The sequence below is a fragment of the Aulonocara sp. 'chitande type north' Nkhata Bay genome, linkage group LG12 (assembly GCF_057382095.1).
Source record: "Aulonocara sp. 'chitande type north' Nkhata Bay isolate Kocher_YH1m ecotype deep benthic linkage group LG12, A_spYH_male_GT1.1, whole genome shotgun sequence".
Taxonomy (NCBI): domain Eukaryota; kingdom Metazoa; phylum Chordata; class Actinopteri; order Cichliformes; family Cichlidae; genus Aulonocara; species Aulonocara sp. 'chitande type north' Nkhata Bay.
Genome location: NC_141355.1, coordinates 8,128,456 through 8,200,041, shown reverse-complemented (window position 1 = coordinate 8,200,041; position 71,586 = coordinate 8,128,456). Strand labels below are relative to the sequence as shown.

At 41.0% G+C, this 71,586-nt stretch overlaps 4 protein-coding genes and 2 pseudogenes across 4 annotated transcripts; 3 read left to right on the top strand and 3 right to left on the bottom strand.

Moving 5' to 3' along the window:
• Positions 1–8,360: 8,360 nt before the first annotated feature.
• On the bottom strand, positions 8,361–12,349 carry LOC147316884 (dynein axonemal heavy chain 5-like). Its single transcript, XM_086313059.1, has 7 exons — positions 12,241–12,349; positions 12,104–12,111; positions 11,869–12,018; positions 10,493–10,738; positions 10,118–10,337; positions 8,910–9,115; positions 8,361–8,676 (listed from the first exon to the last, which is right to left on the bottom strand). Exons 1-7 carry the CDS (start codon positions 12,347–12,349, stop codon positions 8,461–8,463), a joined length of 1,155 nt encoding a protein of 384 aa, XP_086169185.1. The 3' UTR covers positions 8,361–8,460.
• Positions 12,350–19,747: 7,398 nt separating this feature from the next.
• LOC147316883 (dynein axonemal heavy chain 5-like) lies at positions 19,748–31,552 on the bottom strand. Its single transcript, XM_086313058.1, has 19 exons — positions 31,427–31,552; positions 31,135–31,211; positions 30,929–31,053; positions 30,592–30,827; positions 30,186–30,404; positions 29,986–30,048; positions 29,445–29,683; positions 28,265–28,412; positions 28,053–28,145; positions 27,586–27,785; positions 27,287–27,440; positions 26,613–26,776; positions 26,233–26,389; positions 25,801–26,013; positions 24,016–24,240; positions 22,857–23,029; positions 21,572–21,642; positions 21,060–21,167; positions 19,748–20,229 (listed from the first exon to the last, which is right to left on the bottom strand). The coding sequence occupies exons 1-19, from the start codon at positions 31,550–31,552 to the stop codon at positions 20,000–20,002; spliced, it is 3,021 nt and encodes a 1,006-aa protein (XP_086169184.1). The 3' UTR covers positions 19,748–19,999.
• Positions 31,553–32,541: 989 nt separating this feature from the next.
• Positions 32,542–37,044, bottom strand: LOC147316882 (dynein axonemal heavy chain 5-like). Its single transcript, XM_086313057.1, has 6 exons — positions 36,838–37,044; positions 34,955–35,035; positions 33,902–33,992; positions 33,444–33,589; positions 33,050–33,227; positions 32,542–32,825 (listed from the first exon to the last, which is right to left on the bottom strand). Exons 1-6 carry the CDS (start codon positions 37,042–37,044, stop codon positions 32,542–32,544), a joined length of 987 nt encoding a protein of 328 aa, XP_086169183.1.
• A 2,079-nt stretch (positions 37,045–39,123) lies between these two features.
• Positions 39,124–43,169, top strand: LOC147316881 (uncharacterized). Its single transcript, XM_086313438.1, has one exon. The coding sequence runs from the start codon at positions 39,238–39,240 to the stop codon at positions 41,518–41,520; it is 2,283 nt and encodes a 760-aa protein (XP_086169564.1). The 5' UTR covers positions 39,124–39,237; the 3' UTR covers positions 41,521–43,169.
• An 8,637-nt stretch (positions 43,170–51,806) lies between these two features.
• LOC147316880 (uncharacterized) lies at positions 51,807–55,118 on the top strand (annotated as a pseudogene).
• A 6,530-nt stretch (positions 55,119–61,648) lies between these two features.
• On the top strand, positions 61,649–66,663 carry LOC147316879 (uncharacterized; annotated as a pseudogene).
• Positions 66,664–71,586: the final 4,923 nt, after the last annotated feature.

Genomic DNA, 71,586 nt, shown 5'->3' with positions numbered 1-71,586 from the left:
AGTATTCAGGAAGAAAACCTGCATATATTATACTGAACATAAAGTTGTTTGCAAAACTTGTGCATAATTTTTACAAATGTACAACTTCTATTCGCATTTCAAGTTATGAAAACAATTCCTTAAACATGTTTGTGGCTTTTACAGTAAAAATGACAAGTATTTTCTACTCGGATTTTGAATTTTTTTTGTCTGAATTTAGATCTATTGTGCAAATATAGTATAAATGAAAAATTAACTCAAATTTCAGATATTTGAGGTTGTGCCAAAAAAAAAAAGAAGAAGATTTTTTTAAAGGTGAAATATAGAGGTAAAATCTAAAGTAGTCAAAAACGGCCAATTATACTCTGGACCCCAGAGGGTTACTAAATACATTTACATGTCTTGGTGACTGCAGCTGGAACCTTGGCAAAAAGTGTATGTGTGTGTGTGGAATGCTAGCTACCAGCATTCATAATATAATAGTTACAATAGCAACAGTAACCAGGGGGGTGGGGCTTAAATGACAGAACAAAGACAGGCTACTATGATGTCACATGCCAGGCCACCATGATGTCACATGCCAGGCCACTATGATGTCACATGCCAGGCCACCATGATGTCACATGCCAGGCCATAAAAATCTATAAATAGGGGTGCCTCGACACACAGTTGTAGAATTCCCTTGCAGGTGAATTTAAGCTAGCGATTGAATTGTGTTTTCAGATGAAAGCGCTTATAACCTTCTCCCAAAGTAGAGTACTCTTCCTCCACCCAAACCTAAAATGTATATTTCTAAATACAGGGAAGCAATTGTATTAGAAAATAAATATAAAAATGAACACAGGACCATGGTGCCAAGAACAGTTAAGGCGCCATCTCATCGCGAAATGTGCCCACAGAGGCCAGAAGGCGAAAAACCTGAACACACATTCAGGAAAAAACCAGAACACACAGGCATGAAGAAAGTCATGGCTCAACCTGCTTGTGTGGATACACGCAAAGGGGACAAGCAGCTCCTTGAGAAATCTGGACTTGTCCCCTTTTATTTACAGAAAAACGATTACAGAATCGTTCCAGGCTACCTGCGTAGAAGAAAGGCAGAGAAAGAAAAGGCTAAGCAGGACAATGATGCCTGGTTAACAAAACAACAGGAAACAGTTAAACCACTGGCCGAACAGGAGAAACAAAACATTCTCCAGGGCCTAAAGAGGAGGTTTAATGAGCTAAACTTTGAATATCAATCCCTCCCTTTTACTATCTCCCCTTCACAGCACAAAAAATACAATTACAAAATGTTTCTCGAAGAGGCAATGAGTCAAGTTGAAAAAGACATTGCCCTTTTTGAGGAACATAAATACATTTACGTAGGCAGGGAAGATGCATCTGACGAACAACAGTTACAGCGGACTCCACTGCCACCCATTAGACCGAAAAAGACAAAGTTGACACCCGCTCCTCAAGTCACACAACCAACGAAAAAGGAAACTTTCTCCACCGACAACCTACCACCTTTTCGTAGGATGTGTGTTCCACCTATATCCAGAAGTGGAAAGCAACCTATTCCCATGACTGAGAACCTTCACAGACAACCTATTCCCACCCAACTAGTTATAATTCCACGACCTAGTCCTGTCCCTCTGCCACCTATTTGTAAAAAAGCTGAATCTACACCCCGACCACCTGTAAGACCTCCAATGAAACGAGGTGTAACACCCATCCTTCCACCCATTTCCACCAAAAAGCTGTAGTGCTGTACCGTTAGAGTAGTTTTTTAACTACCTAACCCCCAACCGGTCTTGACAGAAGCCGCACCATCTGAGCCTGGTTCTGTCGAAGGTTTCTTCTTTTTAAGACAAAGGAGTTTTTCCTTCCCACCGTCGCCCAGTGCTTGCTCAGATGAGATCATTTGATTGTTGGGGTTTTCTTAAACATAAATTGGCCTATTGAAAAAATGTAGTGGTTCTTACTACATTTTATTTTCAATAGACCAATTTATGTTCAAAAAAAAAAAATTACAGCAGAAAAGAAAGCATGGGAGACATCTGATGCATTTCATTGCTTTTTAAAAAATAATTTATAATTTATCTGGAACAAATAAAAGAAAGTAAAAATAATCTTTTGTGGATTCTTTTTCTTCAATAAGTAGTAGAATAGGCAGTTCTTTATACATAAAGCGTAGTGTTTTGTTAAAAAATAAAGTGGCACAGCAGCACTGTGTTAAAGGCCTGTGTTTTTACCATCAGCGTGACAGCACCGTGCCGCCTTTGCAGTTTTAAGGCCCAGGGAAACAAGCCTGCCAGCGCTCTGTAGCGGCTGTGACCGCTGCCGATAAGGAAAGGCTGCTCTTCATAGAGGACTCAAGCTCGGGGAAACGTTTTCTGGTCGACTCTGGCTCCCAGAAGAGCCTCTGGAACTCTTGTGTCGTCTTTACAATGGTATATTATTTAATCTCAAAAAAAACAAAATAAAAAAAAATTGGAGATTTCCCGTATCACATAACATGTGCAGGTACACTGGTACAGCACATGTGAGCGAAATTCTTATGTGTGTGCAACAGAGGTGTGCAAAATACAATAACATAAGAACAAGCAAAATATACGAATGGGTAAATCTGAGAATTATAAGAATAAATATATGTACAAATATAAGAGTGTATGTTAGGGCTGTTCGATATAACGATATATATCAAATGACGATATAAAAATGTCTATCGTTTCCTATTACGCTATCGTTTGTTTCGTGATGTCGTAAAATAAACTGTTTACAGCAGTATTTTTCATCGTTTTGACGGTCACCTTAGTGGCTATATTAATTTCTTAAAGTTCTCTCTTTCTCTTATATTTAATATAACCACACTATGGGCGGGCAAGTGCCTGTTTTTACGTGTTTTCGTTAGCAACAATGACGGTAAAATCATCGCGTGGTTCCGCTGTACGCTTGTTTGTTTTCCACGTAAACCTTTCACAATAAAGCTCAAGATCCTGTTGAGACTTTTCAAAACAAACTGAATCACATGAGAGAGTATGCAGAGTTTACAGATGAGAAGCAAACAAAGAGCCGTCAGACTCAAACTATATGTATACACCTGCCCGCCTTCGTAAACAACTAAATGCTATGTTGCCCTATCATTTTTTGATTGGTCCACATGGTATATTTTTTCACCAATAGGAAAGGCTGGGGGAGTTGGGAGGGGGACTGAGTGCTTTCTAGTGTTTTTCCTTATAAAAACCGTTTCTTCCCGCAGTAAATATAAACAACGATAGTATTCAGGAAGAAAACCTGCATATATTATACTGAACATAAAGTTGTTTGCAAAACTTGTGCATAATTTTTACAAATGTACAACTTCTATTCGCATTTCAAGTTATGAAAACAATTCCTTAAACATGTTTGTGGCTTTTACAATAAAAATGACAAGTATTTTCTACTCGGATTTTGAATTTTTTTTGTCTGAATTTAGATCTATTGTGCAAATATAGTATAAATGAAAAATTAACTCAAATTTCAGATATTTGAGGTTGTGCCAAAAAAAAAAAAGAAGAAGATTTTTTTAAAGGTGAAATATAGAGGTAAAATCTAAAGTAGTCAAAAACGGCCAATTATACTCTGGACCCCAGAGGGTTACTAAATACATTTACATGTCTTGGTGACTGCAGCTGGAACCTTGGCAAAAAGTGTATGTGTGTGTGTGGAATGCTAGCTACCAGCATTCATAATATAATAGTTACAATAGCAACAGTAACCAGGGGGGTGGGGCTTAAATGACAGAACAAAGACAGGCTACCATGATGTCACATGCCAGGCCACTATGATGTCACATGCCAGGCCACCATGATGTCACATGCCAGGCCATAAAAATCTATAAATAGGGGTGCCTCGACACACAGTTGTAGAATTCCCTTGCAGGTGAATTTAAGCTAGCGATTGAATTGTGTTTTCAGATGAAAGCGCTTATAACCTTCTCCCAAAGTAGAGTACTCTTCCTCCACCCAAACCTAAAATGTATATTTCTAAATACAGGGAAGCAATTGTATTAGAAAATAAATATAAAAATGAACACAGGACCATGGTGCCAAGAACAGTTAAGGCGCCATCTCATCGCGAAATGTGCCCACAGAGGCCAGAAGGCGAAAAACCTGAACACACATTCAGGAAAAAACCAGAACACACAGGCATGAAGAAAGTCATGGCTCAACCTGCTTGTGTGGATACACGCAAAGGGGACAAGCAGCTCCTTGAGAAATCTGGACTTGTCCCCTTTTATTTACAGAAAAACGATTACAGAATCGTTCCAGGCTACCTGCGTAGAAGAAAGGCAGAGAAAGAAAAGGCTAAGCAGGACAATGATGCCTGGTTAACAAAACAACAGGAAACAGTTAAACCACTGGCCGAACAGGAGAAACAAAACATTCTCCAGGGCCTAAAGAGGAGGTTTAATGAGCTAAACTTTGAATATCAATCCCTCCCTTTTACTATCTCCCCTTCACAGCACAAAAAATACAATTACAAAATGTTTCTCGAAGAGGCAATGAGTCAAGTTGAAAAAGACATTGCCCTTTTTGAGGAACATAAATACATTTACGTAGGCAGGGAAGATGCATCTGACGAACAACAGTTACAGCGGACTCCACTGCCACCCATTAGACCGAAAAAGACAAAGTTGACACCCGCTCCTCAAGTCACACAACCAACGAAAAAGGAAACTTTCTCGACCGACAACCTACCACCTTTTCGTAGGATGTGTGTTCCACCTATATCCAGAAGTGGAAAGCAACCTATTCCCATGACTGAGAACCTTCACAGACAACCTATTCCCACCCAACTAGTTATAATTCCACGACCTAGTCCTGTCCCTCTGCCACCTATTTGTAAAAAAGCTGAATCTACACCCCGACCACCTGTAAGACCTCCAATGAAACGAGGTGTAACACCCATCCTTCCACCCATTTCCACCAAAAAGCTGTAGTGCTGTACCGTTAGAGTAGTTTTTTAACTACCTAACCCCCAACCGGTCTTGACAGAAGCCGCACCATCTGAGCCTGGTTCTGTCGAAGGTTTCTTCTTTTTAAGACAAAGGAGTTTTTCCTTCCCACCGTCGCCCAGTGCTTGCTCAGATGAGATCATTTGATTGTTGGGGTTTTCTTAAACATAAATTGGCCTATTGAAAAAATGTAGTGGTTCTTACTACATTTTATTTTCAATAGACCAATTTATGTTCAAAAAAAAAAAATTACAGCAGAAAAGAAAGCATGGGAGACATCTGATGCATTTCATTGCTTTTTAAAAAATAATTTATAATTTATCTGGAACAAATAAAAGAAAGTAAAAATAATCTTTTGTGGATTCTTTTTCTTCAATAAGTAGTAGAATAGGCAGTTCTTTATACATAAAGCGTAGTGTTTTGTTAAAAAATAAAGTGGCACAGCGGCACTGTGTTAAAGGCCTGTGTTTTTACCATCAGCGTGACAGCGTTGTGTTGTTTTTAAGTACTGTATAATACTTAAATATGATCAGTTAGACAAAACCAGCTGATGACAAATGTTTTGTCTTGCTTTGTTTTATATTTGGGACAGTTCTTAACCCAGTTTACAGCATGATTTAGCAGATATACATTTGCCCTTCTAAACAGAGAATGTTTCAATTTCACAGGTTTCACCTCAATTCTTTTATCTGCTGAACTAGAACACTTCAAAATGTGTGACAGTACCAGTAGATAACCACATTTCTGCAAGTTTGTTTTTTGCTTGTTCAGCAACTTCAGCAAGTGGTTATTGATGTATCATACTTTCTTCAGTCGTGATGGATTCTGTTTTCAGACAGGGTAAAACATCAGGATGGTGGCTAATACGGAAAGAAAAATGGATGGTGACAGAAAAACAGAGATAGCTTATACTAGACAGAATGGCCTGCATCCCTTGCTGTGTTCTTTTAATTCTTCAGCAAGGCATTTGATGATGACTATGGGTTCTGGACTTCATGTAAATAATTTTCATCCAAATACTAAAAACAATCCTTATGCAACTTTGTCCAATTCATAACTGGGTACTAAAAGGGCTTCAATTCATGAACAGATGATGCAAGACTTCTGTTTAACATCTTTAATAAAAGCTACGAGTGGAAACTTTCATTTAACATCAAGTCTTGGCAGCATACAGAAGTAAAATATGTAAAAAAAATTGAAATTGCCCAACATTTACAGATTTAATGTGCTATATGTGCATGCCGTTGAATGCATATGTATAGGTTTGTGCATGAGTTTTCTAAGGCTGTGTTGTCATTCTCAGTTTAAGAAGCAGCACAAATACAATGGGCCTGCTGAGCCTGACAGCCATAAGCATCCGTCATAATGAAACTACCTTTAATGAAACAAGCTCAGGAACTGCCCCTAGACACACACACACCTACAAGTTAAGCACACTAATAACTCATATATATAATCTGTGAAATCTCACATAGAGTGCATTTTGGATGTAACAAGAGCACATCACAAGAAAGCAACAACAAATAAATAAATAAATAAATGACACCCCGCTAAACAATAAATATATCACCAGTGTTGGGACTAACGCGTTATTAAGTAACGCATTACAGTAACTACGTTATTATTGTGGTAACGAGCACGGTAACTAGTTATTATGCCAAAACCAGGAACGCGTTACTCGTTACTGGGATTTAGATAGGCTCGTTATTCGTTACTTCGTGTGGTGGCTATCGCGGAGCTTCCACAGATTCAATAACATTAGCAAGTGGTGGAAGCCAGCAGGTGGATGAGAGAAAGGGAGGCAAGAGGAGAGACCCGAAGCGGCCGCCGGTCCCAGTGTCAGGTGAACTGAACTTCAGGTAAGAAGTTATAACCTGCAGTCCATCTGGGTCAGATATGAACCAAGTTTAGGTGGAGTTTATTTTCGTTATGCTGACTTTTTTGTACTGCGTGCTAGCTAGCATGACGGAGTTTCTATACAGCTGGGTGGGTGCTATGTTACTGATGTTGAACTTTATTTTGTTCATAAGGTTAATTATTAGAGTTGCCAACCGTCCCGTAAAAAACAGAATCGTCTGGTATTCAGAGAAAATATTACGCGTTTCTTATTGAGGTGAAAAGGAACAGTTTGTCCCGGACTTCAGCTACAATGAAAAAGACACAAAGCTGGAGTTATTCTGTGTTTACGCTGCACAGCTGCCTCTTCTTCTCTCATCCTCTCACCCTCCCTCTCCTGTTTCTACTTCAATCATGAAACTGATCAATGATCAGCTGATCGGCTTTTCTCTCTTGTTTATTTATCGCCCACTTTGCGGCAGAAAGAGGAAACCAGCGGATGTTGCGCTAAACAACAGCAGCACTTTTAAGCTTGATCAGCTGTTGTTAGAATTTATTTAATATTAATTTCTAGTATCAGCTGATGCTTGCTGGAGCCACAGCTGTAAAGCTGCTGGTCATGATGTCGGTTTGGAGATGTGGTGAGTGGGAAACATGAAGATGAAACCAGGAGATGTCCTTACTGAATCATCAGAGCTGTGATGGAGAAACAGGTTTACCTTTTAGTTAACATGAATGAGTTGAAGGGAAGTTATGAACTGTTTCTGAGAGATAAATAACACCAGGATCCTTTTCTAAGCAGCTGACAGCTGGTAACTGTGCAGGGGCGGGTCTAGCAAAGTGTTGCCAGGGGTCCATGTAGGGAATTAAAAGGGAAAGGGGGGCACAAGGAAATACTTTCTTATTCTCATTTAAAATGTCTCACTTTTAAAAAAATAATTATCTGAGTCTTACAACAAACAATTGATAGATTGATGCATATATACCATCAGAACAGTGTACATCACTGTCACAACAGTATTTATTTTCATTCAAAGGCTTTATGATTTTTCCTATAATGGTGGGCCGGTCTCTAGTCAAAATGCCCGGGACGATTTTTTTGTCCCAGTCCAGCCCTGTATGCAGCTCATCTGCAGTCTGGTGTTACCTACATCTTCCTATTCAGAAGGCAGAATTTCCGAGTTCTGAGTACAATCGAAAGCACCACGACTGCAGTTTTTGTGTTGGATGTAAAAAGCAGGCTAGGATAGAATCAGGCGTGGGATTTCTCTCGTGGAAATGTGCACATTATTTTTTCCTTTCTATTGGTAGGTGGCACAGTGCACTTGTGGTAAGTAAGCAAGCTAGAAGAAGAATCTTGCTGGGTATCCAGTTACGGAAGCAACACATTAACAAGAGAATTCTGAGTAAAACCAAAGTTACTTTCCCTAGTAACTAGTTACTCTGAAAGTAACGAGTAACTTGAAGTAACTGAGTTACTTTTGATAGAAGTAACTAGTAATGTAACTAAGTTACTCATTTAAAGTAACTTACCCAACACTGTATATCACAGAACTTAACTTTGAGTGAGAAAAAAAGAGAAATAGTCTGGAAACAGATGAATTTTCAGTCACTGACACAGTGGGAGTTCTGGCAGACACGTTGCACTAAGAAATGTCTTATTTTTAGAGACTGACCTGAATGTATGTTAGATACTGGTCAACACTGGAGCACTTTGGGATGCTGTAGCCCTTGTAGAAGCTAAATGCAGGTCCAAACATTTCCTCACTGAACCACACCTTGGCAAAGGTGTTGAGGAGGCGCTTGTCATAGTCGTCGGTCACACGACCACCGTATTGAATCTCTCCAATCATGTATCGAACTGTGTTCCAGGACACACCCTAAGGAGATGATAAAACAGTGATAAAGGATGACAAAAAAATTGTTCATGAATGTGCAATATAATTTGTGAGCAGACTGAATACATACACAGTCAGAAAGCTCTAAAACTCCCAGCAGATGGCTGTTGTTGATAAGTATTTACAATATCCTTTCTTTAAATCTCAACCCTTTTAACATTTTTTTATGGTCAAGAGTCCTAATCACACAGAATAATAAGCATTACTCTACCTACCTTCTTAATATCCATGTCATCAAGATGGTTTTGAACAAACTGGACAGTGGCATTAAAATCAGCCTGGTTGAACTCATAGGGAATATTCCATCCCAGGGGGCCATATTTCCTTCTCTCCTGAACTGTGCTGTGAAGAAAGGCTACTGCATACAGCATCGGCCTCCACTGCGCCATGTTACTGACATCCAAAAGGTCCTGGTTTATACCTGGTCAGGGACATGCAGGTCAAAAAGATGTACTGCATGCCCAAAAGGAGGCTAAGTGTAACATCTACAGAAATGTATTGAAATAATCCATAACTGAATAAAGTCAGTTACTTCTAAAACCAAGCATTGCACAAACATGCACACACAGATTTCCTTTTTAGCGAACAGTTAGGATTTGTTGCGTAAATGTGGGAGAAAAGATAGTGAACTGAATATGTCAGTCAAAATAATACCTTCTTTCTGATATAATACCAAACTGCAATTACTAATCGAAATCAGAATTCCCTAGCAGATCATTACATGGAGAAACCTTTGGAATGCAAGCGCGCGGATCCACACAGGTATGCACACGGGTGTTCACTGCTCGTAGACCCAAATTACACCTTTCTTGGCTGCTACTTCGACGCACATCTGTCCTGCGTGCTGCACAACAACATTGAATATTTAGTATTTACTGCTGTTTACACTTAGCTAGATTAATGCGATGGTGTTGTGTTTAGTATGTTGCTTTGTTTTTTTTTTCTGCTTGTTTTCTATAAAAAAAATAAAAAAAAATTCAAGCTGTAGATACGATCTCAATTCCCCTCCAGGAACCATGTCATCTGAGCCAGGAAAAGACAGCTGGTTTCTACATTTTAAAGATTCTTTTCTTTCTTCACCCTTGTTTTGGACCAAAACACAGACTAGATAACTCAGACTTGTTTAAAATTTTACTAACCTTGGGTAACATGGGTAAAAAACAAAATCCGGAATACAATAAATATAGCATCAAACAGGTGTTTCTCCCACATTTCCATCTTTTTATTCACTTACTTATTCCTATCATGGATATCACGAAGTAGAGGTGTTTTGTATATCTGCATCTCCAAATGTACACATCAATATTGGAATATATTTCATTCTCTTAGGTCCTCTTTCTTTATCACATAGATAAATTGGATCTATTAAACTGGCTAGTATTTCTGGACTTCTTTAATGTGAGCTTAAGTGAGCCAAACCTACCGCCATATGTCCTCTTAAGCCCTGCCTTGAGGCCCTGTGGTGGTTCATTGGTGAACTTGATGGACATCTGGAGAAGTGTGATGGGAAAGTGTCTGTGGACCTCAGTGGTCATCCAAAGGCGGAAGCTGTTGTTGACAAAGTCTGTCTCTGTCACAGTGTCCATGAGCTCATCCATGAAGTCCAAACCCAGGTGGCAATTCTGGAGTAAGGCCCAGCCACCCTGGGGACAAACACAGTAGTATGCCTATCATCCATGACGAAGACTATAAATGAGGAGTTCAAGAAAACCCTAAATAATTTCTATAAATTCCAAACCACATTTTTAGAGACAGAACATCTGTATTGCTAAAACAGCAGTAATATCTCACCACTCACATTAGCCATAGTTTGCTGCAGAAGCTTGCGTGCGTGGACCTCTTGTCCTTGACCCATGGATACATAACGGGTCTCGATTTTCAGCTTCTTCCCGAGTGCTATAATGGAGTCAGTTGGATCTGAGCCCATTGAAAGGAAGCAGATGAGAGGTGTTCGTGGGTCCGACTCCTCCCACATCTTCTCTAAATCAAGAATCACCCCTTCAGTGTATTTCTCCCCTACTGCGTCCATTATGTATTTACGGGCCTAAAGGAAAGAATATGATGCAAAGCAGATGTAATTTTTTAAATGCTTTGTAATGCAAAGAGTTGAGCAAAGTAGTCCAATAGTATATATTGGAATAAATTTACTTTCTAGAAAGCTGAGAACTGAGATAATTCTTCAAAGCATTTTCTTTACTGGCTAACTCTTTTTACCCTTAAGGCTAGGGCAACTGTGGACTGGACTGTGAGTTTAACTAAATAAATTGGACTCCAGGCTTGTCTTCAGTGGGCCAGAAAGTTATCCATCAGTAAAACTGAATATCTTTTAGCCACTGTAAATATTCAGGCACAGCAGGCTGGAGGGTGAAAGCTGTATAACAACAAGTTACACAAGCTGCTTCTTATCTCAAGAAGAGCTTTGACCAAGCAGCTTTCAGTGAAGATTAAGAGATTATACATTCTTGTTTTGTGGTCCGTGTCTCATTTATGTAGCTGTATTTTTAAGTCAGGAGGTATCGCTTCCCAAGCTTTAAGCCATTAACTCTCAGATTAGCAACTTTAAGCCTTTTCTCTTTCTTTAGTGGTAATTATTAATTTTAATTGCAGTCTACAGTATACTATTGAAAATGCACTATGATAGAAATGAGAAAAGTAGATTTACATTGCCTGTTCTACTTGTTGTGTTGTATATTATAAAGTAGGCAAAAGCATGACCAAAAAACAGACCAGACAACCAATGTTTGGCTTTCTAATTAAAGAAAATGGATTGGGTGACCCTTAGCCATCCTATGCTGCTATAGGCTGGTTAGACTCTTCTGATGCTTTTAAAGTTTACACTGCGATATTCATACTGTTAATATTTCCCTTCTCACTCTTGTAGTTTATGTTTTGTCCTTGGTCTCTCTATGTTCTCCTTTTCTCTCTCCTCTTTACCCCTCACCAGTCGCAGTAGATGGCCTCCCTTTCTGAACCTAAACCAGCTTCTGCCAAGGACCCGATCATTAATTCTGGAGCACCGTCACCAAAGGCTTGTTCACAGGGGAACTTATAACAGTTATTACAATATTAATGTTCCAAGGAACTTTTTGTTTTGAATTGGCATTATATAAAGAAAACTGAATTTAATCATTGTATCTGTCCTCTATAGCCATGCATAAACATGTCTCTCCTTACTTGTGCGATGGTCCTGTCAGGACACCAGCAGCGTATGAGGAGCAGCTGTCTAAAACAGTCAAGAGACTGGTCATAGGAGTTTGGGACTACTTCCTCCTCTGGGGCCTCCTTGTCAAACCAAGCCTTCCACTGTTTCTCGTTACGACTTATCTGTAAGAAGACTTATCTGTGACAAAAAGCTCTGACGTGGGAAACAAATATAAAACAGGGCAAAACTTTAACTGCATTACAGCACATCAAAATCTGCAGAAAAGATAAAAGAATACTGTGAACACTTCAAACATATTTAGACACAAAGTGATCTTCAAAGTGGCCAACAAAAGAAAGCTAATAAGTAACAACAAAAAAAGACAAAAGAAGGATGAAATGTACCCTGTTTGACTATGTGCACTCCCTCGCTCTCTCTCTGTGTCTCGTCTCCCTTAACTGTTTCCGTGTCCCCCTCGTTGTCTCCTCCCGTTATCTCCCTGGTCCGTCTCATCTCCCTGAATTTTCTTTCCTCCCAGCTCCCGTGTCAAGTTGTGTGACTTGGTCTCTGTCTTAGTGATTCCTGGTTTACTTTGATAGTCTTCTGTCTGGTGTGCATCATGTTCAGTTTTGTGTCCCCGTGTCTCGTTAGTTAGATCACGTTCGGCTGGGTCCCCTCCAGTAGTTTGTTCCCTCGTTTGCCCTGGTGTGTATTTATGTCTGCGTCTCCCTCTGTCCTGTGTCGTGATCTCCCTCATTTCCCCGCTGTGTGCTCTGCCTGCCTGTGTAGTTCATGTGTATTCCCAGTTTAATAAGTTTTGTATTCCTGGCGTCCAGCAATAAAGCTGTTCTGAGTGTGAGTCTGCATTTCTGTCCTATCCTGCCTGCTTCACACAGCAATTCATGACAATATAGCTGAGGTCTCATGCATGGAAGAAGTCTTATTTATGGCACTTCATTTTATAACGAGCACAGACAGACACAACATGTAATGCGTGACCTAACTAGATGATTATGCAATAACAGGAGGCCATGAATTGACACTGCTGTAAACACCATGTGCTTCCAAGATGCGATCTGCATGTGTGATAGCACAAAATATGCCAACAGATTGTGCTAATATTGTTATGTTTATCACAACGAAGCACAAAGGAAACTAGACTAGCAGAAGTGGCATGGCAATCAGAATCAGAATCAGAATCAGAATACTTTATTGATCCCTGGGGGAAATTAAACAAGTCTGGCAATGGCACGGCAATAACCTTTTAACTGTATAACTGTCATGACCCTGTGCCTTCTCGGCTGACTCTGTATGGCTACAAGTGTTTTTGTTGTGCTGCATCTCTCTCTCTCCCCTGCACTGCGCTCTACCGGGGCGGAGTCATGACGGCTCCAGCCCCTGGCTCGGACACCTGCAAGCAATCATCTCACTCACTTCTTAAGGCGGCTGCTGAGAGTGCTTCCTCGCTGGATTATTGTGTAACACTCGTCAGTGTCATCACTTATCTGAGCCGTTTTTCGAGTTTCTGTCGTGCCACTACTCACCTGCCTTTCCTCTCTGTGCCAGGATTCTCGCCAGCCTGAGGACCGCCGTTGGTGAGCTAAAGCCGGAGTCCGAGCTACCTGAGCTTCAGTGGATGTTGTACATAGCCCTCTTCTTCCCGTGCCTGTGCTTCCCGGAGACCCTCTTCCTGTGCCCCCTCACCTGTATATATTCGCACCTGGTGTCTGTGTGTGTAAATAAATCACGAACTTAAGTGACGGTCTGCCTCCGAGTCCCTCCTGAGCCTGACAGAATAATCCAGCCACCGCTATGGACTCAGCAGGCCCAGCCTCGGCAGCGACAGCCCCTATGTCTCTGGAGGAGCTTCTGCACCGACACGAGCAAATGCTGGTGAAGCTCAGCGGAGACGTGGCGTCTCTAACGCAGGCCTTCGCCCAACGGATTCCGCTGGCCGAGGACCAGCCTCCCGCGGCCCCTCCCCAGGTAACGCACGCTCCTGCCGTCACTACAACAGCCACAGCTACCCAGGCTGCTAGCGTGGTATCATCAGTAGCCTCCGCGGTTTCGCTGGATAAGCTTTTGCCTTCACCTGAGGCTTTTTCTGGGGAGATGGGAAAATGTGCGGGATTTTTGTTGCAGTGTTCTATGCACTTTCAATTACTGCCCCATGTGTTTGTTTCTGACGGGGTTAAGATCGCTTACGTCACCCAGCTACTACGTGATCGAGCCCTGGCCTGGGCCCAGGCCCAGCTGCAGGCTTGCCCCGGAATGTCTTATGACGACTTCCTGTCGCGCTTCAAGTCGGTGTTTGATAAAGGCTCTAGTACAGAGGCAGCTGGCTATCGTTTGATTAATCTGAAGCAAGGTAGGCGAAGCATGGCTGACTTTTCTGTTGATTTCTGGACTCTAGCTGCACAGACCAAATGGGGACCTGAGGCCCTGAAGACCACTCTGTTAAATAATATCCGCGAAGAGCTCAAGGATGAGATAATGATGCGTGAGCTTCCTGCTTCTCTAAATGCTTTGATGTCCCTGTGTATTCAGGTGGATGATCGCCTGCGGGCGCGCCAGAGCTCACGAAGACAGCAGTTTCGCGAGCCCCTGGCTTTTCGGGAGCCCCAACCCGACGCACGGGAGGCTAGAGCTTTTGGAACTGAGGAGGAGGTACCCATGCAGCTGGGACGTTCTCGACTCACCCCTGCGGAGCGACAACGCCGGTTTTCCGCGGGTGAGTGTCTGTATTGCGGTCGCAAGGGGCATTACATCTCTGCCTGCCCGCCAGTAATTGAGAGGGTACTGGTGGGCGACCTGTCCAGCAACAAGCCTCTTCCCCGTCTCTTGCTGCCTGCTAAACTCACCCTCCGGTCGTTGTCCCATTCCCTCTCTGTGTTAATTGACTCTGGTGCAGAACAGAATTTCATTGATGCGTCGCTAGTCTCCAAGCTCAGCATTGGCACACGACCACTGCCTCATCCTCTCCGCGTGTCCGCCCTGTCTGGTCACCGGTTGCCTGACATAACGCACGTCACCCTACCTGTCACACTCACTCTCTCCGGTAACCACGTTGAGAACGTTTGTTTCTGTGTGTTTAAGGCTCCAGTAACCCCGCTCGTACTAGGTTATCCATGGCTTTCACAACACAACCCACACATCGACTGGAAGAAGGAGCAAGCTATGGGGTGGGGTGTGGGCTGCCACATGACCTGCCTTCGGGCCGCCACGCCATCTGCTCCCTCTCCCCCCCCCGGGAAGCCTTCAAAGTCACCAGAGCTGTCTTCGGTTCCTTCCGTCTATCATGACCTCGCAGCAGTTTTTAGTAAGGATGAGGCGGGCTCGCTTCCACCACACCGGCCCTATGACTGTGCCATTGATCTTTTCCCTGGGGCGCCTCTCCCCTCTGGCCGCCTCTACAGCCTCACACAGCCCGAAAGGGAAACCATGGAGAGATACGTCAACGACTCTCTGGCTGCTGGGTTAATTCGCCCGTCATCCTCCCCCGTGGGGGCAGGATTCTTCTTTGTTGCAAAAAAAGACAAGACGCTCCGGCCATGTATTGATTACCGCGGCCTCAACAAGATCACAGTAAAGAACAAGTACCCTCTTCCCCTCCTTAATTCTGCTTTCGAACTACTCCAGGGGGCCACGGTGTTCAGCAAACTGGACCTGCGAAACGCTTACCACCTGGTGAGGATCCGGGAGGGAGATGAGTGGAAGACCGCTTTCAACACTCATATCGGACACTATGAGTATCTCGTCATGCCCTTTGGCTTAACCAATGCGCCCGCGGTCTTCCAGGCCCTTGTTAACGATGTTCTGAGGGATTTTATTAATCGATGTGCTTTTGTGTACCTTGATGATATTCTCATTTTCTCTAAGTCCCAGGCGGAGCACGAGAGTCACGTGAGGCAGGTCCTGCAGCGCCTCCTGGAGAACCGGTTGTTCGTGAAAGCGGAGAAATGTGAATTTCACGTTGACACTGTGGCCTTCCTTGGCTATATCATCTCTCAGGGGGATCTCAAACCTGACCCCGAGAAGGTCCGGGCCGTGGTGGACTGGCCTCAACCGCCGAACCGCCAGCAACTCCGACGGTTCCTAGGATTCGCCAACTTCCACCGACGCTTCATAAAGGACTACAGTAAGATCGCCTCACCTCTCACTGCGCTTACCTCTCCCAAAGTTCCTTTTCAGTGGGACCTCTCTGCTCAGGAGGCCTTTTCCCTACTAAAGGAGAAGTTCACTACCGCCCCCATCCTCCGTCAGCCCAACCTCAGGCAACCGTTCGTGGTGGAGGTGGATGCTTCGGACTCTGGAGTGGGAGCAGTTCTGTCTCAACGATTTGAAGGTACGCTCCATCCCTGTGCATTCTTTTCTCGTCGTCTCTCACCCGCAGAACAGAACTACGGCATTGGTGATCTGAAGCTGCTCACCACCCACGTCTTCCGGCTTCATGGCATTCCGATGGACATCGTTTCCGACCGGGGACCCCAATTTACCTCTCGGGTTTGGAAGGAGTTCTGCGTGCAGATCGGCGCCGCGGTCAGTCTCTCTTCGGGCTTCCACCCTCAGAGCAATGGACAGGCCGAGCGTACCAACCAAGAGCTCGAAGCGGCACTCCGCTGTGTCGTCTCTCTCAACCAGGCCACTTGGAGCGAGCAGCTCCCCTGGATTGAGTACGCCCACAACTGCCTGACCTCTTCAGCCACTGGACTGTCGCCGTTCGAAGCCTCATTGGGCTACCAACCACCCCTGTTCCCGGCCGTGGAGGGTGAGCATGCCGTCCCATCGGTACAACATCATTTCCGCAGGTGCCGCCGGGCCTGGCGGTCCACCCGAGCCGCTCTGCTGCGGACGGCGGAGCGCAATAAGGAGATCGCTGACCGCCACCGGATCCCTGCGCCTGCCTATACAGTTGGGCAACAGGTATGGCTCTCCTCACGCTTTGTTCCCCTTCGTGCAGAGTCGAAGAAACTTTCCCCGGCTTTCATCGGTCCGTTTGAGATTGAGGCCCTGGTCAATCCGGTATCCGTCCGTCTGAAGCTGCCTCGCAATATGCGTATCCATAATGTTTTCCATGTCTCCCAGGTCAAGCCCGTTGTGCCCTCCTTCCGGGCCCCCTCCGCCCGCCCGGCTCGTGGATGGGCAGGAAGTGTTTAACATCACCCGCATTATGGACTCTCGGCGGCGGGGCGTCCAGTACCTGGTGGACTGGGAGGGCTACGGGCCAGAGGAACGTTCCTGGGTGCCCCGGTCGGCGGTTCTGGCTCCTGGTCTGCTCCGCGAGTTTCACCGGCGGCATCCGGGTAAGCCAGGTGGGTCGCCGAGGGGCTCCCGTTGAGGGGGGGGTACTGTCATGACCCTGTGCCTTCTCGGCTGACTCTGTATGGCTACAAGTGTTTTTGTTGTGCTGCATCTCTCTCTCTCCCCTGCACTGCGCTCTACCGGGGCGGAGTCATGACGGCTCCAGCCCCTGGCTCGGACACCTGCAAGCAATCATCTCACTCACTTCTTAAGGCGGCTGCTGAGAGTGCTTCCTCGCTGGATTATTGTGTAACACTCGTCAGTGTTATCACTTATCTGAGCCGTTTTTCGAGTTTCTGTCGTGCCACTACTCACCTGCCTTTCCTCTCTGTGCCAGGATTCTCGCCAGCCTGAGGACCGCTGTTGGTGAGCTAAAGCCGGAGTCCGAGCTACCTGAGCTTCAGTGGATGTTGTACATAGCCCTCTTCTTCCCGTGCCTGTGCTTCCCGGAGACCCTCTTCCTGTGCCCCCTCACCTGTATATATTCGCACCTGGTGTCTGTGTGTGTGTAAATAAATCACGAACTTAAGTGACGGTCTGCCTCCGAGTCCCTCCTGAGCCTGACAATAACAGTGGATACAGCTCATCAATATAGCTTTAAACTCTCACATACTTTAGGATCAAATTTAGAAAAAAATAATTGAGGATATACCCAAGACAGTTTAGCAGTCAGTCATAAGGTAACACATACATAGTGGAGGGACCAATTATTTGATCCCCTGCTGAATTTGTAAGTTGCCAATTTGTAAGTTTCACTTCCAATGAAATGAAAAACAGTCTCTATTTTTAATGGTTGTTTCATTTCAATTTAGAAAGACAGAACATCAACCAAAAATCCAGAAGAAACACATTACATAAAAGTTACAAATTGATTCACCTATCATTGTGAGAAATAAGTATTTGATCCCCAAGCAAAACATGACTTAGTTCTTAGATGCCCTTTTTGGCAGCCCAAATTACTGTCTACAGTTCAATCCACAAGATCATTTCTGAAGCAGTAGTAATTGTACTGTGCCCCGTTCTAATGCCAGACTGAAATTCACTTAACACATTAACAAGTAAAGACTGTTTTTGCTCCAAATTTATCGGAGATTCGATAATTTGAGACTGAGGGCAAGTGTTACTCTTCTAAAGGCTCACTTTTACATAACAGGTGAAATAGGCAGTTTTCCATTTTTTTTCTTGGAACAAAAACATACAAGGAAGCAAAAATTCAGTTTAATCCAATTCAATTTGATTTTAATTAAGGTTTATTTTTATTGCTAACTATAGGCTTTATAAAAAAGGAACGTTTTATTTATCTTAAAACAGAGGAAGTGGATAATTTTTTGAAATAAGATGGTTGCAATATGGTCTATAATTAGATGAGACACTTAGATCAAGCAAGGAATTTAAGAAGTAATTTAATGACAGAAACCTTAAAAGCCTGTGTTATGTATCCTGTTAATAGTGACAAATAAATTATAATTAAAATTGTAGTATCACCCTGGCTACAGCGATGAAAAGAAAGTGTGTACAAAGTCAAGACGTAGAAGAAGATAACTGAACATTTTCAAACATCATCACTAAATGCTTGACTAAACCTCAAAACTTCTGTTGAATAACTTAAACTTCTGAATAACATCGAAAGTCAGACCTGTCGTCACAATAATACTGCAAGAAAACTAGCCCATTCGCTTATACCATTGGTGTGTATCTTATGAAGAAATACACAAAGCCAACTTCAATGTCACTTTGCTAAAAGCAGAACAGTTAGAAAGTCCACCACCTCCTCCTTGTCTTTTTTTTTTTCACCACCTCTCTAATCCAGAGCGTTTCACTTTAATTTGCTACACAGCTACAACATCCAGGGGGACCTCAACCAGTCCAGCTTCAGTCCAGGGCTAATCCAATAACATCTAGCAAAAACGTTCCCCACCTGTGGGTGGATGTTGTTCTTGGAAAACTGCTTATTTAGGCCCAAATTATAAACTATCACCATTGCAAAAACTTCAGGCACCGACACATATGGTGGTCAAGTCAGAATCATAAATCACCTTAAACACGCATGTTTTTATCTTTTGTAACAACAGCAATGCCATGGATAACTGTGTGTAATCGAACAAAATTAGAAAAAATTAGGCAGGTTTCCTAATAAAGCTGTATTAACAACATCTTAACAACTAGTTTCTTTAAGAAATCAAGTCACTTCAAAGGGATAAAGCAAGCCCTGCTTCTAAATCTCAATAAAAATGTACCTTTAAAATATTGCTCATATTTAGGCATGTGTGTAATCTTGAAAAAGAGTATGCCCTTTAACGACTACTTACTGCAGTCAAAAAGCTACCTGCTGCTACTTAACACACACACACACACACACACACACACACACACACACACACACACACACACACACACACACAGAATAAAAAAGAGGAAAATGATCTCTGACCCCTCTCGCCACAGGGAGGAATTATTCCACTGTTATGTTTAATGACTTGCCTCAGGACAGCAAATGAGGCAAGGAGATAAAGCGATTTAACTATTACTCTAAGAAATAAATCACATGAAATAGCAGGCAGAGCCCAAAGTTTAATTCAAAAACTGACTTATAAAATATTACATGTTAGAGTTCAATTCCATTTTAGTGTTATTTGTGATTCATTTCAGTTTTCAAGATTAAAAATTTTGCTTTAAAAAAAAAGGAATCATTATGCGATAAATCTAACAGCCAAGAGTAAATATTGATGTCCATGCATGCACAGCATGTCCAGGCACCATCTGAAACAGATACAGTTCATACACTTCAATATTCATTCTGTTAACTAAGGTGTCATTTACTGATGTTAAGAACTGCCTCCTTTAGATATTTCCTCTGACCAGTCAAATAGATATTAGCAGTCTTGTTCTACTTCCATCACTAACCATGGTAAGGAAGATGCCAAACTCTGGGTTCATGTCCACATTGTCTCCATCTGTGAAGACAAAATTTTTGCGACGTTCCTTCTTGCAGGTGAGAACTATCGCGATCTGCTGGGCTGCCACAGAAAGAACTGGGAGGTCGATGCGGTTGAACTCGTCAAAACAGCCCCACGAACCAGACTGAGCCAGACCTGGTAAATCACATAAACACAGAGCTATGGTCCGTCCGCTGCAAACAAATAAGATATCTGACATTACATATTGTGTGATTGTTGTTTTTTTTTATCTGTATTGTTATGATTTATTAGCAAAAAAAAAAAACCCACAGGCCTATAACCTGATAACTCAAACCCTTAAACTTCTTTCTGGGTATATATTTATTGTCACGGTCCTGGGTCGGTGACCCAGTGTTTTGAGTTTTGTTGTGTTTTTGATCTTTGAGTTCATCATGGTTATCACTGTTAGTGTTTTGGTTTCTGTCTCAGTATTTCTAGCTCTCTAGTTTGTTGCTCTGTGATTTCTAGTTCTTGTTCCCGTGTCCCTATGTTCAGTGTCAAGTCTGTGTCTCTGTGCCTGTTGTGCTTCCAGTGTGTCTGGTTTTGCTTCACCTTGTCTCGTTAGCTCTGATTTCTCCCCGAGCTGTGTTTCCCTCCTGTCTCCCGTTCCTTGATTGCTCCAGTCCTATGTTTTCCTTGCTCTGTGTCATGTCGTACCCTCACCATGCTGTCTGTTTTTTCCCCTCCGAATTCCTGAGGAAATTCTAGTTCCCAGTCCTGGTTTGTTTTCCTAGTTTGTGCTTCTTAGTTTTTAGACTCAAGTGTCCAGTTTAGTTTCGAGTTTTCTAGTTTGGGGTTTTGGTTTGTTTTTTGTGAAGTTTAATCTTTATGTAAAGCCTCCCAGCAATAAACGCTGCCTCTTTAAGTTGATTCTGTCTCATGAGTTCTGCAATTGGTACGTACTTCCTGCTTGCCACACAGTCTATCATGACACTTATAGCATGACTTTACTTAGTGATTCTCACCTTTAAATATTCTCCCCAAGCCTCTGAAGTCCATCTGGTCAGAGCAGTTGAAGACCACAACGTACTTTCCCAAACAGCGACCCATGTCTTTTATGGTCTCGGTCTTTCCTGATAACAAAAGGCAACATTTTCACAGCCTAAACTGAAATGCAACCATTTGTATGCTGATAGAAAACCTGACAACAAATGATCTCATAATAGAAACGATCAAAGCTAACTCTGTAATGAAGCCGTTCCCGACTGAGATAGCTGTGTTGTTTGATTCTTCATTTAAATGACCTGAGTTGTATAGAGTCTAGAAGGGTAAATTATCTATATTTAAAATGGTTAAATTCAATTACTTTAACACTTGGCAAACCTTGGAACAGCTTTTTAACATGTCTGTCCCATTCCGAAATCATAAGTTTTGCATACCAGTTCTAGGTTTTCATTCCTATAAAATGTTGCATTTTCTTTTTGATTCAATGTAATTTCCAAAAAATAGATAGATACTGTGTGACTAATTTTCATACCTGTTCCAGCTGGACCAGCAGGTGCTCCACCCATACTCATACCAAGAGCTTGGGCTAAAGTGATGTAACACCTGTCCAATTGTAGACACACAAACATAATAACAATCTAATTTCATAAATCATGAATCATTTCATAAATTCATAAGCTAATAATATCCATACTCAAAATGACCACAAATGAACGTGATCTCATTCTCCACAAGGTTCAAGGATTAAGCTTTAGAACCCTGCCCCTGAAGCTGATGGGGATTCAGCGATTTGCTCAAGGACACATCAGCAATCAGGATGACTGACAACAGGACCTAGCCCTCTGGTCACTGGTCTCCATCTTCATTACAATGACTGACCTCGGGGTAAAAATCATGGTAAAGCTGGGATACTGACATATTTTCTCTCCTTCAGCAGATACAGATTAATTCTGACCACTCCGTAACCAGATTTACTTTTTTCATCCCAACATCTTTTTTGCCACAATTTAGGACCACTTGCACCTTTCCCTTTTTTAACGTGATGTGGTGGCAGCGAGGAGGTAGGACAATGATAGCAAGCAAAACAAAGAAGAAAGACAGCATGAGAAAATGATGGAAAAGCAGAGCTGTCTTGGCGCCTCTAGCCATAAGGCCAGCATGCCACTTTTTTGGAGAGCTGCTGTCTGATGTTAGATGGTAACTCCCTCCCTAGTGCTGTCCTCTCACATCTCCTCCTTGTCTCTCCTCATCTTTTTTTCCCTCCTTGTCTCTTCTCATATTTTACCCTCTGTGTCTGTTACTAAGACACTTCTTGTTGTTGGACTGCTGTCTCCCTCACTCTGTCTGATCCTCTTTCCTTTTCTTTCTGTCATTCATATCGCCTGTTAGTTACAGATGTGATGATCGCTGTGTAAGACTGCTTCATCCTGCTTCATCCTGCTTTCTAATTTCTCATCCTCACAGTCCCCGAGTTGTCTTTTTTTCTTTGCTTTACAAATCCAGTCATTAGTCAACCACAGAAAGTTTAATCCATTTCATGAAACTTGACATTACAACGAACAATCACGGTCAAGTTTTCAGCATAAATCTAGAGTGGGTTCCTAAAATAACTGATGCATGATGCAGCATGCATTTCTGACTTAGTTACAAAGGCAGGGTCACGTTTTCTGTACAGTCACTCCAAGGTTACACTGTCTTTGTTTAAACTGCAAAAAAGAAAAGTTATACTGCTGTTTTTTTCCTTTATTTTCTTATTAGTGTGTGTGCATATGACTTTTGCCATTATGATACATTTTACTGACGTATGTCTGCTTTACCTGTCCGTCAAAGGTGTAATGACAAGCCTTTCGGTACACCCCAAGAATTCATTCTGGTAGACAAAGCCCACATCTGTAATGTTGATGATCATCTTGTCTGAGTCCTCATTGAAGTAGAAACGGCACTGCTTCAGCCATTCAAAGTCACTGGAGCTTTTGACATGCAACCGGCACTAGGTGGAGAAAGGGTAGCGATAAGAGACAGGGAAAGAGGGAAAGAGAGGGCAGAAGGAGACAAGGGGATGGAAACAGAAGTGAAGGGAGAAGGGAGATGGCATGTGAAGAATAAGAAATTGAAGGGCACCACTCAGAAGATTATTTGAAAAGAGAGATGAAAGCCAGATAAAAGAGGGGAAGAAAGGTGGAAGGGCGGGATGTGTGAGGAGGGATTTCGGTGACAGGAGGGTAACATTAAAAGGGTGGAAAGAGAAGAGAAGCAAGAAAGTGGAGGATGAACGAAGAGGTCATGAAGTGAAATGGGAAGAAAGGAAGGTAAAGGATAGGGGAGAGTGAAAAGGAGGGAAGAGAAAAGTCCAGCAAGTTAAAATGATGCAAATGGGAAAAAGTACAAAATGAATTAGAATAGTAATGAATAGAAGAGATAAAAAGCAGAATATGTGTGAGAAAAAATACAGTGGGGGTAGAAAAGTAGCAGTGTGATATATTATTGGAGAGGAAATAAGGTGAGGCAAAAATGTGTTTAGAAACAAACAGGACAAAGGAACATGAGCAGGACAAATTAATGGTATGAGCTAAATAAATACAAATGATTTTAGAAAGAACTGAAAAAACACATCCAAATAAAGTTTCTTCAAACTGCTTCTATTAACCTTGGGGTTCAGCAACATGCTTATTCTGCCTTAAGTGGAGATTCAAACACAGTCGTGACTTTAAATATTACTTGACTGCCATTAAAACCCCTCTGACTACTTTCGACAGAATTTACTCGCTGCAGTAAACAACATTTTGTATTCTGACATGGCAGCCCTTGGGAGTCTGAATATCAAACACAGTTTACAGAGTGGTTGCTATTTTGAGCCGGAGATTCTAATCTTGAACAGAAATTGCAAAGCGTTCATGTGCACAGTTCAGCGTCAGTCTAACTGATCCCAGCTCGGATGTCTCTGGCCTCTTTTCACCGAATGATCAACATACTCACCAGTTCATCAAATATGTCCCTCTGGTGGACATGAATAGTGATGAGGGTCTCATACTTGGTCCTCTCCACAGCCTCCAAGTCTCTTGTGGTCATGTCAATCAGGGTGTTAAGGAGATCCAGGAAGAACTGGTTGGTTTTGGACATGATGCGACGATCGTATCGGGCATTGGTCAGAGCTTCTTCTGAGTCCCTTGTCCAAATCATCTGAATACCCAGTAACCCCACCTACATTAATGTGCAAAAAACAAAACACATCAAAATGGTCAAATGTACCGATGACCTTAGAAATCTAACTATTGTTTTGATGAAGGAATACTATAGCAGTTTAGTACCACACCCCAAGATTTACAGAGAAAATAACAGCCCCAATTCCCAAAAGTTGGGATGCTGAGTACAATATAAATAAAAACAGAACGCAATGATTTGCAAATCTCAATAACCCATATTTTAGTCACAACAGAACATAGAAACAATAACAAATACTTATAGAAAACACACCCTTTTAAGAAAAAAAAAATACTTGTTCACTTTTAACAACAGTCAGTAAACATCTGGGAACTGGGGAGACCAGCAACTGTACGTGGGTAAGGAATATTGCCCAGTTCTATTCTGACACAGGATGTTTCCAGGTGGTGAACAGTCTGGACTGATGTAAGGCAGTTAAAAACCCAGAGTATCCTTCTACAAAGTATGCGATTTAGCTGAAATATGCAGGTTGTTCCCTGAAAAAGACAGGGACATGACTGGATTGGAGCATATTTTGCTCTAAAACATTTAGATACTTTTCAGCAATGGTGGTATCTATCCAGATGTGGAAGCTGCCAGTTTCATAGGCACTAATGCACCCCCATACCATGAGAGAGAGCAGAAAAAGACAGATTGCGTGAGGATGTGGTCTCCATGTTGTATAAAAAGTTTTCCACATTGGCTCAGTCAGTGTTAAATGACCTCTGGTCCAGAGAATATAACGGTGATTCTGGATCATGTTCACACATGGCTTTTTCTTTGCAGCATAGAGCTTTAGCCTGTACAGCAAACTGTGCTCCCACACATTGATTTTCTGGAGGTGTTCCTGAGCCCATGCAGTGATTTCCATGACAGAATCAGGTCTGTTTGTAATGCAGTGCTGCCTGAAGGTCTGAAGCTCGCAGGCATCCAATATTGATTTTCAGCCTTGCACACAGAGATTTCTCCAGATACTTGAAATCTTTTGATATCACGTAACGTAGATGACGGGAAATTCATATTTGCAATTTTACACTAAAGAACATCATTCTGTAATTGTTCTACAATTTTAGTTTTTTGCAGATTAGTGAAACTCAGCCCAATTCTTTCATCTAACATGCTCTATTTATATCCACTCATATTACTGAGCTGTTGCCAGATATCCTAATTAGTTGCAAAATGTTCCAGCTGTTTTTTTTACTACCACTAATTTATCCAGACTCTTGTTGGCTGTCGTTGTAGTCATTAAATTCAAAATGAGCCAATATTTTATCTCAAAATAGTTTTCTCAGTTTTAAACATTTGCTAGATTTATTATATGGGTTTATAAGACTTGCGAATCATTGCATCCTATTTTAACTTACATTTTGGAGCATCCCAACTTTCTTTAGAATTTATTTTGGAGTTTATTACAATGTTCATAGTAGATTGCCTCTTTAGGCTACACAGGTTTCTGTTTTTGAGCAGCGCCGTCCTTGCTCCACAAGGATAGCCAGTTGTGGTCGAATCAATGTTTTAAAACGTTTGCGGATTAGTTCCTGGATTTGGACAATGACTTACTTGAGATGGGAAGGAGTTGAGGAAGTCAATTAGCTGGAAGCCAGAGTCCTGGATAGCCAGAGCAGCTTGTCTGATCACAAGGTGCAAAGACCTCTGGGATTCTTTCAGCAGAGCATTGAGCCACACCTCCACGTTCCCTTCAGCTGTGACGGGACGATCCAGCTCCACAGTCTCTCCCTGCCGTGATGACACGGCCAGAATGCGGTCATATATCTGTGAAAGGCAACACTGATTAGATCGATTATTATAACTACAATGATGAAGTTATTTTTCTTATAAAAAGTATATTTTTCAAATTCTACATTACTCTGATTAGTTCATTCAATTTGACATTAAAGCAGCTATTATATTTTATTACTTTCATGTTACAATCACATATTTTTCAGAAGGTTAAGTGTTTAAGATAAACAACAAAAAAAGAACATAATCCACCTTTTCATGAAACTGGACACACTTGATATTGTCAAAGACATTGAGAAGGTGGGCCTGGATGGTGTGGGAGTCAGAGGCCTGGCCCAGGATCTCCAGCAGGGCAGGATCAGAGACAAAGAAGAAACGAGGAAACAGCAGACGCTTCTTCTCCAGATAACTGTTTGACCACATAATTTTAAAAAAATCAATACAAAGTATCATCTGACAGACAATACAATAAACCAGATAGTTAACTGTACAGCATAAAAAAGGAAATCAGTCACTTCACTTACCCTCACTACTGATTATCGTTTAAAATCTTCTACCTTTCTTTTGGTGGTTAAGTTCATTAGAACCTAAAAATAAGGGCCATGGTGGTGTTTTAAGTTTTTTCTACTCACCCTGTTAGAGACTTCTGACAGATCTCCAGCTGTTCGAGGAGATGTGGAAGCAGCTGTCCCATGGTCTCATCCCCCACGCATGACTGTACCACATTGGGCATTTCATGGGCTCGCATCATGATCTTCACCCATGACTTATCAATGTTAGAGAAACGCTTTGCTTCCTAAAAAGATTGAGTTAGTCAATTATCTCATGATCACTGTTTGACTGTTTTATTATTTTATTTTGTATTTGGTTATTTCTTTTAAATGCTTGGACGCTGTTTGGCGCTGATTTTAGAATTAAGCTCGTAAAACAATCTTACAAAGGCAACATTTCACTATTATTTCTTCTTCTTTTAAATGTCAAAACACTGTGGCCTGAAAACATTGCCTGGACCAGTGATTTATTTTGCTCAAGAGACTGAAATATAATTTTTGAAAATGAAAATAAAAGAAACTCAACGCCTGGCACATTAATGCACTACTGCACCTAAACACCCAGAATATTGTCCAGAAATCTGATAATGATGTAAAGATAGAATTTTTTTATGTAAATTGTGTAACTGCAAATGAGTAATTTCAGTTCAGTTCACTTGTTTGCCTTTTAAACTGAAATTGCCTTTTAAACTGCATTTGGAGTCCATGTTTAAGCCTGATAACCAATATGAATCACATCCTGAAATGTTGTTCACCTTAGGCAACTGTTTGGCGATATCTCCACCCACAAACACAGCCTCCAGATAGATCCACAGGTTCTGGACAGTCATCCAGTGCTCGATAATATCAGTGGTGTTGGAGAGATTCTGAACCCACTTCTGAATCTGGCCTTTAAATGGGGTGTTGTACCTGAAAAAGAAGGTAAATCTTCACGTTCGCCTTACTTAGGGACGCACACCTGTGTGTGGCTCGTCTAATGTCTAGATTTCCCACAGCTGTGGAAGAAGATCATCACTACCGACACTAATGATAATGACACTCAACACTGCCGTACCGGTTGCTCATAAGGGATCCCAAGATCATTAGGCTATCCTCCATGCTGGCAATGATCTCTGATGTGCTGTCTCCTCTCAGCAGCAACTCCCCACGGGTCTTAAAACTGGCAAATGTAAAAGTCTTGTTGTCCCACTCAGCGATCACTTGCTTCAGCTTTTGTTCAATATCACGCTCTTTCACAGCACTGATGCAGATATCCTGCACAAGAATCCCGCCCCCCAAATGTTTTTAAATGTTAGCAATAAAAATGCTGATGGCAAACAGATGCATATGCACTGAAAAAACAGGATTGGTGTTTGCACTGAACAGGACCACCTATCAGTTAATTCAATATATTACTCTTTAAACTTTTTAAATGTTTTCATTTCCTCCAAACAATTTTCCAAACTTGTATTTTATTTGGAATTTATTATATCAAATAAAAAAGAAAACACATTGAATTAGCAGCTAATGATTCGTTTGTACCTCAATCTCTTCTTTATACTTGAGTAGAGGAGCCTCCATTATGTTACGCAGCTTGAATGTATCAGTTTCCACCTCAAAGGTATGGCCAGTCACCTGGATACAAAACAGGACAAATTACAGCTATTATCATTATCATTAGGTTCTGGTGATGACTTGATTTCAGTCAATAACATTCAGTTGCAGTGCTACACCAGTGGCCATGTTTCACTAACCTCCGTTATCCTCTTCCAGTGCCGGGCCATCATTGCTTTGTTAGTCATGAGTTCCAGCAGGGGGCAGCACTCACTGAATTCATCAATCGTTTTCTTCAGATCCTGAAAGGCCTGCCACTCTTTCAGAGCACGAGGCAGTTTTCGACACCTGGTAGTTCACAGGACGTGACAGTCAAACTCATATTTATTGTCTTCTTTCTAAACTACACTTTAGCTTTGCTGAAGTCAAGTAAAGTTGACATGAACTAGATTAGATGTATAGTTGACATTTTGTTTGTTAAAGGAAAAGTATTACAACACACTTCAAGTTTGGTATTAACGCTACAAGAGTCATTGGATTGGACAACTTGTTGAGTATCCTTCCTTACTAGCACAGAGCAAAAGTTCATGCATCAGTGTCTGTTCATAGCTTCACTCAACCAAATCAACACCTCCACAACAGATAGCTGACATTTCTGCCAGAGGAAACAAATATCCTCTCTTCTTCAGCTCTGACTATAGCTCTATATTTTCCTTCTGACTGCTTCTAATGTTTATCTAGATTTTCATTGTCAAGTAATCCCTTCCAGCTATATTAAAACTTGTTCTTAATTTCTTTAGGTAAAATAAACTAGCCTGTAGCCTATTAGCCTCTTTCCCCTTCAGTGTCCATTTGACACATGCTGGACAAATGTGACCACATAAAGGGCAAAGATTAGCTTTGCATTGTGAGACTGAAATATTAATGCAGTGTTGATGAAGAACAGGAAGCTTTGTTTCTGCCACTGGAAAAAAAAACAACTTTTTTTGTTGTTATGTAAAACTTTTGGGTTAGTATTTCGAAATTATAACATCTCGAAACAAGTTTCCATATTGTAGCAAGTGAGAGGAAGCAGTTTCTTTAATGCCTGAAAATAAGAGTGATGTTTATGGATGGACTAATGAAAATCATTTAATTTAATTCTGCTTTTTTTTTTTTCTCTTTGTGATGTCACCAATTCCTGCAGTAATGAGAGGGCTTGATTACACAGTATGAGAAGGTTATTTTCTCACATAGTCAGTTTTGTTTGTTTCCAGTTCAGCTTCTTTCCTGAAAACGTCTCCTTCTTCATTAACATATTTTAAGCTCATGTTACTACATCTACAGTTAAAAGAGTTCAACAGTTGCTTGAATAAAAAACAAACAAATAAATTGCCAAACCTCGTCTGAAAGTCGAGCAGCTCATTATTAATCTTCTCGATGCAGATGTCAGCCCAGAGGATATCATAGTAGCCATTAACTGTATCGATGACATTGTTGTAAAGGCCGTACAACTTCTGCAGCAGAGCCAGTTGCTTCCTAATCTCCAATAGCTGAGGATGCTGGGTAACAGGAAGTCCAAAGAGCTCTTCGCCTCCCGTGTAAGTGATGTACTTCCTGAACAGGTTGTCAAATCGATTCTGAAGAGGAGAAGAGCTACGATTAGGTACAGCTTACGCTCTGATGGACTTTAAAACATTACACATTTGAGGTAAAACATTTGCAATTATCTGAGTATAATTTATACAGAATAAAAAATCTGTCTTTTGCTAACCATGAAATAGAAACTGTAACAGTATAATAATAGTAATAATAATAATAAAAATATAATAGCTCTTTTAACATCAGTTTCAAGTAACTACTTTTCTGAGGCATCAGGTCAATGCAGGATCTAAATATTTACTAACTGACAGAGAGACAAAATAATTAATCACTAACCAACCTGGAACATGATCAGCCGGTCACTGGCATCTTGGGGTGCAAGTCCCACAACCATGGGACCATCCTTAAACAGAGAGGGAAAAGTGTCATTTTAGTAGCTATTATTAAAACTAACCTTAACTGTAATTAACTGAGCATTTATTTGTTGAATTAAAATAAAAAGTTTAATTGAAACAGAGCAAACAGCCATAGATACTTTACCTTTTCATAATCTTGATAAAAGTGTTGGCAGTCTTCCAGAAAGGTCTCCACATTGCTGACCAGTTCTTCTCTGAAGTTTGGCTGCAAGGCGACCAGCTCGTTCTGCACCTCTGTGCTCCGGGACAAGAGCTTTTCCCAAGTGTAGCGCAGAGTATCCACTTTTTCAGCCTCCTCTTTAGCCACTGACAGTTCATACTTATGGAGCATGGCATAGGACTCCTGTGAGGAAAAATAAGATACTAAGTCTTCCACCTGACAAAAACTAGAATGTGCAAATGTGTAATTATTTCTTTCTGAGCTTCTTGTACAGACTCATAAAGTCAAACAGCTAAAAATGTCTCTTTCCCACTGTGTGTATTTGTGTGTATAAAAAGAGCTTCGATAAATATGTGATGCTGTGGTTTACCTCTATGGGCCCAACTTGAAAATCAATAGATATCTGGTGCTCTCTGATCTCCTTCAGTGCGGCCATGGCAATACGAATATCATCCAGGTCTTTGATCTGTCGATTCAGTTTCTTTCCTGCTTCATCTACAAAAGCAAAAATGTGCTCCATCTCTGAGCGACATTTCCTGTTACAGTAAAGTCCGTAGTCCACCATCCAATTCTTGATTTCAGCAGAGAGGGACATCTTTAAGGGTGCTGGCAGGAAGTAATATGAGCATGCAGAGAGCATCATTTAACTTGCTGAAAATCTCAAAAATCTCATTCATGCCGGTTTTAAATTTGTAACTTAATAAGACCTGTGAATAGCGCCAAGGCTCCTACAGCAATATACTCTGGTTCAGAGTTTACTTCCAGCTCTAGATCTCGATAGAAAAGAATCTGGCTCTCAAACTCCGATAACAAGGGACTCCCCTCGATAAATCTGTTCAAAACACAAACAAAAATAGCACTAGTGCGATGTCAGATAAGCAGATTTATATAGAAACCATACATTTCAACGTACTTCCTCATGGTCTCTTCACGGTCTTTCCTCCAGATGTGATGGTAACGGCTAAAGTGATGTAGAGCGGTCACCACTTCCTGCACATTAATATCAACAGGAGAATATGAAATGAAGTGCACTTATAGAAAAATAAAAGACATTTATATTCATTAAATATACAGAAATATAGATGAAAATATCTGTTGTAAATGTGGGATAAAGAAATATAAAAAGTGTATGGCATGATTTAATAAAAGACAGCTAAGTTTGGATTAGTTTCATATAAAAAATAGCTTAATTAAGTGCCATGTACCTTTTTACTGGAGGTGATAGAGGTGCTAAGTACAGAGATTAGCTTGGCTATTTCCTTGTTCTCAGACACACTCTTGTAGTAATTTCTGGCTTGGAACGGGATGGCCTGGATCATAGAAGCTGACATGTCTGAGGTACTGCCATCTGAAAATGACAGAATTTCACAGAAAACACATTGAGCAGAAATGATGGACATTATTCTTCCAAATATTAACTTCTGGGCTTTTAAAACAATTATATGTTACAGGTCTTTTTACAAGAGAACATGTTAATAATGGAATTACTTCCATTTAGTTTTTCTCTCTCTGTATATATAATTTCTAAAAGTAAAATGTGCTTTTCATAGTGGAAATTGATTATCCCTGCCGCTTTCTAATTAAATATGTATTTAATTTGCATTAAATATGAAATTCTTGAATATTTTCCTCCCCAAGCAATATTATGTGTTTCTGCCCCTGGTCAGATATTTGCTTGCTCTGCTGAGCTGTAAAATCGAGTTGTAATTGTATGCTGAAAACAGCAAATCTTAAAATTTTAAAAATGAGTGAGCTGACACAGTTGGGAGCTGTTGAAGGTCTGAGGTTAAGCTATGAAAGTGATAATGTTCTCTATTACCAGCCAAGCTTCTGTATGTTGTTGCTCCATCCTCTGTTTCGCTCTCAGAGCTGTCTTGTTTCAGTGCTGCCATTCGCCTTTCATTCATTTGTCTCTGGAAAGGGGAATGTAAAACCTCCGGGTTTATTTAGTACACTGCTGGACCACGACAATATTAGTTTAAAAAGAGCAGTTCTAACAGTTTATTACAGTTATCAAGCTAAATGTCACAAATTGATTTTTCCTTTATTCACCTTAGATATCCTTTCTTTGCTCCACTGGCTGACTCCTTTGCTGACACTGACTACACACTCTACAGCGCGGTTTAGAGCCTGTTGAACCTCCTCCAAAGCTGGAACCATGACAATGTTAGGGATGGAAAGGGTCATGTTTACTCTGAAGATTGCATGGTGATCGCTGCTTTTGCCATGGCTGGTTGGGTCACTTGCAGCTTCAGAGGGAGAGAAGGGTAACACACATAAAGTATTGGAATAGACATTTTATGAGCTTATTTTAAATATTTTAGGCCTTTACAGAAATATAGCAAACAATTAAACAAGACGCACCAGAGAAGTGTATGAGCGAGGACGTATGTATGCGCTTGCGCAACAGCTCAAGGGTGTTGCGTGTCACTTTGAGCAAGGCATCCACATTACGGTGGTTGAAGTAGGACAGCAGCTCCTGGGCTTCCTGCTCCATCACTTCCATCAAGTCCCTCTTCTTCTTCCTCCTCACCAACGGAGAAGAAGGACCAACACTAGCAGAACGTAGCAGCGTGTTTCTGGAGAAGAGACGCTCGTCATCACCTAAGAAGGTGACACGTTTACAGTCAATACGAACACCTTCAGCAACACTTCACCTTGAATAAATCAGCATTATAATAAAAGTAAAAACAACAAGGTCCTAAAAAAGGTAATCCCCTTTCCTTTAAAAACCTTTGAACTGCCTTTTTTAACTTGTCTCTTACAGCATTGAATCATAATTATCACACTGTATTGTGTTTGATCGTGAAAGGAAACTGTCAGCATACCTTCACTGTCATTGTGGTCTATGGTCTTGCTCTCTGTGCAGCTTTCTTCCTCAAACTTCTCCACCTCCTCTCTCTGATTGTGGTCAAACTCTAGCAGCATGTTGATCAGTTCATTAGCTGCCTCCTCCACCAGTGAGCTCTTCATGTTCACTTTCTGGGCTTGTCTTATGCAAAGGTCCTAGACACATGCAGATATACAGTTCAGTTCAATGTAATTAATCTTTAGAATAAGAAATAATGTTTAAATACAGAAAAAAGTATTTTAAATGTGTGAGAATTACCAAAACCACTTAATAAATATTGATAGCATCTTTCAGATGTCTGCATAGTTACACAGACTTAGTAGAGCAACAATAACCCAGCGGATACTTTTATTTTATTTGTCTTCGTTTACCCTGGTGGTTTGAACAAACTCCTCACAGGTCACAGGCTCATCCTCTGGCAGGACACACAGGTTGGATATGCTCATCTCCTGCAGTACTGCTTCTATTCTAAACTCCACCAGGTCATTCACTCTGTCCATCAGCAACTCAAGATCAGCTAAACAGACAAAAAAAAACCACACAAAAGAGAAAGGGAGGGACACAAACCCACCAAAAATAAGGGAAAGAGGGAAAAATCAAGGGGAACTTGTTATGCGTTTGAACAAAGGAGAGAACAGTGATAAACAGACAATTCAGTATAAAAAAAGACAATGTGTAGAGAGAGAAAGAATCTATTGAATATATGAGTGTTACTTGTGAGAAAGCCACCTATGCAATAAATCCATTAATCACACGCAGCCAGTGCTGAGTTGCAGGAATGTCTCGTGTCAGCGTGTACAGGATCGATCTCGTTACATTTTTTGCTTACCCAACACTTTGTCGATGCGGTCGAGATACTTGTCAATATTCAGAGATGTCCAGTTGAGGGAGGTCAAACCCGGTTGTATAGCCTCATCCACCTGTCAAGTAAGTCATGTATGGTATGATGATGGTGATGCACTTTGTAAGCAACCTGCTGTGACAGTCAGTCTCATACCTGTCACCAGTTTAATGCTTAGAAAAGATTCATGACGAAACCAAGCAACAATAAAAAAGGATCTAACATTTTTTTGTGTGTTCTTCTGACTTACTAGAGACAACTGAAAATAAAAACATAAAATCAAATGAAATCAAATAAAATGAGTCCTATTTTGAACTTTTATGTAATCACATGACGCTCGATCATGGGATGCTGGGTTGGACTGAAATGCAGGACTTTGCAGAGAAATATAAAATCAAAACAAAGCTTTATTAGCTAGCACTGGCAAACATAATTTAGCTAACTGGAGCGCGCACAACATGAAGGATTTGACATCGACATGATAAAGAACAGAGGGAAACCATCCATCCTTAGACTACGATGACTGAGAACCTTCACAGACACATCCATCCATCCATTTTCTTACCCTTATCCGGGGCTGGGTCTTGGGGCAGCAGCCTAAGTAGAGAAGCTGAGACCTCCCTCTCCCCAGTCACCTCCTCCACTACCCAAAGCTCATGACCACAGGTGAGGGTAGGGACAAAAACTAACTTTGAGTCAAGCTCAGTTGCTTTGATCTCTTGCCCAAGATGTTGATTTTTTTTATTTTTACCAAAGTTCATTTTTTGGGTTAAATAAAAAACACTTTTTTGGACTTTAACCTGTGCCTGACTGTCCTTTACTGTTCGGTCAATCACTCTAGGATTCCCAATCCCAGCCGGCCACCTCGCACCAAGGGCGCGTCTCCAGGAGACTAGTTCCAGAGCCCAAGCCATTCACATCCACCATATCTAGCCGCTACCTCTCAACACTCACACACTAACTCAGGCTCCTTCTCCATGAGAGAGGTGACATTCCATGTCCCAATTGCTAGTTTTGGTAGCCGAGGGTCGGTCCACTTACCTTAGCTACATGTGGCATGGCCAGCTGTTCAAAGACACTCTGAATCTTGGCACGCACTCTAGTGTTCTCGCTCAACATCAGCTGAAATGAGATAGATGCATGTTGGAGCATTTTTGCAATCACACAAAAGGGATGAACTGAATTTTTCAGTTGACAATAAAATGGGTTTTTGTCGATTTTAGTCATTTTTAAAAATCTGTGTGGAATTTAAACACAATTCCAGGATGTTTTATACTCCTACAGGGAGTGCAGAATTATTAGGCAAGTTGTATTTTTGAGGAATAATTTTATTATTGAACAACAACCATGTTCTCAATGAACCCAAAAAACTCATTAATATCAAAGCTGAATGTTTTTGGAAGTAGTTTTTAGTTTGTTTTTAGTTTTAGCTATTTTAGGGGGATATCTGTGTGTGCAGGTGACTATTACTGTGCATAATTATTAGGCAACTTAACAAAAACAAATATATACCCATTTCAATTATTTATTTTTACCAGTGAAACCAATATAACATCTCCACATTCACAAATATACATTTCTGACATTCAAAAACAAAACAAAAACAAATCAGTGACCAATATAGCCACCTTTCTTTGCAAGGACACTCAAAAGCCTGCCATCCATGGATTCTGTCAGTGTTTTGATCTGTTCACCATCAACATTGCGTGCAGCAGCAACCACAGCCTCCCAGACACTGTTCAGAGAGGTGTACTGTTTTCCCTCCTTGTAAATCTCACATTTGATGATGGACCACAGGTTCTCAATGGGGTTCAGATCAGGTGAACAAGGTGGCCATGTCATTAGTTTTTCTTCTTTTATACCCTTTCTTGCCAGCCACGCTGTGGAGTACTTGGACGCGTGTGATGGAGCATTGTCCTGCATGAAAATCATGTTTTTCTTGAAGGATGCAGACTTCTTCCTGTACCACTGCTTGAAGAAGGTGTCTTCCAGAAACTGGCAGTAGGACTGGGAGTTGAGCTTGACTCCATCCTCAACCCGAAAAGGCCCCACAAGCTCATCTTTGATGATACCAGCCCAAACCAGTACTCCACCTCCACCTTGCTGGCGTCTGAGTCGGACTGGAGCTCTCTGCCCTTTACCAATCCAGCCACGGGCCCATCCATCTGGCCCATCAAGACTCACTTTCATTTCATCAGTCCATAAAACCTTAGAAAAACCAGTCTTGAGATATTTCTTGGCCCAGTCTTGACGTTTCAGCTTGTGTGTCTTGTTCAGTGGTGGTCCTCTTTCAGCCTATCTTACCTTGGCCATGTCTCTGAGTATTGCACACCTTGTGCTTTTGGGCACTCCAGTGATGTTGCAGCTCTGAAATATGGCCAAACTGGTGGCAAGTGGCATCTTGGCAGCTGCACGCTTGACTTTTCTCAGTTCATGGGCAGTTATTTTGCGCCTTGGTTTTTCCACACGCTTCTTGCGACCCTGTTGACTATTTTGAATGAAACGCTCGATTGTTCGATGATCACGCTTCAGAAGCTTTGCAATTTTGAGACTGCTGCATCCCTCTGCAAGATATCTCACTATTTTTGACTTTTCTGTGCCTGTCAAGTCCTTCTTTTGACCCATTTTGCCAAAGGAAAGGACGTTGCCTAATAATTATGCACACCTGATATAGGGTGTTGATGTCATTAGACCACACCCCTTCTCATTACAGGGATGCACATCACCTAATATGCTTAATTGGTAGTAGGCTTTCGAGCCTATACAGCTTGGAGTAAGACAACATGCATGAAGAGGATGATGTGGACAAAATACTCATTTGCCTAATAATTCTGCACTCCCTGTAGTTACATGCAGCTTTGATCATTTGGTTGTTCACTGTATGCATTTTTGAAATTTTAGCTACAACTGTGTGCTATGCTCACCTGTATTCTATTGTAGTGTTTCTTAAAGACGTCCTGTTTTTGCAGCAGTAGAAGAGCAAAGGGAGGGATTGCCAAATTCATCTTTGTCATGCAGTTCACCTCTCTGATCTGCGTCAGAATCTCTGGGTCAAAGTTCACAAATAACTCGCCAGTTTCTGGAGATCTGACCAGAAGAGAGGCTTGCAGGCCAACTTTGGCATCCTCCATCTGCGTTGAGGTGTTTAGTGAGGTTTATGTGAAGAGATGCAGGGAAAATGTGTGAATAAGAGGGGAGAAAAGATGTTCATTCAGTTTGTGTTTCAGATCCTCAAACTAATTTTAATATTAGACAAAGATAACCCAAGTATGGACAAAATGTAGTTTTTTCCAGCAAGAACTGCAATGATTCTTTTATCTCGCTGTAGAAGAACTTTGCCTCTTTCTTGTTTACAGAATTGTTTTAATTCAGCCACACTAGAAGGTTTTCAAGGACAAGTCATGGCAAAACACCTCAATCTGATTTAACTCCAGACTTTGACCGGGCCACTCCAAACCCTTCATTTTGTTTATTTATTTATTTGTCATTTCCACTTTATTTGTCAGTGACCAAGCAAAAACAGAACCTCTGTAGAGAAAGGATGCATTGTACCAGATTTAGCTGCTAGCTTGTTTTCATCTGCAGCTCCTGAGACGTTGAGACATTCATAGGTGGACTTCCTGGTGTTTTTCACATCTGTTGTCCTGCTACATAACCCAATTACACTTCAGTTTGTGCCACTTCAAGGCACAAACTGATGGCCAGACATTGTCCTTCAGGAGCTGGTGTGATATTGCTTTTATGAAATGCTGCATTAGTTTTGTGCTGGATGTCACTCTCATCAGTCCACAAAATATATCGGGGAGCATTAAGATGTTTTTTGGCAGATCTGAGTTTGGCAACAGTGGGACTGATTTGATGAAAGAGTTTTCATAGTTGACAGTTTAGTTTTTACAATGGGGTTTAGTGTTTTAGCAATTCAGAAAAACTCTAATACACCTGTGCTTTTCCCAGCAACTGAGGCTTTTACCCTGCACAGTTTAAGGTATGATAAAGCACTGACCTTATAAATGGCACAAAATACACATTTTAGCTGGGAGCTGGTCATTCACAGGGGAAAGGCTCCATTGTACAACAACAACAACAGTAGTAATAGTAATAATAAATTATTATTAGTCAGGCAAGTATATCATATACCAAACATGCTTCCAAACTAATGACATTTTTTGCATTCTTCACATCAGGTCAAAATGTACTTTTTTTTAAAAAGTGACTGGCACTGCGGAAATGGATCTACAGCACCACTTAAGAAATTTTAATGAACTTCTAACAACTTATTTACAGCTTGAAATACGTGTATGACATTTATTACACACAGATTCAGTGAACCCAATCCAAAGAGGAAGTCTGGAAGTCCGCCATTTTGAATGTAAAATGACATTTTGGCACAGTTTTAGTGTTTTCCAGGCATCGCTGGTTTACACATTCGCCTGCAAAGTGAGAGGTCACTGGTTAAATTCCATTTGGTTACTTCAGGAACTTTTTGGGGTTACTTCAGAAAGGGACATCTTCGTCAAAGCCATGTTTGTGGTGGAATTTTGATCATTTATCACTGGACATAAGATTTTCATCTCTAAAAATGTATTTTGTCCAGTCTGTCCCAAACTTCACACTTTTGATGACAGTCTGGCGACGACTACATGCCAATATCTGGTCACACATGGTGCCACAGTTCTCATATAACATTTTAATCAAGACTACCCCACTGTGATTGAAGCATTTCTTGCAAAACAATCATAACCAAACAAAACCTTTCCTGTTCTGTAAATGAACAGTAGGACAAAATGATTACTAGTCATTGCGGAAAGCACAATTAATGTTTTTGTTTACATCGTTGGAACGAGGAAAAATTCCCCCACCACAAAAACAGAAATACTCATGAAAGCAACCTGTAGTGCAAACACGAGGGCTGAATTTATTACTTCCTGCACTAGAAACCTGCCGATGTTGCTGATATGGATAGATCACCAGTCTTCCTTGTCTTTATCTTATTATCTCCTGTTGAGATGTCGCAGCAGAAAATGCAGCCTGGCCTGTTGAAACATTGTTTTTTTTTAGTGTTTCAACTGAAAAAATAGAATGCCTTTGATCCAAATGGAATGCATCTTGTGAAAAAAGGTGACATCTTGTGACATCACAAGATGATGACATAGATCCTTTGTTATGTCATCATCTTGCTGAGAGAAAAAACCCTTAAATAGGAGCTTTGCTCTGTTAAACTTTAATGCTCAACGGACCTTGACCTGACAGCAAGCAAACCCTTTTTGGAGAGTTTTGAGAGAATTTTACTTAGCAATTCACCGACCAAGCCGACACATTTCACCATGTCAGCTCACCCATCCTTCAGCTCAAATGAGCTTGGATTAGTTAAAGGGAGCATTTTGGGAAAGCACTACAAGGTAGAGGCTTTCCTTGGAGAAGGGGGCTTTGGTATTGTAGCCAAATGTCGTGATACCATGACTAACCGAGCTGTGGCTATTAAAGTGAACAAGAGCCGCCCTGATATTCTGCAACAGGCGAAATTGGAAATTTTCATCCTGGAGCAGCTGCGAAGGTTGGATTCAGATGCCGCCAACATTGTTCAATGGGACGGCTTTTTTCACGACGGAGAGCGGGTTTGCCTGAAATTTGAACTCCTTGATCAATGCCTGAGGGACTACATATGGGACCGGAAAAACCACTGTCTCCCCATAAGCGAAGTCAGGCCAATTTTAGGTCAACTGACAAATGCTCTGTCCCACCTGGGTTCTGTGGGAATGGTGCACGCTGACCTCAAACCTGGAAACATCATGGTTGTAAACCGCCATGAGTCTCCCATCAAAGTCAAACTTATAGACTTTGGCCTCGCATGTCCTGCGTCTGCAGTGATGCCTGGTGACCGTGTGGGGACGGTTGGTTATTGTGCACCTGAGGTTATGCTTGGCCTTCCTTACAATGAAGCAATTGACATGTGGTCTCTGGGGCTGGTAGCTGTGGAGCTTGCTACAGGGCTGCCACTCTACCCTGGAAATGAAGACTATGATGTTTTGAAATTCATCATAGAGACTCAGGGTCAGCCACCAGATCATGTTCTAGACTCTGGCGTCTACACTGAAGACTATTTCATTGAAGACAAAGACAAGCAACAGCGCTGGACATTTAAGACTGACCAACAATTTCAGTATGAGACAGGATATGAGTCCCTGGAGACAAGATGCATAAAACTGACGCGTCTGGATGACCTTGAACAAATAATAATGTTTAGACGAGGACCAGAAGCTGGCCAACGCTTATTTGTCAGCTTAATTAAACAGATGTTGGCCTTGGATGCACACCAGCGGATAACACCCTCTCAGGTTCTCCGGCATCCCTTTTTCAGCCCTAAGAGTTCCCTGTGCATTGACATGAGTGCTGAAATATCACAAAACCCTGTGGTCTTTCAGCACCCTTCAAACTTGGAAAGCAAGAGATCACAGAAAATCAACTGCAGTTTTCAAAACTCGGTTGAATTTTCTCAGCAAGTATTCGTCCACACATCAGCCAGTCCATCATTCAGCTCAGATGAGCTTGAATTAGTTAAAGGGAGCATTTTGGGAAAGCACTACAAGGTAGAGGCTTTCCTCGGAGAAGGGGGCTTTGGTATTGTAGCCAAATGTCGCGACACAACAACCAACCAAGCTGTTGCCATTAAAGTCAACAAGAGCGACCCTGATATTCTGCAACAGGCACATGTGGAAATTTTCATCCTGGAGCAGCTGCGAAGGTTGGATCCAGATGCCGCCAACATTGTTCAATGGAACGGCTTTTTCCACGACGGACAGCGGGTTTGCCTGAAATTTGAACTCCTTGATCAATGCCTGTGGGACTACATAGGGGACCGGAATAAACAGGGTCTCCCCATAAGCGAAGTCAGGCCAATTTTAGGTCAAATCACAAATGCTCTGTCCCACCTGAGTTCTGTGGGAATAGTGCACGCTGACCTCAAACCTGGAAACATCATGGTTGTAAACCGCCATGAGTCTCCCATCAAAGTCAAACTTATAGACTTTGGCCTCGCATGTCCTGCGTCTGCAGTGATACCTGGTGACTTTGTGGGGACGGTTGGTTACTGTGCACCTGAGGTTATGCTTGGCCTTCCTTACAATGAAGCAAGTGACATGTGGTCTCTGGGGCTGGTGGCTGTGGAGCTTGCTACAGGGCTGCCACTCTACCCTTCGGAGAATGACTATGATTATCTGAAATTCATCATAGAGACTCAGGGTCAGCCACCAGATCATGTGCTAGACTCTGGCGTGTACACTGAAAACTATTTCATTGGAGACAAATACAAGCAACAGCGCTGGACATTTAAGACGGAAGAACAATATAAAGGCTCTGTTCCAGGGACAGGACATGAATCCCTGGAGACAAGATACATAATACTTACACGTCTGGATGACCTTGAACAGCTAATGATGTTTAGTCGAGGACCAGAAGCGGGCCAACGCTTATTTGTCAGCCTAATTAAACAGATGTTGGCCTTGGATGCACACCAGCGGATAACACCCTCTCAGGTTCTCCGGCATCCCTTTTTCAGCCCTGGCCTCTCTAAAAGGTTCCCATGTATCAACATTGAAAGACCATACTGAATCAGTCTCCAGCATGGCATCTTCCACCCTGGACAAAAGTGATAAAAATACAAACTGGGGTTGGAAAATGACATTAACAGCAAATTACAATGCAAAAATTAATTAAGCTGCTCCAAAAATGATCACTTTGGCTTCTTTTTTTTAAATTTTCACTCCCCCCACCCCAACCAGTCGTGGCAGAGGGCTGTCCCTTCCTGAGCCTGGCTCTGTTGAAGGTTTCTTCCTTTTTAAAGGGAGTTTTTCCTTCCCACTGTCGCTAAATGCTTGCTCATAGGGAAATCTTCTGATTGTTGGAGTGGCCAAAACTCTAGGGGAAGTAGCAATTCTTGTGAAAATTTAAAAAAAAAAGCCTACCAATCTTCAAAGCGCAGCAGTGGACACCTTACCATCACATCAGTCCTTCAATCAGACCTAAAACACCACCTTTACAGAAATAAATTCCATACAAATTGGAAATAAATTGCGTAATAATTGTTGTTTTTGATTGTTTATAAATATATAGAGCTACCCTTCAGCCTCCTAGTAGACATACCTGTGTTATGAATGTGAAACTCCTCTGATTTTCAGAAAAGTTGACCTCTGACCTTGAAGTCAAGGTCATTGAGATTTAAGCTTCACAGAGATTTTCAGTAGATGCAACCATGGTATTGACTTGAAAATTCTACACTATCAAAGACTTAGGTGCCCACAGCACCTCGCCATATACAAAAGATTTTTCTATTCATTTATGTATTATTAGTTTATTTATTTCTTCATCCCGCTCTCTCTCTTTTTTTTAATTCACCTTTCTGTTGCGATGCTCTGGACATTTCTAAACCCCACAAGTTCAGCCTCAATTTTCAACCCAATTTTCCTATACTTTCACTTGAACACGTCCAGCCTTCACCTCTCACCGGTCCTCGTCCCCTCTTCTCACAGCTTCCTGTGTGGCCTCCCAAATCAAACACAGGCCCAAATCAGCCGTTTCTTCTTCTCTGTTCATTCTCTCTTCATCTTTTCAGTCTTTTCTTGGCGGTTAACTCCCAGCATGGCAAATATGAACTCAGACAGTCCAATGCAGTGCTTTCACACAGTCATGTCACTGGTACTCTTTCCAGCTTGTAATTCAGAGCACATGTTCCATTAACATACATGCTGCTGGACCCTTCAGTGTTTTAGGTCAGTTGTACTGTCTTCTGCCTGCTGTTAATTCTTCAAATCTACGGTGTTGTTCTGTCTGTTTTCTGTCTTCATCAGGAGATTGACTGTCCTTTAAGCTTCTTCTCAGGATAAGGGCAGGATGAGAGGTGAAGCTGTAAAATTTCAGCCAAAGCCTGGCCTGTTTGTCGTTCCAATTATGTTAATCTATCATTTTGCCGCTGTACTCATCTGAGGTTGAGCCAAGTCCATGGGCACCTGTATTAACACACTAAGACATTTATTTAATATCATTTTCATTACTATTTCTTAGCACTTTCACTCTCTAATTCCTCTGTTTTCCTTTTGAAACGTCTCTCACAAGCTCACAAGCTATATTCAGACTTCCTGCTTCACTTCCTGCCAGACACACACACACACACACACACACACTCTTCACTTTACTGGATTTTCATCCGTTTCTACAGCCTAATCAAGCTCTTATTTTATGTTCACACTCTATATACCCTCTGTAACTCTACTAATTCTAATATAAAAAGAATGCACCCTCAGTACAGAAAAACAGAAAAGTCAGTGATGCACAAATGTAGCAAAAATAGGAAACATTAGAACTTTAAATGTTTTCTTCCTTGTCTGCAGATTAACAGTCCACAGGTTGGGTACTTGCACTCTGTTTCGTTCCCTGGAGATGAAGGAGAGAGAGCTCAGAGGACAGCAAGATGGAGGAGTGAAGGAGAAGGTGGTGCAGCTCAGTGTCCAATCAGGAGTGAGCAGTTCTTTCACCACCTTCATTGCTGTCAACAAAGACAACAGAGAGGCGATCCAAGGACCTCTGCACCGCAGACATATTCTACCACCCTGTGAGGTTTGTTTAAAGCAAACAAAGCAATACCATGAAACTGTTAACAGCAGGATGTCAGAGTCAATAGAGAGGACTCAAAAGAGCAACTTCAAATCAAACTATTTATGTAGTAGGTGTTTCTTTGCCAATGTCTTTCCCCTGCATTAGAAAGTAATAAGCCAGATGGAAGTACAACACACATCTATGCATTTCTATAAAAACTGACCTGCCCTGAACTTATAATCTCTCTCTCTCTCTCTTTGTTTTTCCTTAAAGTGATGGCTGTCCATTCGTCCTGTAAAAGTTGTAAATATAAACCTGAATGAATGGGAGTAGAAACTGTGTGTGCGCATGAAGACATGCTTGTGTCGCTGAGATTGAACAGATTTATGTATGTTCACGTAGCCAAGTGATAATCATATATAATAATCACTGAATAGTAATAATGTTATTGAACAGGTTAAACATTTAGATATCACAAAAAGTTGCAAAAAAGCAAAAAAAAAAACCCCACACACAGCTGTGAAGTCAGCTGCACATGAATAACATTAGTACAATGACAACTTTAATCAGAGTGAGTTCAGAAGATCCAAAAGTGGGACACTAAAAACAAGCTAGTGAAAGCAAAAAGTGACTTTGAAAAATTTATTTCATAGAATTAAAGCACTGATAGGAAAAAAAACTAAACATGAGAAGAATGGCAATCCTGCAGCGACCAATCAAAGAAGACTGTAATGGCTGCATTGTAAAGAAGTGAGTGAAGAAAGCTGATTTTTTTTTAGTTTTTCTGAGATATGCAGAGTTTTAACGAACAATTTGAACACTATTATTCATTTACATTATTTGTTCTCAACAGAGATGGGCAGTAATGCGTTACAAGTAACGAGTTACTGTAATCCGATTACAGGCACTTGCCCTGGTGGCCATTCTTTCAGTGGGCATTTCTCAACAACAACTACAAACACTAGTGAAGTGAATGGGCATTTAATTAAATAATGAAACATTTAATTCAATAATTAATGGCATATTTAATTCATTCATTTTGTCACTCCTGGCCCTCCACACCTCACTGCCATGATTGTTTGTGTAGTTATTGGATTCTAAAACTACTAGAATAGAATAGAAAACACATAAGATGCAGTCTCTGTTTTTTCTTCACCTTATTAATTTGAACTGAACTGAAATAAATCCGTTCTTTTCTGTATGGTAATGACTAGGACCTGTCCCAGCTGTCTCTGGTGGATTCAGTATTGTCTCCAATGTTTCTGATAACTTCCAGTTTGGGAAGTTTCCCATGCAGGTGAGGAATGCAGTGACTGACAGACTACCCCTCCTTCATTTAGGACCCATGCCAAACACTGAGTAAAGACTTCCTTGCATTAAACCTGCATAGCTGTTTTCACATTTATAACAAATCACCTAAGTGACCGGCAGTGATCGTATAGTGCTCTGAGTTGTTGCCTAAACAAGCCCTCTTCAAATCGGAGTTACAGCAGAGAGAATATGGCACTGAAGCAATGATGACAGCTTTAATAACCTATTTTATCTTCAGTTATTCTTGTATGAAATTCTCTTAAAGTAGCAACTGAATTTCAACCAACTCAGCTAGCGCTGCATATTTTATTTCCTCTGTTAAAATAAAATGTGGCGGAGCCCAGCTGTAATTGTACCTTGCATTAATATGGTGTATTATTGATGGTGACACAGCACTGCTTAGCATGTCGTCCTGAATCTCAGGTGTGCCAATGACCTGTGCAGTATATGAGGCACTAAAATCCTGGTGGATTTCTGGGATACGAACAGGACGGAGTCATGTGAGCTCTATCAATATTGCACCACTTACGTCTCAGACCTGTATTTATGTATTTATGCACTGAAATCGCGCTGTAATATCCAGTTAACTGTCCACATTTGTACTCTGTTTTTCCATTTATTATATTTTTTTTCATTAATTTGTCTGAAAAAAGATCCACGTAGTAACCAAAGAGAGACTAAATCAATGGTCTCTAATAGCAGCCAAATTATAAGAGCTTTCATTAGTGATGGTGAGATGAAGCCTTGTGATGAACTGAAGCTTTCCATCCAACTGGTCGACTCATGGTTCGAAGCATTGTGACGATTCATTGGCTCTACTGCGCCATCAAGTGGACGATTAAAGTCAGACAGGCTCAATGATTATAATGATGTGATGTGTAAACCTCTAAACTTACAGTTTTTTCTGAATGCTTAAACCCTAACTGTGATTCCTGTAGCACAATCTCTAAAACTATTCAGACTTATAGCAAAACCACTCACTGAGTTTGCAAAACTAAAAGCACATAAACTGCTTTGCACTCAGTTTGCAATTTTGTAACACACACTTTGCAAAACGGTAGGCACAATTCACTGCACAACACTCAATTACCAAATTTCCAACACACTCCTAGCAAAAGTATACACATGTATGGCTATCATTAACACTAATTTGCCAACTGTCTGGCACACTTTCACATGTGAAAACTTTTTTAGATAATTAGTTCACTTTGCAATCAGCCTAAGCACTATAATACAGGTAAGCTGTGTGTGCGGAGTACAATGGAGGGAGCAGAAAGAGTGAGAAGTAGAGGAGGCCGAGGAAGAGGACGTGGAGGTGAAGAAGTAGGATGAAGAGGATGACAAGGACAAGGAGGAGCAAGAGGAAGACGAGGAGGGGGGAGAGGAAGATGAGGAGGGGGGAGAGGAAGGGTAGGAAGAGTAAGAAATAGAATTGCTGATGACAATAGTGGACCATGTAATCAACCATGTAATCAACCGTGGAATGACCCTGAGGGTAGCTGGCCAACGGGTCCAGCCTAACTCGAGCCGCTACACTGTAGCAAGTACCATAAGGACATCTTGAAATGAGAATCGGTTAGTACAGTCACTTCGCACAAAGATTTGTAGCACTGCCATATGCCAATGAGAAACACACCAATACCATTGATGTGAAAATACTGAAATTGTTACTTTACAGAATTGCTAGATGACCAGATGCTGGGGGCAGAGGAAGCATGTTCACTGCAGACCAAGTAACCCATATAGTCATTATGGCGATTGCAAATAATCCTATACTTGGAAATGAACACTTGTGTTTGTTTTGATGTGTTTCAAGTACACCAGTACTTGAAGTTTGGATCCCTCTATGCTTATGGATCTATGACAGAAGTATGAGCTCAAACTGACATAGCCTACCTTGTGCACAGAGAAAGCAAAAGCCAGATGTGTTTTGTATTCATACCATCAGTGTGCAGTTGGCGCATTGTGTGCTTAGTAGATGATGGCTTGTGTGTACTGTTTGATACGGAAACACCATTTTTACGAAGGTGTGAAGAGTTAATCTAGCTGTGTTTGCTTTTGCAAGAGAACTACAATGTTTTGATTATTGGGTGACAGGTTTTCTTATTTGTGTGAAGAGTTTTGCAAAATTAGCCAATAGTTACAAAAAATGTGCTTAGGCATTCAGAAAAAACTGTAATAAACTAAAAGACAGAAATCAGATTATAAGATCTGTGGTGTTGTTGATTTATATTATGGTACTTATCATTTGTGATATTTATTACTGTGTGCATACTTTATTAGGAGAGATGAGATTAAATGTTGTCAGACAAATATTCTCTTCCTTGCTGGTTCCATCGAAGGAGAAATGTTCAAGTAAGTATGTAACTGGGACGTAATCCAATTCCACAACACAATGTGACGGGGAATCAGCTGTGTTTTGCTGCCCAATTTATTTAGAATCTGGTGCAAACCGGCGAGCCAGTTCCTGAATCAGTCACGTGGTACGGACTGCCCGCGAGGCCTCGAACATCACTGCATACGTAATCAAAGCAAGCCTCGATACGCGCTTTACAAAACTACCACGAGATTACCCGACACACGCTTCAAAGCTTCGACACACAGGAGACATCACTACTGCACACAGCCTTCACACGACAACAGGTGCACCACACTGCTAAGTGTGTTTTGTGTTTAGAGTTTTGCTAAATGGGAGACTGAGCTTTGAATAGTGTTTAAGATTTTGGCAACAGTGGGACTGATTTGATGAAAGAGTTTTCATAGTTGACAGTTTAGTTTTTACAATGGGGTTTAGTGTTTTAGCAATTCAGAAAAACTCTAATACACCTGTGCTTTTCCCAGCAACTGAGGCTTTTACCCTGCACAGTTTAAGGTATGATAAAGCACTGACCTTATAAATGGCACAAAATACACATTTTAGCTGGGAGCTGGTCATTCACAGGGGAAAGGCTCCATTGTACAACAACAACAACAGTAGTAATAGTAATAATAAACTAGAAAAATTTGCATTTCCTGCGAAAATGCAGTGTGGATGCTTAAAGCTGAAGCTGTATGCAAAAAGTAGCTGAAAAAGCTGAAAAGTTGCAGAAATTGTAAAAACTTTGCAGAAGCAAAAGAAGTTTGCTAAAATGGAATAACTTAGCAGAACTGCAATATCTTAGAGGAAACATAATACTTGGCAGAGATACAATAGCATAGCAGAATTTAGCAGAAATATTGTAACTTACCAGAAACATGATAACTTCTCAAAAATACAAGAATTTAGGAGAAATAGTATAAGATAACAGAAAGAATATATTTAGCCAAAAATACTTAAACATTACAGAAACACTATGATTTAGAAAAATAGTACAACAGAGCAGAAATATTGTGATTTACCAGAGACACTGTGATGAACTATGAATATTGTAATTTTAAATTGAGACTATGTTTTAGCACAAATATTATAATTTGGCAGAAATACTATAATTTAGCAGAAATACTATATTAAGCACAAATCCTATAAAAAGCAGAAATGGTATGATTAAGCACAAATACTACATTTAGTAGAAATACTTTGTTTTAGCGCAAATCCCATAAAAAGCAGAAATACTGTACTATGATTTAGTAGAAAAACTATAATTAATCAGAAATACTAAATTTAGCAGAAATACTATGAAAAGCAGAAATAGTATGATTAAGCATAAATACTACATTTAGCAGAAATACTATATTAAGCACAAATCCTATAAAAGCAGAAATAGTATATTAAGCACAAATCTTGTAAAATAGCAGAAATAGTATGATTTAGCACAATAGTAATAAGTTAAACAGAAAAATTGGAAAAGCAAAATGGACAGCTGAAAAAATGCTGAACATGCTGAGGGTCCCTCAAATATACTTGTTAAATGACAAAAATCTGCAAAAACATTTATTACAGCCACACAATCACAAATATGTACACATGAGGAAACACACATGCACAGAGAGACCCACACACAAGATCCAATTCAGTCAACCAGTCTAAATATATTGAATTTAAATCTTAGAATGAGATCATCCCATTAAAAGCCTTTCTCTCTCTCTCTCTCTCTCTCTCTCTCTCTCTCTCTCTCTCTCTCTCTGTCTCACACACACACACACACACACACACACACACACACACACACACACACACACACACAGGGAGAGAGAAGTAAGTTTCTAGGTCAGCCTGGGAGCTGGTGAATTTGAATCCACCAATCAGAGAGGCTGTGCACTTTTCCCCACCAAAACAGGTGCTTCTGTTTACACACGCAGCAGCACAGAGAGACACAGGATTATTGCAGCCTATTTCTCATAGTGACGACTCCCCTCAAACAAATGACCATAATTTCCTAACCGTAGGGGCTAGAACGGTCATTCTTACACCGTTTTGTTCAGAAGAGATGGGGGAATCTTCAAGTGTTGACAATTTATCATTAAAATATGAATTTTTAGAGATATATGACATGGATGACTTGTTGACTTAGAAGCCACGAATTCCCCAATATGCAAATTTGAATACCTGGAGCCCACATACATGATTGGCTGGCTGGGAAGCTGTGCAGGCCCTGATTTGTGGATTTGAATTCCTCAGCCCTCAGATATGATTGGCTGGCTTAGAAGCCATGAAGGCCCCAATATGCAAATTTGAATGCCTCAGGACACATATATGATTGGCTGGGAAACCGTGCAGGCCCTGATTTGAAAATTTGAATGTCTAAGTCCTCACAGAGGATTGGCTGCCTGGGGACCTGGCAGAAATATATAGAAATACTATGATTAAGCATAAATACTACATTTAGTAGAAATACTATGTTTTAGCACAAATACTATAAAAAGCAGAAATACTATAATTTAGCAGAAATACTATATTAAGCACAAATCCTATAAAAAGCAGAAATACTATATTAAGCACAAATTCTATAAAAAGCAGAAATACTATATTAAGCACAAATCCTATTAAAAGCAGAAATACTATATTAAGCACAAATCTTATGAAATAGCAGAAACAGTATGATTTAGCACAATAGTACTAAGTTAAACAGAAAAATTGGAAAAGCAAAATGGACAGCTGAAAAAATGCTGAACATGCTGAGGGTCCCTCAAATATACTTGTTAAATGAAAAAATCAGCAAAAAAATGCACAGGGAGAGAGAAGTAAGTTTCTAGGTCAGCCTGGGAGCTGCTGAATTTGAATCCACCAATTAGAGAGCCTGTGTACTTTTTCCCGCCAAAACAGGTGCCTCTTTTTACACACGCAGCACAGAGAGGCACAGGATTATTGCAGCCTATTTCTCATAGTGAGGACTCCCCTCAAACAAATGACCATAATTTCCAAACCGTAGGGGCTAGAGCGGTCATTCTTATACCGTTTTGTTCAGAAGAGATGGGGGAATCTTCCAGTGTTAACAATTTATCATTAAAATGTGAATCTTTAGAGATATACGACATGGATGACTTGTTGACTTAGAAGCCACGAATTCCCCCAATATGCAAATTTGAATGCCTGAGGCCACATACATGATTGGCTGCCTGGGAAGCCGTGCAGGCCCTGATTTGTGGATTTGAATTCCTCAGCCCTCAGATATGATTGGCTGGCTTAGAAGCCATGAAGGCCCCAATATGCAAATTTGAATGCCTCAGGACACATATATGATTGGCTGGGAAACTGTGCAGGCCCTGATTTGAAAATTTGAATGTCTAAGTCCTCACAGAGGATTGGCTGCCTGGGGACCTGGCAGAAATATATAGAAATACTATGATTAAGCATAAATACTACATTTAGTAGAAATACTATGTTTTAGCACAAATACTATAAAAAGCAGAAATACTATAATTTAGCAGAAATACTATATTAAGCACAAATCCTATAAAAAGCAGAAATACTATATTAAGCACAAATTCTATAAAAAGCAGAAATACTATATTAAGCACAAATTCTATAAAAAGCAGAAATACTATATTAAGCACAAATCCTATTAAAAGCAGAAATACTATATTAAGCACAAATCTTATAAAATAGCAGAAATAGGATGATTAAGCATAAACACTACATTTAGTAGAAATACTATGTTTGAGCAAAAATCCTATAAAGAGCAGAAATACTATTGTGTGGATGCTTAAAGCATCCACACAATTATTGTTAGTCAGGCAAGTATATCATATACCAAACATGCTTCCAAACTAATGACATTTTTTTGCATTCTTCACATCAGGTCAAAATGTACTTTTTTTTAAAAAGTGACTGGCACTGCGGAAATGGATCTACAGCACCACTTAAGAAATTTTAAAGAACTTCTAACAACTTATTTACAGCTTGAAATACGTGTATGACATTTATTACACACAGATTCAGTGAACCCAATCCAAAGAGGAAGTCTGGAAGTCCGCCATTTTGAATGTAAAATGACATTTTGGCACAGTTTTAGTGTTTTCCAGGCATCGCTGGTTTACACATTCGCCTGCAAAGTGAGAGGTCACTGGTTAAATTCCATTTGGTTACTTCAGGAACTTTTTGGGGTTACTTCAGAAAGGGACATCTTCGTCAAAGCCATGTTTGTGGTGGAATTTTGATCATTTATCACTGGACATAAGATTTTCATCTCTAAAAATGTATTTTGTCCAGTCTGTCCCAAACTTCACACTTTTGATGACAGTCTGGCGACGACTACATGCCAATATCTGGTCACACATGGTGCCACAGTTCTCATATAACATTTTAATCAAGACTACCCCACTGTGATTGAAGCATTTCTTGCAAAACAATCATAACCAAACAAAACCTTTCCTGTTCTGTAAATGAACAGTAGGACAAAATGATTACTAGTCATTGCGGAAAGCACAATTAATGTTTTTGTTTACATCGTTGGAACGAGGAAAAATTCCCCCACCACAAAAACAGAAATACTCATGAAAGCAACCTGTAGTGCAAACACGAGGGCTGAATTTATTACTTCCTGCACTAGAAACCTGCCGATGTTGCTGATATGGATAGATCACCAGTCTTCCTTGTCTTTATCTTATTATCTCCTGTTGAGATGTCGCAGCAGAAAATGCAGCCTGGCCTGTTGAAACATTGTTTTTTTTTAGTGTTTCAACTGAAAAAATAGAATGCCTTTGATCCAAATGGAATGCATCTTGTGAAAAAAGGTGACATCTTGTGACATCACAAGATGATGACATAGATCCTTTGTTATGTCATCATCTTGCTGAGAGAAAAAACCCTTAAGTAGGAGCTTTGCTCTGTTAAACTTTAATGCTCAACGGACCTTGACCTGACAGCAAGCAAACCCTTTTTGGAGAGTTTTGAGAGAATTTTACTTAGCAATTCACCGACCAAGCCGACACATTTCACCATGTCAGCTCACCCATCCTTCAGCTCAAATGAGCTTGGATTAGTTAAAGGGAGCATTTTGGGAAAGCACTACAAGGTAGAGGCTTTCCTTGGAGAAGGGGGCTTTGGTATTGTAGCCAAATGTCGTGATACCATGACTAACCGAGCTGTGGCTATTAAAGTGAACAAGAGCCGCCCTGATATTCTGCAACAGGCGAAATTGGAAATTTTCATCCTGGAGCAGCTGCGAAGGTTGGATTCAGATGCCGCCAACATTGTTCAATGGGACGGCTTTTTTCACGACGGAGAGCGGGTTTGCCTGAAATTTGAACTCCTTGATCAATGCCTGAGGGACTACATATGGGACCGGAAAAACCACTGTCTCCCCATAAGCGAAGTCAGGCCAATTTTAGGTCAACTGACAAATGCTCTGTCCCACCTGGGTTCTGTGGGAATGGTGCACGCTGACCTCAAACCTGGAAACATCATGGTTGTAAACCGCCATGAGTCTCCCATCAAAGTCAAACTTATAGACTTTGGCCTCGCATGTCCTGCGTCTGCAGTGATGCCTGGTGACCGTGTGGGGACGGTTGGTTATTGTGCACCTGAGGTTATGCTTGGCCTTCCTTACAATGAAGCAATTGACATGTGGTCTCTGGGGCTGGTAGCTGTGGAGCTTGCTACAGGGCTGCCACTCTACCCTGGAAATGAAGACTATGATGTTTTGAAATTCATCATAGAGACTCAGGGTCAGCCACCAGATCATGTTCTAGACTCTGGCGTCTACACTGAAGACTATTTCATTGAAGACAAAGACAAGCAACAGCGCTGGACATTTAAGACTGACCAACAATTTCAGTATGAGACAGGATATGAGTCCCTGGAGACAAGATGCATAAAACTGACGCGTCTGGATGACCTTGAACAAATAATAATGTTTAGACGAGGACCAGAAGCTGGCCAACGCTTATTTGTCAGCTTAATTAAACAGATGTTGGCCTTGGATGCACACCAGCGGATAACACCCTCTCAGGTTCTCCGGCATCCCTTTTTCAGCCCTAAGAGTTCCCTGTGCATTGACATGAGTGCTGAAATATCACAAAACCCTGTGGTCTTTCAGCACCCTTCAAACTTGGAAAGCAAGAGATCACAGAAAATCAACTGCAGTTTTCAAAACTCGGTTGAATTTTCTCAGCAAGTATTCGTCCACACATCAGCCAGTCCATCATTCAGCTCAGATGAGCTTGAATTAGTTAAAGGGAGCATTTTGGGAAAGCACTACAAGGTAGAGGCTTTCCTCGGAGAAGGGGGCTTTGGTATTGTAGCCAAATGTCGCGACACAACAACCAACCAAGCTGTTGCCATTAAAGTCAACAAGAGCGACCCTGATATTCTGCAACAGGCACATGTGGAAATTTTCATCCTGGAGCAGCTGCGAAGGTTGGATCCAGATGCCGCCAACATTGTTCAATGGAACGGCTTTTTCCACGACGGACAGCGGGTTTGCCTGAAATTTGAACTCCTTGATCAATGCCTGTGGGACTACATAGGGGACCGGAATAAACAGGGTCTCCCCATAAGCGAAGTCAGGCCAATTTTAGGTCAAATCACAAATGCTCTGTCCCACCTGAGTTCTGTGGGAATAGTGCACGCTGACCTCAAACCTGGAAACATCATGGTTGTAAACCGCCATGAGTCTCCCATCAAAGTCAAACTTATAGACTTTGGCCTCGCATGTCCTGCGTCTGCAGTGATACCTGGTGACTTTGTGGGGACGGTTGGTTACTGTGCACCTGAGGTTATGCTTGGCCTTCCTTACAATGAAGCAAGTGACATGTGGTCTCTGGGGCTGGTGGCTGTGGAGCTTGCTACAGGGCTGCCACTCTACCCTTCGGAGAATGACTATGATTATCTGAAATTCATCATAGAGACTCAGGGTCAGCCACCAGATCATGTGCTAGACTCTGGCGTGTACACTGAAAACTATTTCATTGGAGACAAATACAAGCAACAGCGCTGGACATTTAAGACGGAAGAACAATATAAAGGCTCTGTTCCAGGGACAGGACATGAATCCCTGGAGACAAGATACATAATACTTACACGTCTGGATGACCTTGAACAGCTAATGATGTTTAGACGAGGACCAGAAGCGGGCCAACGCTTATTTGTCAGCCTAATTAAACAGATGTTGGCCTTGGATGCACACCAGCGGATAACACCCTCTCAGGTTCTCCGGCATCCCTTTTTCAGCCCTGGCCTCTCTAAAAGGTTCCCATGTATCAACATTGAAAGACCATACTGAATCAGTCTCCAGCATGGCATCTTCCACCCTGGACAAAAGTGATAAAAATACAAACTGGGGTTGGAAAATGACATTAACAGCAAATTACAATGCAAAAATTAATTAAGCTGCTCCAAAAATGATCACTTTGGCTTCTTTTTTTTAAATTTTCACTCCCCCCACCCCAACCAGTCGTGGCAGAGGGCTGTCCCTTCCTGAGCCTGGCTCTGTTGAAGGTTTCTTCCTTTTTAAAGGGAGTTTTTCCTTCCCACTGTCGCTAAATGCTTGCTCATAGGGAAATCTTCTGATTGTTGGAGTGGCCAAAACTCTAGGGGAAGTAGCAATTCTTGTGAAAATTTAAAAAAAAAAGCCTACCAATCTTCAAAGCGCAGCAGTGGACACCTTACCATCACATCAGTCCTTCAATCAGACCTAAAACACCACCTTTACAGAAATAAATTCCATACAAATTGGAAATAAATTGCGTAATAATTGTTGTTTTTGATTGTTTATAAATATATAGAGCTACCCTTCAGCCTCCTAGTAGACATACCTGTGTTATGAATGTGAAACTCCTCTGATTTTCAGAAAAGTTGACCTCTGACCTTGAAGTCAAGGTCATTGAGATTTAAGCTTCACAGAGATTTTCAGTAGATGCAACCATGGTATTGACTTGAAAATTCTACACTATCAAAGACTTAGGTGCCCACAGCACCGCGCCATATACAAAAGATTTTTCTATTCATTTATGTATTATTAGTTTATTTATTTCTTTATCCCGCTCTCTCTCTTTTTTTTAATTCACCTTTCTGTTGCGATGCTCTGGACATTTCTAAACCCCACAAGTTCAGCCTCAATTTTCAACCCAATTTTCCTATACTTTCACTTGAACACGTCCAGCCTTCACCTCTCACCGGTCCTCGTCCCCTCTTCTCACAGCTTCCTGTGTGGCCTCCCAAATCAAACACAGGCCCAAATCAGCCGTTTCTTCTTCTCTGTTCATTCTCTCTTCATCTTTTCAGTCTTTTCTTGGCGGTTAACTCCCAGCATGGCAAATATGAACTCAGACAGTCCAATGCAGTGCTTTCACACAGTCATGTCACTGGTACTCTTTCCAGCTTGTAATTCAGAGCACATGTTCCATTAACATACATGCTGCTGGACCCTTCAGTGTTTTAGGTCAGTTGTACTGTCTTCTGCCTGCTGTTAATTCTTCAAATCTACGGTGTTGTTCTGTCTGTTTTCTGTCTTCATCAGGAGATTGACTGTCCTTTAAGCTTCTTCTCAGGATAAGGGCAGGATGAGAGGTGAAGCTGTAAAATTTCAGCCAAAGCCTGGCCTGTTTGTCGTTCCAATTATGTTAATCTATCATTTTGCCGCTGTACTCATCTGAGGTTGAGCCAAGTCCATGGGCACCTGTATTAACACACTAAGACATTTATTTAATATCATTTTCATTACTATTTCTTAGCACTTTCACTCTCTAATTCCTCTGTTTTCCTTTTGAAACGTCTCTCACAAGCTCACAAGCTATATTCAGACTTCCTGCTTCACTTCCTGCCAGACACACACACACACACACACACACACTCTTCACTTTACTGGATTTTCATCCGTTTCTACAGCCTAATCAAGCTCTTATTTTATGTTCACACTCTATATACCCTCTGTAACTCTACTAATTCTAATATAAAAAGAATGCACCCTCAGTACAGAAAAACAGAAAAGTCAGTGATGCACAAATGTAGCAAAAATAGGAAACATTAGAACTGTAAATGTTTTCTTCCTTGTCTGCAGATTAACAGTCCACAGGTTGGGTGCTTGCACTCTGTTTCGTTCCCTGGAGATGAAGGAGAGAGAGCTCAGAGGACAGCAAGATGGAGGAGTGAAGGAGAAGGTGGTGCAGCTCAGTGTCCAATCAGGAGTGAGCAGTTCTTTCACCACCTTCATTGCTGTCAACAAAGACAACAGAGAGGCGATCCAAGGACCTCTGCACCGCAGACATATTCTACCACCCTGTGAGGTTTGTTTAAAGCAAACAAAGCAATACCATGAAACTGTTAACAGCAGGATGTCAGAGTCAATAGAGAGGACTCAAAAGAGCAACTTCAAATCAAACTATTTATGTAGTAGGTGTTTCTTTGCCAATGTCTTTCCCCTGCATTAGAAAGTAATAAGCCAGATGGAAGTACAACACACATCTATGCATTTCTATAAAAACTGACCTGCCCTGAACTTATAATCTCTCTCTCTCTCTCTTTGTTTTTCCTTAAAGTGATGGCTGTCCATTCGTCCTGTAAAAGTTGTAAATATAAACCTGAATGAATGGGAGTAGAAACTGTGTGTGCGCATGAAGACATGCTTGTGTCGCTGAGATTGAACAGATTTATGTATGTTCACGTAGCCAAGTGATAATCATATATAATAATCACTGAATAGTAATAATGTTATTGAACAGGTTAAACATTTAGATATCACAAAAAGTTGCAAAAAAGCAAAAAAAAAACCCACACACAGCTGTGAAGTCAGCTGCACATGAATAACATTAGTACAATGACAACTTTAATCAGAGTGAGTTCAGAAGATCCAAAAGTGGGACACTAAAAACAAGCTAGTGAAAGCAAAAAGTGACTTTGAAAAATTTATTTCATAGAATTAAAGCACTGATAGGAAAAAAAACTAAACATGAGAAGAATGGCAATCCTGCAGCGACCAATCAAAGAAGACTGTAATGGCTGCATTGTAAAGAAGTGAGTGAAGAAAGCTGATTTTTTTTTTAGTTTTTCTGAGATATGCAGAGTTTTAACGAACAATTTGAACACTATTATTCATTTACATTATTTGTTCTCAACAGAGATGGGCAGTAATGCGTTACAAGTAACGAGTTACTGTAATCCGATTACAGGCACTTGCCCTGGTGGCCATTCTTTCAGTGGGCATTTCTCAACAACAACTACAAACACTAGTGAAGTGAATGGGCATTTAATTAAATAATGAAACATTTAATTCAATAATTAATGGCATATTTAATTCATTCATTTTGTCACTCCTGGCCCTCCACACCTCACTGCCATGATTGTTTGTGTAGTTATTGGATTCTAAAACTACTAGAATAGAATAGAAAACACATAAGATGCAGTCTCTGTTTTTTCTTCACCTTATTAATTTGAACTGAACTGAAATAAATCCGTTCTTTTCTGTATGGTAATGACTAGGACCTGTCCCAGCTGTCTCTGGTGGATTCAGTATTGTCTCCAATGTTTCTGATAACTTCCAGTTTGGGAAGTTTCCCATGCAGGTGAGGAATGCAGTGACTGACAGACTACCCCTCCTTCATTTAGGACCCATGCCAAACACTGAGTAAAGACTTCCTTGCATTAAACCTGCATAGCTGTTTTCACATTTATAACAAATCACCTAAGTGACCGGCAGTGATCGTATAGTGCTCTGAGTTGTTGCCTAAACAAGCCCTCTTCAAATCGGAGTTACAGCAGAGAGAATATGGCACTGAAGCAATGATGACAGCTTTAATAACCTATTTTATCTTCAATTATTCTTGTATGAAATTCTCTTAAAGTAGCAACTGAATTTCAACCAACTCAGCTAGCTCTGCATATTTTATTTCCTCTGTTAAAATAAAATGTGGCGGAGCCCAGCTGTAATTGTACCTTGCATTAATATGGTGTATTATTGATGGTGACACAGCACTGCTTAGCATGTCGTCCTGAATCTCAGGTGTGCCAATGACCTGTGCAGTATATGAGGCACTAAAATCCTGGTGGATTTCTGGGATACGAACAGGACGGAGTCATGTGAGCTCTATCAATATTGCACCACTTACGTCTCAGACCTGTATTTATGTATTTATGCACTGAAATCGCGCTGTAATATCCAGTTAACTGTCCACATTTGTACTCTGTTTTTCCATTTATTATATTTTTTTTCATTAATTTGTCTGAAAAAAGATCCACGTAGTAACCAAAGAGAGACTAAATCAATGGTCTCTAATAGCAGCCAAATTATAAGAGCTTTCATTAGTGATGGTGAGATGAAGCCTTGTGATGAACTGAAGCTTTCCATCCAACTGGTCGACTCATGGTTCGAAGCATTGTGACGATTCATTGGCTCTACTGCGCCATCAAGTGGACGATTAAAGTCAGACAGGCTCAATGATTATAATGATGTGATGTGTAAACCTCTAAACTTACAGTTTTTTCTGAATGCTTAAACCCTAACTGTGATTCCTGTAGCACAATCTCTAAAACTATTCAGACTTATAGCAAAACCACTCACTGAGTTTGCAAAACTAAAAGCACATAAACTGCTTTGCACTCAGTTTGCAATTTTGTAACACACACTTTGCAAAACGGTAGGCACAATTCACTGCACAACACTCAATTACCAAATTTCCAACACACTCCTAGCAAAAGTATACACATGTATGGCTATCATTAACACTAATTTGCCAACTGTCTGGCACACTTTCACATGTGAAAACTTTTTTAGATAATTAGTTCACTTTGCAATCAGCCTAAGCACTATAATACAGGTAAGCTGTGTGTGCGGAGTACAATGGAGGGAGCAGAAAGAGTGAGAAGTAGAGGAGGCCGAGGAAGAGGACGTGGAGGTGAAGAAGTAGGATGAAGAGGATGACAAGGACAAGGAGGAGCAAGAGGAAGACGAGGAGGGGGGAGAGGAAGATGAGGAGGGGGGAGAGGAAGGGTAGGAAGAGTAAGAAATAGAATTGCTGATGACAATAGTGGACCATGTAATCAACCATGTAATCAACCGTGGAATGACCCTGAGGGTAGCTGGCCAACGGGTCCAGCCTAACTCGAGCCGCTACACTGTAGCAAGTACCATAAGGACATCTTGAAATGAGAATCGGTTAGTACAGTCACTTCGCACAAAGATTTGTAGCACTGCCATATGCCAGTGAGAAACACACCAATACCATTGATGTAAAAATACTGAAATTGTTACTTTACAGAATTGCTAGATGACCAGATGCTGGGGGCAGAGGAAGCATGTTCACTGCAGACCAAGTAACCCATATAGTCATTATGGCGATTGCAAATAATCCTATACTTGGAAATGAACACTTGTGTTTGTTTTGATGTGTTTCAAGTACACCAGTACTTGAAGTTTGGATCCCTCTATGCTTATGGATCTATGACAGAAGTATGAGCTCAAACTGACATAGCCTACCTTGTGCACAGAGAAAGCAAAAGCCAGATGTGTTTTGTATTCATAGATGATGGCTTGTGTGTACTGTTTGATACGGAAACACCATTTTTACGAAGGTGTGAAGAGTTAATCTAGCTGTGTTTGCTTTTGCAAGAGAACTACAATGTTTTGATTATTGGGTGACAGGTTTTCTTATTTGTGTGAAGAGTTTTGCAAAATTAGCCAATAGTTACAAAAAATGTGCTTAGGCATTCAGAAAAAACTGTAATAAACTAAAAGACAGAAATCAGATTATAAGATCTGTGGTGTTGTTGATTTATATTATGGTACTTATCATTTGTGATATTTATTACTGTGTGTATACTTTATTAGGAGAGATGAGATTAAATGTTGTCAGACAAATATTCTCTTCCTTGCTGGTTCCATCGAAGGAGAAATGTTCAAGTAAGTATGTAACTGGGACGTAATCCAATTCCACAACACAATGTGACGGGGAATCAGCTGTGTTTTGCTGCCCAATTTATTTAGAATCTGGTGCAAACCGGCGAGCCAGTTCCTGAATCAGTCACGTGGTACGGACTGCCCGCGAGGCCTCGAACATCACTGCATACGTAATCAAAGCAAGCCTCGATACGCGCTTTACAAAACTACCACGAGATTACCCGACACACGCTTCAAAGCTTCGACACACAGGAGACATCACTACTGCACACAGCCTTCACACGACAACAGGTGCACCACACTGCTAAGTGTGTTTTGTGTTTAGAGTTTTGCTAAATGGGAGACTGAGCTTTGAATAGTGTTTAAGATTTTGGCAACAGTGGGACTGATTTGATGAAAGAGTTTTCATAGTTGACAGTTTAGTTTTTACAATGGGGTTTAGTGTTTTAGCAATTCAGAAAAACTCTAATACACCTGTGCTTTTCCCAGCAACTGAGGCTTTTACCCTGCACAGTTTAAGGTATGATAAAGCACTGACCTTATAAATGGCACAAAATACACATTTTAGCTGGGAGCTGGTCATTCACAGGGGAAAGGCTCCATTGTACAACAACAACAACAGTAGTAATAGTAATAATAAATTATTATTAGTCAGGCAAGTATATCATATACCAAACATGCTTCCAAACTAATGACATTTTTTGCATTCTTCACATCAGGTCAAAATGTACTTTTTTTTAAAAAGTGACTGGCACTGCGGAAATGGATCTACAGCACCACTTAAGAAATTTTAAAGAACTTCTAACAACTTATTTACAGCTTGAAATACGTGTATGACATTTATTACACACAGATTCAGTGAACCCAATCCAAAGAGGAAGTCTGGAAGTCCGCCATTTTGAATGTAAAATGACATTTTGGCACAGTTTTAGTGTTTTCCAGGCATCGCTGGTTTACACATTCGCCTGCAAAGTGAGAGGTCACTGGTTAAATTCCATTTGGTTACTTCAGGAACTTTTTGGGGTTACTTCAGAAAGGGACATCTTCGTCAAAGCCATGTTTGTGGTGGAATTTTGATCATTTATCACTGGACATAAGATTTTCATCTCTAAAAATGTATTTTGTCCAGTCTGTCCCAAACTTCACACTTTTGATGACAGTCTGGCGACGACTACATGCCAATATCTGGTCACACATGGTGCCACAGTTCTCATATAACATTTTAATCAAGACTACCCCACTGTGATTGAAGCATTTCTTGCAAAACAATCATAACCAAACAAAACCTTTCCTGTTCTGTAAATGAACAGTAGGACAAAATGATTACTAGTCATTGCGGAAAGCACAATTAATGTTTTTGTTTACATCGTTGGAACGAGGAAAAATTCCCCCACCACAAAAACAGAAATACTCATGAAAGCAACCTGTAGTGCAAACACGAGGGCTGAATTTATTACTTCCTGCACTAGAAACCTGCCGATGTTGCTGATATGGATAGATCACCAGTCTTCCTTGTCTTTATCTTATTATCTCCTGTTGAGATGTTGCAGCAGAAAATGCAGCCTGGCCTGTTGAAACATTGTTTTTTTTTAGTGTTTCAACTGAAAAAATAGAATGCCTTTGATCCAAATGGAATGCATCTTGTGAAAAAAGGTGACATCTTGTGACATCACAAGATGATGACATAGATCCTTTGTTATGTCATCATCTTGCTGAGAGAAAAAACCCTTAAGTAGGAGCTTTGCTCTGTTAAACTTTAATGCTCAACGGACCTTGACCTGACAGCAAGCAAACCCTTTTTGGAGAGTTTTGAGAGAATTTTACTTAGCAATTCACCGACCAAGCCGACACATTTCACCATGTCAGCTCACCCATCCTTCAGCTCAAATGAGCTTGGATTAGTTAAAGGGAGCATTTTGGGAAAGCACTACAAGGTAGAGGCTTTCCTCGGAGAAGGGGGCTTTGGTATTGTAGCCAAATGTCGTGATACCATGACTAACCGAGCTGTGGCTATTAAAGTGAACAAGAGCCGCCCTGATATTCTGCAACAGGCGAAATTGGAAATTTTCATCCTGGAGCAGCTGCGAAGGTTGGATTCAGATGCCGCCAACATTGTTCAATGGGACGGCTTTTTTCACGACGGAGAGCGGGTTTGCCTGAAATTTGAACTCCTTGATCAATGCCTGAGGGACTACATATGGGACCGGAAAAACCACTGTCTCCCCATAAGCGAAGTCAGGCCAATTTTAGGTCAACTGACAAATGCTCTGTCCCACCTGGGTTCTGTGGGAATGGTGCACGCTGACCTCAAACCTGGAAACATCATGGTTGTAAACCGCCATGAGTCTCCCATCAAAGTCAAACTTATAGACTTTGGCCTCGCATGTCCTGCGTCTGCAGTGATGCCTGGTGACCGTGTGGGGACGGTTGGTTATTGTGCACCTGAGGTTATGCTTGGCCTTCCTTACAATGAAGCAATTGACATGTGGTCTCTGGGGCTGGTAGCTGTGGAGCTTGCTACAGGGCTGCCACTCTACCCTGGAAATGAAGACTATGATGTTTTGAAATTCATCATAGAGACTCAGGGTCAGCCACCAGATCATGTTCTAGACTCTGGCGTCTACACTGAAGACTATTTCATTGAAGACAAAGACAAGCAACAGCGCTGGACATTTAAGACTGACCAACAATTTCAGTATGAGACAGGATATGAGTCCCTGGAGACAAGATGCATAAAACTGACGCGTCTGGATGACCTTGAACAAATAATAATGTTTAGACGAGGACCAGAAGCTGGCCAACGCTTATTTGTCAGCTTAATTAAACAGATGTTGGCCTTGGATGCACACCAGCGGATAACACCCTCTCAGGTTCTCCGGCATCCCTTTTTCAGCCCTAAGAGTTCCCTGTGCATTGACATGAGTGCTGAAATATCACAAAACCCTGTGGTCTTTCAGCACCCTTCAAACTTGGAAAGCAAGAGATCACAGAAAATCAACTGCAGTTTTCAAAACTCGGTTGAATTTTCTCAGCAAGTATTCGTCCACACATCAGCCAGTCCATCATTCAGCTCAGATGAGCTTGAATTAGTTAAAGGGAGCATTTTGGGAAAGCACTACAAGGTAGAGGCTTTCCTCGGAGAAGGGGGCTTTGGTATTGTAGCCAAATGCCGCGACACAACAACCAACCAAGCTGTTGCCATTAAAGTCAACAAGAGCGACCCTGATATTCTGCAACAGGCACATGTGGAAATTTTCATCCTGGAGCAGCTGCGAAGGTTGGATCCAGATGCCGCCAACATTGTTCAATGGAACGGCTTTTTCCACGACGGACAGCGGGTTTGCCTGAAATTTGAACTCCTTGATCAATGCCTGTGGGACTACATAGGGGACCAGAATAAACAGGGTCTCCCCATAAGCGAAGTCAGGCCAATTTTAGGTCAAATCACAAATGCTCTGTCCCACCTGAGTTCTGTGGGAATAGTGCACGCTGACCTCAAACCTGGAAACATCATGGTTGTAAACCGCCATGAGTCTCCCATCAAAGTCAAACTTATAGACTTTGGCCTCGCATGTCCTGCGTCTGCAGTGATACCTGGTGACTTTGTGGGGACGGTTGGTTACTGTGCACCTGAGGTTATGCTTGGCCTTCCTTACAATGAAGCAAGTGACATGTGGTCTCTGGGGCTGGTGGCTGTGGAGCTTGCTACAGGGCTGCCACTCTACCCTTCGGAGAATGACTATGATTATCTGAAATTCATCATAGAGACTCAGGGTCAGCCACCAGATCATGTGCTAGACTCTGGCGTGTACACTGAAAACTATTTCATTGGAGACAAATACAAGCAACAGCGCTGGACATTTAAGACGGAAGAACAATATAAAGGCTCTGTTCCAGGGACAGGACATGAATCCCTGGAAACAAGATACATAATACTTACACGTCTGGATGACCTTGAACAGCTAATGATGTTTAGACGAGGACCAGAAGCTGGCCAACGCTTATTTGTCAGCCTAATTAAACAGATGTTGGCCTTGGATGCACACCAGCGGATAACACCCTCTCAGGTTCTCCGGCATCCCTTTTTCAGCCCTGGCCTCTCTAAAAGGTTCCCATGTATCAACATTGAAAGACCATACTGAATCAGTCTCCAGCATGGCATCTTCCACCCTGGACAAAAGTGATAAAAATACAAACTGGGGTTGGAAAATGACATTAACAGCAAATTACAATGCAAAAATTAATTAAGCTGCTCCAAAAATGATCACTTTGGCTTCTTTTTTTTAAATTTTCACTCCCCCCACCCCAACCAGTCGTGGCAGAGGGCTGTCCCTTCCTGAGCCTGGCTCTGTTGAAGGTTTCTTCCTTTTTAAAGGGAGTTTTTCCTTCCCACTGTCGCTAAATGCTTGCTCATAGGGAAATCTTCTGATTGTTGGAGTGGCCAAAACTCTAGGGGAAGTAGCAATTCTTGTGAAAATTTAAAAAAAAAAGCCTACCAATCTTCAAAGCGCAGCAGTGGACACCTTACCATCACATCAGTCCTTCAATCAGACCTAAAACACCACCTTTACAGAAATAAATTCCATACAAATTGGAAATAAATTGCGTAATAATTGTTGTTTTTGATTGTTTATAAATATATAGAGCTACCCTTCAGCCTCCTAGTAGACATACCTGTGTTATGAATGTGAAACTCCTCTGATTTTCAGAAAAGTTGACCTCTGACCTTGAAGTCAAGGTCATTGAGATTTAAGCTTCACAGAGATTTTCAGTAGATGCAACCATGGTATTGACTTGAAAATTCTACACTATCAAAGACTTAGGTGCCCACAGCACCTCGCCATATACAAAAGATTTTTCTATTCATTTATGTATTATTAGTTTATTTATTTCTTCATCCCGCTCTCTCTCTTTTTTTTAATTCACCTTTCTGTTGCGATGCTCTGGACATTTCTAAACCCCACAAGTTCAGCCTCAATTTTCAACCCAATTTTCCTATACTTTCACTTGAACACGTCCAGCCTTCACCTCTCACCGGTCCTCGTCCCCTCTTCTCACAGCTTCCTGTGTGGCCTCCCAAATCAAACACAGGCCCAAATCAGCCGTTTCTTCTTCTCTGTTCATTCTCTCTTCATCTTTTCAGTCTTTTCTTGGCGGTTAACTCCCAGCATGGCAAATATGAACTCAGACAGTCCAATGCAGTGCTTTCACACAGTCATGTCACTGGTACACTTTCCAGCTTGTAATTCAGAGCACATGTTCCATTAACATACATGCTGCTGGACCCTTCAGTGTTTTAGGTCAGTTGTACTGTCTTCTGCCTGCTGTTAATTCTTCAAATCTACGGTGTTGTTCTGTCTGTTTTCTGTCTTCATCAGGAGATTGACTGTCCTTTAAGCTTCTTCTCAGGATAAGGGCAGGATGAGAGGTGAAGCTGTAAAATTTCAGCCAAAGCCTGGCCTGTTTTTCGTTCCAATTATGTTAATCTATCATTTTGCCGCTGTACTCATCTGAGGTTGAGCCAAGTCCATGGGCACCTGTATTAACACACTAAGACATTTATTTAATATCATTTTCATTACTATTTCTTAGCACTTTCACTCTCTAATTCCTCTGTTTTCCTTTTGAAACGTCTCTCACAAGCTCACAAGCTATATTCAGACTTCCTGCTTCACTTCCTGCCAGACACACACACACACACACACACACACTCTTCACTTTACTGGATTTTCATCCGTTTCTACAGCCTAATCAAGCTCTTATTTTATGTTCACACTCTATATACCCTCTGTAACTCTACTAATTCTAATATAAAAAGAATGCACCCTCAGTACAGAAAAACAGAAAAGTCAGTGATGCACAAATGTAGCAAAAATAGGAAACATTAGAACTGTAAATGTTTTCTTCCTTGTCTGCAGATTAACAGTCCACAGGTTGGGTGCTTGCACTCTGTTTCGTTCCCTGGAGATGAAGGAGAGAGAGCTCAGAGGACAGCAAGATGGAGGAGTGAAGGAGAAGGTGGTGCAGCTCAGTGTCCAATCAGGAGTGAGCAGTTCTTTCACCACCTTCATTGCTGTCAACAAAGACAACAGAGAGGCGATCCAAGGACCTCTGCACCGCAGACATATTCTACCACCCTGTGAGGTTTGTTTAAAGCAAACAAAGCAATACCATGAAACTGTTAACAGCAGGATGTCAGAGTCAATAGAGAGGACTCAAAAGAGCAACTTCAAATCAAACTATTTATGTAGTAGGTGTTTCTTTGCCAATGTCTTTCCCCTGCATTAGAAAGTAATAAGCCAGATGGAAGTACAACACACATCTATGCATTTCTATAAAAACTGACCTGCCCTGAACTTATAATCTCTCTCTCTCTCTCTTTGTTTTTCCTTAAAGTGATGGCTGTCCATTCGTCCTGTAAAAGTTGTAAATATAAACCTGAATGAATGGGAGTAGAAACTGTGTGTGCGCATGAAGACATGCTTGTGTCGCTGAGATTGAACAGATTTATGTATGTTCACGTAGCCAAGTGATAATCATATATAATAATCACTGAATAGTAATAATGTTATTGAACAGGTTAAACATTTAGATATCACAAAAAGTTGCAAAAAAGCAAAAAAAAACCCCCACACACAGCTGTGAAGTCAGCTGCACATGAATAACATTAGTACAATGACAACTTTAATCAGAGTGAGTTCAGAAGATCCAAAAGTGGGACACTAAAAACAAGCTAGTGAAAGCAAAAAGTGACTTTGAAAAATTTATTTCATAGAATTAAAGCACTGATAGGAAAAAAAACTAAACATGAGAAGAATGGCAATCCTGCAGCGACCAATCAAAGAAGACTGTAATGGCTGCATTGTAAAGAAGTGAGTGAAGAAAGCTGATTTTTTTTTAGTTTTTCTGAGATATGCAGAGTTTTAACGAACAATTTGAACACTATTATTCATTTACATTATTTGTTCTCAACAGAGATGGGCAGTAATGCGTTACAAGTAACGAGTTACTGTAATCCGATTACAGGCACTTGCCCTGGTGGCCATTCTTTCAGTGGGCATTTCTCAACAACAACTACAAACACTAGTGAAGTGAATGGGCATTTAATTAAATAATGAAACATTTAATTCAATAATTAATGGCATATTTAATTCATTCATTTTGTCACTCCTGGCCCTCCACACCTCACTGCCATGATTGTTTGTGTAGTTATTGGATTCTAAAACTACTAGAATAGAATAGAAAACACATAAGATGCAGTCTCTGTTTTTTCTTCACCTTATTAATTTGAACTGAACTGAAATAAATCCGTTCTTTTCTGTATGGTAATGACTAGGACCTGTCCCAGCTGTCTCTGGTGGATTCAGTATTGTCTCCAATGTTTCTGATAACTTCCAGTTTGGGAAGTTTCCCATGCAGGTGAGGAATGCAGTGACTGACAGACTACCCCTCCTTCATTTAGGACCCATGCCAAACACTGAGTAAAGACTTCCTTGCATTAAACCTGCATAGCTGTTTTCACATTTATAACAAATCACCTAAGTGACCGGCAGTGATCGTATAGTGCTCTGAGTTGTTGCCTAAACAAGCCCTCTTCAAATCGGAGTTACAGCAGAGAGAATATGGCACTGAAGCAATGATGACAGCTTTAATAACCTATTTTATCTTCAATTATTCTTGTATGAAATTCTCTTAAAGTAGCAACTGAATTTCAACCAACTCAGCTAGCTCTGCATATTTTATTTCCTCTGTTAAAATAAAATGTGGCGGAGCCCAGCTGTAATTGTACCTTGCATTAATATGGTGTATTATTGATGGTGACACAGCACTGCTTAGCATGTCGTCCTGAATCTCAGGTGTGCCAATGACCTGTGCAGTATATGAGGCACTAAAATCCTGGTGGATTTCTGGGATACGAACAGGACGGAGTCATGTGAGCTCTATCAATATTGCACCACTTACGTCTCAGACCTGTATTTATGTATTTATGCACTGAAATCGCGCTGTAATATCCAGTTAACTGTCCACATTTGTACTCTGTTTTTCCATTTATTATATTTTTTTTCATTAATTTGTCTGAAAAAAGATCCACGTAGTAACCAAAGAGAGACTAAATCAATGGTCTCTAATAGCAGCCAAATTATAAGAGCTTTCATTAGTGATGGTGAGATGAAGCCTTGTGATGAACTGAAGCTTTCCATCCAACTGGTCGACTCATGGTTCGAAGCATTGTGACGATTCATTGGCTCTACTGCGCCATCAAGTGGACGATTAAAGTCAGACAGGCTCAATGATTATAATGATGTGATGTGTAAACCTCTAAACTTACAGTTTTTTCTGAATGCTTAAACCCTAACTGTGATTCCTGTAGCACAATCTCTAAAACTATTCAGACTTATAGCAAAACCACTCACTGAGTTTGCAAAACTAAAAGCACATAAACTGCTTTGCACTCAGTTTGCAATTTTGTAACACACACTTTGCAAAACGGTAGGCACAATTCACTGCACAACACTCAATTACCAAATTTCCAACACACTCCTAGCAAAAGTATACACATGTATGGCTATCATTAACACTAATTTGCCAACTGTCTGGCACACTTTCACATGTGAAAACTTTTTTAGATAATTAGTTCACTTTGCAATCAGCCTAAGCACTATAATACAGGTAAGCTGTGTGTGCGGAGTACAATGGAGGGAGCAGAAAGAGTGAGAAGTAGAGGAGGCCGAGGAAGAGGACGTGGAGGTGAAGAAGTAGGATGAAGAGGATGACAAGGACAAGGAGGAGCAAGAGGAAGACGAGGAGGGGGGAGAGGAAGATGAGGAGGGGGGAGAGGAAGGGTAGGAAGAGTAAGAAATAGAATTGCTGATGACAATAGTGGACCATGTAATCAACCATGTAATCAACCGTGGAATGACCCTGAGGGTAGCTGGCCAACGGGTCCAGCCTAACTCGAGCCGCTACACTGTAGCAAGTACCATAAGGACATCTTGAAATGAGAATCGGTTAGTACAGTCACTTCGCACAAAGATTTGTAGCACTGCCATATGCCAATGAGAAACACACCAATACCATTGATGTAAAAATACTGAAATTGTTACTTTACAGAATTGCTAGATGACCAGATGCTGGGGGCAGAAGAAGCATGTTCACTGCAGACCAAGTAACCCATATAGTCATTATGGCGATTGCAAATAATCCTATACTTGGAAATGAACACTTGTGTTTGTTTTGATGTGTTTCAAGTACACCAGTACTTGAAGTTTGGATCCCTCTATGCTTATGGATCTATGACAGAAGTATGAGCTCAAACTGACATAGCCTACCTTGTGCACAGAGAAAGCAAAAGCCAGATGTGTTTTGTATTCATACCATCAGTGTGCAGTTGGCGCATTGTGTGCTTAGTAGATGATGGCTTGTGTGTACTGTTTGATACGGAAACACCATTTTTACGAAGGTGTGAAGAGTTAATCTAGCTGTGTTTGCTTTTGCAAGAGAACTACAATGTTTTGATTATTGGGTGACAGGTTTTCTTATTTGTGTGAAGAGTTTTGCAAAATTAGCCAATAGTTACAAAAAATGTGCTTAGGCATTCAGAAAAAACTGTAATAGAATATAATTTTATATTTATATTTCAATATCACAGTAATCTTCCAATTTAGAACTACAAGTTAAAAAAAAACTAACATAAATAAAATACACTTCAGCTAATTACTTAAAAAAATAATTTATTTTCCCAAACCACGCAGAGCCGCACTAAAAGGACTAAAGAGCCGCAGGTTGCTGACCCCTGCACTAACCTATTCAGCTGCTTGTGAATGCAAATATCTAATCAGCCAATCACATGCCAGAAAAAAAAAGGGTGATTTAAGTGACTTTGAAGGCAGCATTGCTGTTGGTGACAGATGGGCTGTTTTACGTTTTTCAGACACTCCTGATCTTCTCAAATTTTCTCAGGAATTTACAGAGAACAGTCCAAACTGAAAAGCGAAATAAACATTTCCCTGGGTAAAAATTCCTTGTTGATTGCAGAAGTCAGAGGGGCGTGGCCATGCTGAAGGCAAGAGGAATTCTAAGCCAGTTTCTCAACCCAGCCCATCTGATATCAGTAACCACAACACATTCAAAGTCAATTAAAAGTCGCCTTTCTTGCCCGTTCCGATGCTCGCTTTCAACTTTGAAATGAGACCACTTGGACAACAGTAATGATAAATAATTGCAAATAGAGCACGTTTACAGAATTTAATGTCATTTTTATAGAGCACCTCTTATTTTAAGAAAAGATGGGCGAGACGATTTTTGAAACTAACTGCAAATTAAGCACACAATATTTAATATCTGTATTTTACCATTTTGATAAGACATATTTCAGTACTCCAAAACACTTTTATTAGACTGCCAACATGCTTACAAGTAGTAAATCCAGGTTAGTGGATCATAATTAAACATAACTCTGTGGCAAACGCAGAGTTCAGCAGGCCATCAAGGAAGAAGTGACGTGCATTTCTGCAGTGTAAAGATTCACAAATGATTTTCTCCTTAATCTACAGTCACACAAAGCGCCAGGAAAATCTTTGGTGATGTTCTCAGATGATTCTGACGCTTATCACCCAGTTCCTCGTGATGTCCTCCACACCATCAACCCTCTGTCCTCCTCCCAGTTTCTTCCTCAGCTTGCCTTTCTTATGGCCACCCCTTCCAAAACCTGACTTTTTAACTTATCCGAGCCACTTTTTGTTCTTGGAGCGGAGCTTCCTCATCCCCCCGCCCTGCAGGAACTGGTGCTTCTGCTTTTTCTTGCGCTGCTTCATGATCTGATCCTTTGTTTTCAGCTCCGAGCGTGCTTTGTGGTCACCGGAGCTCTGTACGTTTGGACCTCGTCGGCCACGGCCACGACCTGGGAGAGGCATGACACAACAAAGAGGTTGGAGGTTATAGCTCGCAAGGCTGGAAGAGGGACTTGAAGTATTTACCTTTAGAGTTGAGTTAAAACATGGTGGCTGATGTTCTATATTTAACAGGCAGACATGTTTGTGCTATTCATTTTGATGCCTTCCTACCTCTTGCTGGCTTCCTGCCTCCTCCGCCTGTTTCTCCATCTGATCCAGATCCTGTATCATCAATCTTGTATTTTTTCCTTCACTCCTCATAACTGACATGTCAGAGCGTTCTCACTCCCGAGGCGTAACATGTCGACGTTTTGTCACGTCCCGCGGCGTTCCTGAGGAACGCGAAAGGAGACCTTCGGCGTTCTTATGGTACGAGGTCGTCATTTAGGAACGTGGTGGGTAGCCGAAAACGTAATATGGTGACGATTTGTCACCTAGCGTAAAATGTTACGCTTTGGGAGTGAGAACGGGTTGGACATTCGGGACATGGCTGAAAACTTCAACATTGAGGTAAAAACAACGGCGGGGTATAGTCCCTGGAGCAACGGACTACTGGAGAGACATAACATGACACTTACAGAAATCCTCCTGAAGGTAAAAAAGGAACGAGGATGTGACTGGCACACTGCGCTAG

What these genes read in the sequence shown, in the direction of transcription:
- LOC147316884 (XM_086313059.1), bottom strand. Translation starts at nt 12,349, where the DNA reads ATGAGACGGACCAGGGAGATAACGGGAGGAGACAACGAGGGGGACACG. An exon ending in TGCAGCAAACTATGGCTAAT is followed by an intron (nt 10,338 to 10,492) that starts GTGAGTGGTGAG and finishes GTTTGTCCCCAG; the next exon opens with GGTGGCTGGGCCTTACTCCA. An exon ending in ATGACATGGATATTAAGAAG is followed by an intron (nt 8,677 to 8,909) that starts GTAGGTAGAGTA and finishes TCATCTCCTTAG; the next exon opens with GGTGTGTCCTGGAACACAGT.
- LOC147316882 (XM_086313057.1), bottom strand. Translation starts at nt 37,044, where the DNA reads ATGGAGGATGCCAAAGTTGGCCTGCAAGCCTCTCTTCTGGTCAGATCT. An exon ending in CCATGCCACATGTAGCTAAG is followed by an intron (nt 33,993 to 34,954) that starts GTAAGTGGACCG and finishes CTTACTTGACAG; the next exon opens with GTGGATGAGGCTATACAACC. An exon ending in CCGCATCGACAAAGTGTTGG is followed by an intron (nt 33,590 to 33,901) that starts GTAAGCAAAAAA and finishes TTGTCTGTTTAG; the next exon opens with CTGATCTTGAGTTGCTGATG.
- LOC147316883 (XM_086313058.1), bottom strand. Translation starts at nt 31,552, where the DNA reads ATGTCAGCTTCTATGATCCAGGCCATCCCGTTCCAAGCCAGAAATTAC. An exon ending in ACCGGCTGATCATGTTCCAG is followed by an intron (nt 29,684 to 29,985) that starts GTTGGTTAGTGA and finishes TCTCCTCTTCAG; the next exon opens with AATCGATTTGACAACCTGTT. An exon ending in AGTATAAAGAAGAGATTGAG is followed by an intron (nt 27,786 to 28,052) that starts GTACAAACGAAT and finishes ATTCTTGTGCAG; the next exon opens with GATATCTGCATCAGTGCTGT.
- LOC147316881 (XM_086313438.1), top strand. Translation starts at nt 39,238, where the DNA reads ATGTCAGCTCACCCATCCTTCAGCTCAAATGAGCTTGGATTAGTTAAA.